Below are 72,089 nucleotides of genomic sequence, written 5' to 3'. Positions count from 1 at the left end.
GATATGCAACTGTACCCTAGAGAAACCTGTCAACAACTGCCTCCCATAACTGATAGAGCCTAACATCACAAAGGAATTATGCTGGGGCTGGAGAGATGGCTCAGAGGTTAAGAGCACTGTCTGCTTTCACAGAGGTCCTGAGTTCAGTTTCCAGCAGCCACATGGTAGCTCATAACCGTCTGTAATGAGATCTGGTGCCCTCTTCTGGCCTGCAGGCAGACCACTGTATATGTAATAAATAAACAAAGGAGTTATATTGGCAGAATGTGTCCTTGAAATATTGCAAGGGGATGACTTCTGCCCTGACCTTCTCTAGAAAGTTCACAGCCCCAAGGAAACTGACAAAGATTGGCGAACCTCAGCTCTCAAAGGTGTAAATCCTGAAAATTAAAGCTTCAGGAAATCTCCACAGTCCAGAGAAGACCCAGGAGAGCTATGACAGAACTCAGTATAGCTGGCAACATGAAATTCTGGGACCAGGACAACAGGGAAATATTAGTGAATCCCAAGAAAGGTGTTTAATTAATTCTAATTACAAGTCTTGGCCTCTTCATTGTGACAAATATGCCATGGTAATGCTACAGTCTAATAGAAAGAGAAGGTAAATAAAATATATTTCTGTATTATCTTTGCAGCAACAACAAAGCCAAAAATAAAACATTTGTTTATGGTTCTCCGAGACAGGTTTTTCTGTGTAGCCCTAACTGTTCTGGAACTTGCTCTGTAGGCCAAGCTAGCCTTGACCTCACAAAGATCCACATGCCTCTGCCTCCCAAGTGCTGGAATTGAAGGTGTGGCCTACCACCACCTGGTTAAAATGTTTATTTTAAAACCACAATGTTTGTGTCTCTGAAAGCATAGGTGATGAAATGGAAACAGGTTGGCAAAGGATGCAGCGTTTTATAAACATCCAACAATGTGAGCGGGATCTGTGCTGAGAAATTTGAGTCCTGGAGGTGTAGGAATTCAAAGAGAGTAGTGAGAGAGGAGCAAAGCAGGGCAGGGCAGAATGAGGTCTGGAAAGGCCGTAAGCACAACTTTACAAAACAGGCATAAAAGTTGTCTCGAGTGTCCAAAGAGGACCAGTGTCCCATTAACTAGAACACATATTGTTGTGTGGAGGTTTTAGTTTGCCAGCAAGACATGACACATGACATCGTCTGTAGAACTACATGTGTCAGCATGTGTGAAAAGTCCCACACTCTGCAAATTAGTCCTCCAGCTCCAATCTTTAGTTCAGCATGGCCTTTGTCCTACAGAGTTCTCTTTGCTGCCTCCTGCTTCACCGCCCATGTAAATATCTGATTTCCTAACACAGTCCCTGCTTCTGCTGTGACCCTGTGTCTCTGCTCAGTCTTTTGTTCCAATACACAAGGACTTGGAACCCCCTACAGAAGGGCCCTCAAAACTTACATCCATTGACAGAGGAGGGTCCTTACAATGACAAGTTCCCAGGTCTCTTTTCACTTGACACGTAATTCCATGTGATCTTAGTTGAGTCTCTCCTCTGATAATTCGGAAGGCAAGAGAAGCCAGTAGGATCCAGTTTCAGCTGTCTTCATAAATCCAAGTGGTATAATTGAGGAAGAGTGGTGTTACATAACTAAAGAAAGAGGGATATTTACAATGGGCAGCTTCTGGGCAGTTACCATGGGATGCACGGACCCATAGAAGATGGTAAAGGCCTGAATTCTAATCACAGCATTGACAGGCAATATCCCCGGGCTGCATATCTCTGTCATAAAATGAGGACTCTGGAATAGCTTTTTCCCTTCTATCCCTAATATTCTAAGATTCATTTTCTAAATAGATGACAACATATTCAGGGGCATGGCATCTCCTCACAAGACGGAGCCCTTGCAAAGCCAAGAGAAATTCCTAAACAGTGATGTAATGCAGTTGCATTTTGAAAAGCAATTTACTTTTCAAACTAATGAGTTTGGACGGATAGGCCAGCAAGAGTCCAACTTAGTCACAACATTGCTCTACTCATCTCTTCTGGTTTTTCTTATCTCAATGAGGTAATTAGTTCTAAGGAGAACATGTTTCTTTCTCTCTGGAACACTCTGCCCAAGATGTGGAACACTTCTTGGTCTTCCTAAAGCTGAACACCATGCACAGCCAGCCAGGAGCCCCTGATCTTCTTCTCCAACAAAAGGGGACTCCAGCAGTTTCCCTCACATACTCATTGCAACATCTGCATCCTTAACAATTTCTTTTTCTCCACACACTCAACTGTATAGAGGACTAAATTAGTTATTCGCTAGAAGTTTACAATTAAGTAGAAAAAATCAGAAAGCATATAATGCAACTTATAGCAAGTATACAGGGGATGCTAAGGAACCTGTGGGAGAAATAATCAATCCAACCTAGGGATGCCAAACCTAGTCCTGCCTCAGTAACAGGGTACCTATAGTTCCACTAATCTCACACTTTCCAAATATAGTTACTGTCTGATGTGCAGCAGAGTTCAGTTTCCTGCTCAAAAATCTGTCTGGAGTGAGATATATATATATATATATATATATATATATATATATATATATGTGTGTGTGTGTGTGTGTGTGTGTGTGTGTGTGTGTGTGCGTGTGTGTGTGTGTATGTGTGTGTGTGTGTGTGTGTGTGTGTGTGTGTGTGTGTGTATCTCACTAACCAGCCCATTTTTTGTTACTGACTTTAGTTTTCTTTAGTGGCATTATCACATATACTTCAATTGTTTTTATTCTGCCCAGTGGATGTTCAACTTCAGGGAGGCAGACTCTTCATTGTTGGCCTAGGTCTGTGTTTTCTGAGTTTTTGTTATATGATGAAGGAGGGGAGTGAAAGGCGGGAGGGATGGGAGGAGGAAGGGAGGAAAGGGAGAAGGAAGGGTAGCACATGTGACTAGTAAGCACTTCCTGGAAGCCACAGTAGAATGATGGAGAAGAGAACCAGAGAGTGGTTCTGGCAATGCCTCAATAAGAGCTGGAATTCTGGGGAGAGGAAAAGCAGGAGTAGAAGCTGAGGGCGTGACTAAGCTTTCCTATTACTCAGACAGGAAGTAGTTGGGCATTGCTGAGGCCTGGGGGTGTGGCAGTGATGGGAATAGGCAACTATGAACCTGGCTCACTCAGCAGGGACAGCCACACAGAGCTCTGTGCGAAGAACCAAGAAAAGGCTGCTGGAGGCAAGGTAGAGGTGAAATAATACAGTCTATGGATAAAGAATCCACTTATCTTCTCAAAACTCATTCTCTATTTTGCTTCAAATTTGTAGCACGGTAAGCCTCTTTCTGCTGTCTATTCTTTAGATGGAATCCATTCAAACTATTTTTTTTACTATGACTCTACAGTGAAAAATACATTAAAGCTGCTGCAAAGTTCATACACTTACAGATGAGACCTAAGTAGATATTAATAGATAATCATAATGCGTGCAGTGCATTCCCCCTTTCATTCCATTTCATTTTATTCTATTCTGTGCCATCTCAACCCATGCCATACATACCATCCCATCCCATACCATACTATACCATACCATACCATGCCATGCCATCCCAACCCATCCCCTCCTCTTCCCTCCCCTCCCCCTCCCATCCCACTCCATGTCACACTATTCCACTCCGTTTTGATCTACTTTTAAGAGTCTGACTGTTTTCACTAAACTGATTTTCCTACCCACTGTTTTCAAACACAACTGTAACTATCTCAGCTGCATCATGGTGTGATTTTTTTTTTTCTTTTTACTCAGGTTTATATTTTCAAAAGTCTGTGTAATACTTAAGTACGGTCTGTGGCCCAGGCCCAGACATTTTAACCACAAAGAACACACTCCAGGCAATTGGCCCTTGACCCCAAGATCACTCAGCTCTGTCACAGGGAAAATTCTGTTGTGGAGAATGGGGAGGTCAGTTAATGGCTCTTGTTGTCAACATCCAGTGCTTAAGGAGTGGGCTGCTTTCTGACAGTGTGCCTCTGAGCATGCTAAAAGCAGATGCCTTTCAAAGCGTAGTTATATTAAATGAGTTCTTTAAATGACCTGGATTCCGGGCAGGGAGCCCCAGGGAACGTGCATGAGTTCCTTCCGAAGAGCATTGCTGACATCAGTCATACTGGAAAGGGAGTTCAGCAAACTTTCGTTTGTCTGGCATGGGTTATGGGCTGTTGATATCAATTTGCAGGAAGAAAATTAGGTTTTGAAGTAAGTCTTTCTTCAAAACAACAATATGTCCTCTGCCTCTCCTGTGGGAGAAAGCAGTGATCTACTGAGAAAAAACACAGAACTATGGGTTAGACTCATGGGATTCAGCCTACAGCTCTCTCCATCTGTGACCACTGTTAAGTTGTTTACCTGTTTCTTACAAATGAAGCATCTGGACCAACCCCTCCCTGAATGTTATAGAGACATATTAGGGCCATTAAAAACTAAAGTAGTCAGAATTAATGTCATGGTTCTTCGTAGCATCTAGAAATCTGACATAAATGATCCAAGTTTGTATTTATCACAGTTTGTCTTTAGCATAAATAATGATAGTCTTCCAGGTAAGAAGAAAGTCAACATTTTCCAACAGGAAAGCAAACTCTAGACAAAACTTTAAAGCATTAGAAAAAGAGCCACTGTATTAAGTCACGTGGTCAGAATTCAAACTGAGACAGTTCTGGTTTTAAATCTTGCGGTGGTCACTGTGCTAAAAGCCAGACACTCTAGTTCCAATGTGGCATGCACCCAATGGAGCAACTTTGATACCTGTCTCTTCATAGTCAAATAACTGGAATAGAAATACACCAATGCCCTCTGCAAAGAAAAACATATGTATACACACACACACACACACACACACACACACACGTGTGCTCTTTCTCATCCTTATTCTTTGAGGGAATTTTGGTAAAAATATTATTGAAGCAGAAATAAGTAAACAAAGTTTACAGTGAATTCAGGAATATAAATTATAATTATTTTGTTATAACAGTTATTTTAATATTATTATAATACTCATCATCTTTGTTCTTGCATTTACATATTTCATATTTTTATATTTTATTATACTATTTACTATAATAAATATAAACAATTGATGTGATAATAAAATGTTAGTTTCATTATTACAAAATTATTTAGTCTGAATAAATATAACTAAATACATTCTATTCTTTACCCATTGTCAGCTATGGGCTCCCTCCAGGCATGCATGCCACCAAGAAGTCACACAGTCAGGTTCCTAATTACAAATGTACCTGCTGGGGTGTACCTGAAAAATGAGATCAGTGCCCTGCTTGGAAAAGTCACACCTGGATCAATGTGAAACAAAAACATCTGGAATTTGTCCTACCTGAGGGTATCTTGAAGACCTGACCTCAGCAAGACAGAGCTCATACATTCCCAATCCAGGGTGTTAAGAGTTCTTGATGGACACACACCAGGAAAAGTCCCTGCAAGCTTAAGCCGAAGTTGGCATGATGAAGTATCCCAGCCTTAATGATTTTGATAGCAGCCTTTTATTTCCTCATAGCTGCAGACCCGACGGCATCTGCAGGGCTGCTGTTTCTGAGGCTTCTCTTCTTGGCTTGCAGAAGGTCATTTTCTGTCTTTCTTTGCGTTGCTTTTCCCTGTGTGTATATCTTTGTCTTCATCTTCTCTTTTGAGAAGGACCCTAGCCATGTTTTAGGGTGTGCATTGGAGGCCCTGCTTCCCTTTAATTACCCTCTAATTACCTCAAGTCCTTCTTTCCAAACAGAGTTACAGTCTGAGGTACTGTACCTCAGAAATGCAAGTCTGGACAGGGATATGTTCCGGTCCACAGCAGTCATTAAGTAGTGTGGGATTAAAACGGCAATGGAACCCGCCCCTGGCTCTCCGGCTTTCAGAAAGTCTTGAGAAACAGGAGTAAAAGGGGAAGAAGACACAACACACTGTAGGTGTGTATAGTTTAATATCCAGAAAATAAACTTATTTGTATTTGTACTCTTTTCTTCTATTGTGACAACATAAGGGAAATGCATCCTTATATTTGAGAATAGCATGCTAGTTCCAAGGGAAGGACGGTGACATCAGGGCTCTCTATATGTTTCTCCAGAACAACTCAATTTGCACACGTCTGTATTTCATAGTTCCCTCGGAGGAGGATGAAGGCCACTGCCCTCTATCAGGGAAGTGACCAGAGGCCAGACTTACTTTGTGTTCTCTCAAAGCCAGACGTGGTGGAACCAAACACAAGTGCTTGTGTCTTTCCATGGGCTCAGTCTTTAGGCACACCTGCATCCACACCGCCATGTACATCACCCTCTCAGTTCTCCTTGTAGGCTGCTACCCTCTAGTCTTCTGATCAGACTCGTGTCCACACTGGTTTTTGCCATTTCGCATGTAGACAGTTGGAGCTTTAGCTACATGGAGACTCCCTTTCCTGCTCCTGACTTTTTAGAAGCTTTGATTTAGTGAAGTATACCTTTATGGGGAAATGTCCTCCTTGTTTTAGGTACAGAGGTTAAAGATTTTTGAGTAACGTATATCACCATAATCAAGATACTCATTGTGAGCATTCGGGCATCTGTACTGTCCTGTCCTTGGGGTTCTGACAGGATATGCCCTCAGCTGCAGCCACTAAGAGCACCACCTGTGCACATTCACTATGTTCCCTTTTAAAGGGCCCTGCCCACCTCCCGTCTTCCTCTCTTTCTTTCTGTCTCTCTGTCTGTTCCCCCTCTCTCTTTCTCTCCCTCTCTCTGTCTGTCCCCCTCTCTCTTCCTCTTTCTCCCCATCTTTCTTCTCTTTTCCCCCCTGCTGCTCCGGTCTCCAGAGGCTCATCTCTCCCTGCCTTCCCTTTTCATGATCCCTTTCCCTAATAAAAAACCCTTCTGCTCGAACCTGTCCCATGGCACCTTTATCACGAATGCCGCTTTTCTTAAATTACAACACTCAACACAGTTTGGTGCAGTAACTCAGTGGTTAAAGGGGTTGTCTTGCTGCAGAAGCATGGACGCTTGCGTTTGGTCCCAGAATCAGGTAGACATAGAGAGACAGAACGTCCGTCACAAAGCTGTCCTCTGACCCCCACATACACACTGCAGCCGTGCACATATGCACACACACCACATACACACTGCAGCCGTGCACACATGCACACACACCATGCCCCCCTCTGTGAGTAAGACATGGGCCTTTGTAAAGCTTCAAGAGGAAATTCTTTGCATCTGCATTCACCCATCTCTCTGAACCAGAGTGACCGCAAGTTACCTTTTCTCTATGCTTGTGTCTTTTCCTGACATTTCTAGAAATAGAAGCAAATAACGTTCGTTAATACTTTATTTCTCTGTGCGGCTAGACACACTTCACTCGATGCTATTTACTGATATTTGATGGTATGAATGTTTGACACACTTCATTCATCTATATCTTTGTCCACTAGCCAGTCAGGGAACTTTTGCAATTTTTTTCTCTCCCTTGGCATTTCTGTATAATCCTATTAGAAATAATAGCAGGCAATTTTCTTTTCTTTTTGTTTTTTTGAGACATGGTTTCTCTGTTTTGGAGGCTGTCCTGGAACTATCTCTGTAGACCAGGGTGGCCTTGAATTCACAGAGATCCACCTGCCTCTCCCTCCCGAGTGATGGGATTACAGGCATGCGCCACCAACACCCAGCTTGGCAGGCAAGTTTCTACAGACATGTTTTGGGTACATACCTAAGGAGACTTGCTGGAGTGCATGGTAACTCTACATTTAATTGCATGAGAAATTTCCAAACTGTGTAGCAAAGTATGCAGCTTTGTATCTCTATCTCTCGTAGGTGCTGCGGCTCATATTGGTCAATACTTGCTCATAATACTTGCTGTTACTTGACTTTGGGGTGGGGGACGGAATGGAGCTATCTTATACTTGAAGTGCTATCTCATTATGGTTTTGATTTACATTTCCATGAAGACTTCTGATGTTGGGCATCTTTCAATAGATTAACTGGCCATTTGTGTATCTTCATTAAAGATCATTTGCCTGTCTTTAAGTGGGGCTCTCTTTTTATTATTGGGTTATTAAGAGTTATTTTAGAGTATATTTTGGATTCCAGTCCATTACCAGATGCAGTATGCAAAGTATGCTCCCTTGTTCCGTGTGTTTTCATATGTTTTGAAACTTTTTTATGATGTTGTCCTTTGGAGCATGAGGGGGTTTAGCTTTTGTGAAGTCTATTGTCTTTACTTTTGTTGCGTTTCGTGCTGTCTTAGCTTCATGTCTAAGAATCCCCTGCCAGGTCTGACGTGGTGCTGATTTACCCCTGGGTTTCCTTCTAACAACTCTGTAGTTTTAGGTTTTACATTTACGCCTTTGATCCATTCTGAGTTAATTTGGGGAGGGGGGAATCCAACCTCACTCTTTTTGTGTAGCTATTTGATGCCCCAGCACTCTTTGTTGAGATTAGTTTCCCACTAAGTGGTCTTGACACTTTTGCCAAAAACCATTATCTATACACTTTGTTTTATCTATGGTTTCTTAATTGTAGTCATCGTGGCTATACTTAAACATTGCTTTATTCTTCTCATGGCTAGCACTTTGTTGTAAATTTTGAAAATAAGAAGTGTGAGTTTTCCTACTTTGTTCTTTTTCAGAATTGTTTTGGGACTCATTCTAGTTGATTTACCAATCTTTTGAACTTCAGAATGAGAACATTAATTTCTATTATTCTCTTCCTTTCCTTTTTTCTCTTTATATCTTTTCTATTTTCTTTACTCTTTCCTTCTCTCTCTCTCTCTCTCTCTCTCTCTCTCTCTCTCTCTCTCTCTCTCTCTCTCTCTCTCTCCTTTTTCTGAGGCAGGGTTTCTCTGTATAACAGTCCTGGCTATCCTAGAACTCATTTTGTAGACCGGACTGGCCTTAAACTCACAGAGATCCACCTGCCTCTGCCTCCCAAGTGTTAGGATTAGAGGTGTGAGCCACCACTGCCAAGCTTCTTCTTCTTCTTCTTCTTCTTCTTCTTCTTCTTCTTCTTCTTCTTCTTCTTCTTCTTCTTCTTCTTCTTCTTCTTCTTCTTCTCTCCTCTCCTCCTCCTCCTCCTCCTCCTCCTTTTTCTTCTTCGAGACAGTATCACTATGTAGCCCTGACTAATTTGTAACTCACTATATATACCAGGTTGGAGGTGAACTCACAGATATCCTCCTGCCTCTGCCTCTTCATATCTGGGATTAAAGGCATACACTGCCAACACCCAGCAAGAGCATTACTTTCTGCAAACAAGTCAGCTGGGGAGACGTGAGAGGAATCAGGGGGTAAAGCGCATGCTTCATAAGCATTAAGGCTTGAGTTAGAATCCCTGTAAGTTCTGTAACGTTAGATATAGCAGGGAATAAAACAAACAAACAAACAAACAAACAAAAAACCCAACAACTGAATCCCAGTGACCCTTCTGTAAGATTGGAGAACACTCAGAGTTCATAGACCAGATACATGGGTTGCACAGTATAGAACATCAAGAGTTTCATTTCCAAACAAGGTGGAAATGAGGTTGCAGCACAAATAATAAAAGTCTCAGAGACAGACATTGGGGTTCAAGCTTCAAGCTGAAGATCAGAGAAGCAAAGCAGCCACACCAGTAGATCTTTCCTCTACCCAGCTGAAATGGCAATCCTATCTCCACAAATCCTCAGGGGCAAAAGGCTCTTAATTCCTGTCTCCTCCTCCTTATATTCCTTTCTCTTCCCAGCCATATCCTCCTGTCTCCACCTACCTAGTGCTGGGATTAAAGGCGTGTGATCCCAGGTGCTGAGATCACCTTTGTGTGAGCTGTTATTTTAGGACGGGATCAATTTCATGTAGTCAGTGTGATCTTGAACAAAGAGATCCATCTATCTCTTAATCCTGAGTCCTGGGATTAAAGATGTGTACCTGGCTTCTTTGACTAACTAGTATAGCTGCTTTGCTATTTTGATCTCCAGCGGCGTTTAGAAATCATAAAAAATATTCAAGGGCAACAAGACCAGCATGCATGTGTACACATGAATACATGAAGAGCCACCCCTCAACCCCACCCAACTACAAAGTCAGCTAAGATTCTGAAGGAGGGCTGCACTGAACAGCAGGCCACTGTGGACAGCATTGGCATCTTAAATCAACTCTCTCTCTCTCTCTCTCTCTCTCTCTCTCTCTCTCTCTCTCTCTCTGTGTCTCTGTCTCTCTGTCTCTCTGTCTGTCTGTCTGTCTCCCTCTCCCTCCTCTCTCTCTCTCTCTCTCTCTCTCTCTCTCTCTCTCTCTGTGTGTTTGCACCTGTGTGTGTCTGGTTTTTCAAGACAGGGTTTCTCTGTGTAGCTTTGGGACCTTTCCTGGAACTCACTCTGTAGACCAGGCTGGCCTGGAACTCACAGAGATCCACCTGCCTCTGACTTCCGAGTGCTGGGATTAAAGGGGTACAAAGATGGTAGCTCTTCCCATTGGTTTAGACCTTTCTTTGTTGTTGCTTTCCTTTAGATGATTCAGATGATGTGTTTTGCAGCATTATCTGTCACCGAATATGTTATATTTGTTCTGTGTACAGCAGTCCATCTTTTCACGAGGTCTCTTGTGGCCAGCTGTTCCTCCAGGGTGGAACAGACTGCTGTTGCGTTAGCTGAGCACCAGATGAAGTAACTGGCTCACATTTAGGAGCTCATGTTGAATGAAAATTATGCCTCTCTCTCTCTCTCTCTCTCTCTCTCTCTCTCTCTCTCTCTCTCTCTCTCTCTCTTTCTCTCACCCAGCTTGTACAACTAAATGTGGGCAGATTAAATCAATGTACATTGGATATCACTCACCATAGAATACTTGCTCAAACACTTTTGCATGAGCCAACAGGAATAGACAGGAATAAAAATAAACACCACTGCCAAATTGCAGACTTCCTGATCGGTGCACATTTATATGAAATTAATGTGCAAGTGTTGAAATAGCAGAAGACGATGTGTTCTGAGGTCTCTGTGAAAACAAGTTAACGTGGTAAAGCAAGTTAATGAATCAGTGGTATTCAACATGCTAACTCTCTCAAGTGTGTGTGTGTGTGTTGACGCTTTTACAAAATGATTGTGTTTAAAGGTAATTTGAGGCAAACCCTAAGTCTCAATGTGTCTAATCGTCTCCAAAGCTTTCCCCAGCAGTAGACAACAACACAGCAACAATAACAAAAACACCCATTCCCTGTTACTAATGTTTCTCTAGGGCTTGCCATTCATCAAGAGTTGTTCTGTATGTTGCAGACATGCTAATTAATTTGACATTGCTATCTCCATTCAGCAAATGCTTACTGATCATTTGTTCTGTGTCAGATATTATTTTTAGATCATTCCTATTGGAGAAGGAGAGATTCTGTATGCTGGAAAACACTTGGCATAATTTGGAAATAAATACTTAGCATGTTACAACTGGAAAGTTGCTATTGGCATCCAGTGGGGAGTGGTCAGAGTGTCCTACAGTGCACAGAGCACCATCCTGTGACAAGGGACTTTTCTGCTCCCAATATCCATGTCAAGACTGAGAAACGCCATCTGGGCTGTCGATGGACAACAGCAGACAAAGCAAGCAAAAGGTATGCTCTCTTGAAACTTATATTTTAGTGGAGTAAAACAACATACCTAAACAATAAGTATCATTTATAGTAGAAGGTGGTATACGTTTTAAACTGCTTACTTTTAGACTTTTATTAAACTGAAGGAGATAAGAGGGAATTGAAGGCAAGGGTGTAAAGATTTCACTAGACCCAAGACAAATGATAAATGGGTGTTTATTGGGGAACAGTTACACAGATAATAATAAAGAAGCATGGGAGCCCTTCTCTGTCCTTTCTATCGAATTGGCTGACCCAAGAGAAAGAGCCAGAGCAAGTGAGACCACACCTCATGCTTCCCTCTTTCTGCTTCTGTCTGCCCGAAGCCATGCCCAAAAGGGTGTGGCCACCGTTACACGTTCACCCGCAAGATGCCAATGCAGGGGTGTCTGGGGGTGGGGTGGGGTGGGGTGGGGGTGGAAATACTGTTCTGTTTAACTTGGACATGCTTCACTTCAAGAGTTTGTTTGAACCATGTGGAAACGTCACCTGACGCGTCACTCCCTTATGCAAGATGTGCCAATGCTGCCCCATTTTGCAGGTGAGCAGTTGGGGATTAGTAGGCTAAGCAGCAGCTCCAGGGTCACCCACCTATTAAGCTGTATAGTTTAGAATTGGATGGCCCAAGAACATGTGTTCCTAAAATAAAAAAGCAAAACCAAAAACAGTCTCATCAGGCTGTCTCCTCCAGGGATGGCATCTTTTGGTTTTCATTAACATAGAGAGAGGCATTTTCTGCAGCTAGTGAAGTCTTGAGATAAATATTTGCATGCATTTAGTCCCTGGCAGTTAATGTTATGTCTGTCACCTTTTGCCTGGATGGATTCTTAAAGCCAGCTACACTGTTGATTAGAGAAAAGAAAAGGTCTTCATTAAAAACACAGCCTATTACGAGACCGTGGTGGTGCATGCCTTTAATCCCAGCACTCCAGAGGCAGAGGCAGGCAGATCGCAAGGCCACGCCTGTCTATAAAGTGAGTTCCAGGACAGCCAGAGCTGTTATACAGAGAAACCCTGTTTTGAAAACAAACAAACAAACAAACCAGATTCTTTCACCCACTAGATGCACAGTGGCACCAATATTTAATTTTTGTAAGTATGTACTGAACAAGTGTGATGTCATACAGAAACGCATCATACACATGCAGACATACATATACATATACATATATATACATGTATATATATCATATATACATTTATATAGGACATGATATGACTGTTTCCCATTAAGGGTGAACTCCATTTGTGGGAATCACTAGTTTGAGCTTGTGATGAAGCAAAGTCCTGGAAATAGGTGTTGATAATGACATGAGATTGTGTTCCTTCTCATACCTTCCCTGCTCACTCCTCTAACAAGTGGACAGGGCTCCTGCTTAATATCATGCTCTCAGGGTACCTTCCTCCTGCCTCTGCCTTCCTTTTTCATGATCCATCTGATTGTTGAGGGGAGGCATTACCCAGATAGTAGGACAATCTCTTCAGGGTCAACTAATAAACAACCTATGGTGTCACAGTAATACCTTGGTAGTGTTTGGTCGGCCAACCAGGGGAGGGAAGCATGGGAAGACATTCCGAATTTCAGTGACACCACAGCCCAGTGTCTCTTCCTCTTCCACGTTTCTTATTTCCAGTGGTTGCTGTACGCTCCAGTATACAACCCTAAATTTGTTATGACTTTATTTTCTGTCCCCACACCAGCACATATGATTCCTGAAGCAAGGAGTTATGTCTGCTTTCTGCCTGCTGTCAGGGGCAACGTCTGACAAAGAGGGGGGGATGCTTTGTCAATTTCAAGCAGGGTGCTGACCCCAGATAACCTGCCCCAAGTGTCCATGCAGTGAGCTCCCATATTCTTCCATAGCTACCACAGTGGGTTTTCAAGACTCTGTGACTTTCATCACCGCCAAGGATTTGCCTCCTGCTACGGGCAGCAGCATCAGGTACCTTGGTCCATTTCTGCCAGGCCTGTGTTGCCACAGTCACAGGATGGAGACCAGAAATAGAGCTCAGGTCTGAGAATCTGTGAAGATTATTTCTTCCCTCAAAAGCTACACATGGAGCACTTACTGGTGCCCATAGCAGAAGTCAGACCCCAGACGGGGTCTCCGGAGGCAGTTTTCCCGGGATTAGCACCACACTGCTGTTTGACTGTGGCAATACATTCTCCCTCTACAATCTATCTCCATTTCCCTGTGTCAGTGGGACATGACAGCAGCCCACTTCTCCCTGAGCTAGATAAAATGGGTAAAGAAAGGATAGTGCGTCCAGTTGTATGTATAATGCATGCTGCATATGACTACATTCCTTTCTTTAATGGTATGAACATGTGCTTTGCTCCAGGGATCAAACTCCACTGCAGTCCAGGAGCTTTGCATTTTCTAAATGCCTTCACATTCAATAGTGTACTTAATGTGTATGTGAGAGAGAGACTGTGATCGTGCATGCATGCATGAAATTGCCCATTATATAATTGGCTTTGGTTTATCAAGCAGACCATGGCAAACAATGGTTCCTGGAAAATCCTTTTGTGCAACTTGCAAAACAGAAGAGCCACGAAAGAACATTCTGGAGACCATGTGAGGAACACGTAAGTAATAAAAATTGCAGGTTCTGCTTTTAAACAACACCCAGCCAGCAGTGGCCAGAAGAGCACCAATTTATCCACAGCAAGGTGGACTGTGCTTCTGTTTCACTACTGGCTGCTGTCACTGATGTCACACTTGTCATTGATGTTACACTGCTCGGCGTCAATCCAGTCTCTGTGGCTCCGGCTTTCCAGTGGGAGCCATGGAGGCAGTGTGGAGGATTTGTCACGATTATGGATGACTGTGTGAGGCAAGATGTGTAGTGCTTTGCCTCGTCAGAACCATTTAGGTTTTGCTGAGGTTAGATCAAGTCTGCCGTGCAAGAGGCACTGTGCAGTCAGATTCCTCGGCAGGAGGATGAGGCACATATGTTCTTTTTGGAAAAGACCCTCCTCGTCTTTGACTCTTCTCTGGCGCCCACTGATGCCTCCGGTGGAACTCCCATTGACCTTTGCAAATCGCTCTTCAGTCGGAAAGCTTTGGCCACTTTCCACTGAGTAACGACAGTTTTATTCAGTGCGAGTAAATCCCCAAGGAAACACGCATACGCATGTACGCACGTACACGAGCACAGGCACACACACACACACACACACACACACACACACAGACACATACACACACACGCACAGAGAATTAGAAACAAAACATGTTGAGACAACCACGTAATTTCTTATAATTTATAATAAAATTACTTCCCTGTATCTGTAGCCTCGTTTACAAAGTGCTTTTTATATCACCTTTTTCAGCTTGTGAAAACATTTAGTTTCCAATTCTAATTTATGAGTTTTTGATTATCATCCTGATACATGCTCAGGATAGGATTTGAAATCAAGCCAGAACAGGCTCACCTCACTTAGACATAGGTACCATAAAATGCGAAGGCTGTTCTATGCAGTTATTTTTCAAATCATGTTTCCTCTTCATTGCTCTAAGTGTGGTAACTGTTGTTGTCGCTGTGGACAGTCTATCCCATTTCCTGGCTTATCACACCCTCACGGATTCCAGAAGACTGTCTGAAAACAATTGTAATCTTTACAAAGTCAAAGCAGGTATTGAGCACATTATGTGTCGTGGCATTTGTGACCCAGCAGGTCAAACAAAATGGTAAGTGGCCTCTTGGTCAGGTACCACAGAGAATGTGGACTATGTGCAAAATAGAAGCAGGCTGCCTTTTTTGTAGCTCATTCACCAACTGAGGTGTTCACAATCCTGTCCTCCTTTCGAAAAGTTAATTAATTAATTATAAAGTTTCATTTTTTCCCGTGGAAAGAAAAAGTTGTTTGAAGGAATTATCCATTCAGCCTATCCTAGGAAAAACAGCTATGACAATAATAATATTTCAGGCATGGAATATTATACCTGCTTATTTGTTTTTTGGTTTTGTTTTTTCAAGACACAGTTTCTCTATGTAGCCTTGGATGTCCTGGAACTTACAATGTAGACCAGGCTGGCCTTGAACTCAGAGACTCCCTCACCTCTGCCTCTGAAGTGTTGGGACTAAAGGTGTGCTCCATCACCACCCAGCCTTTTGTTTGTTTTTTAAATTTCATTTTTTTAAGCTTGTGGAGTTATATTGTAATTACATCATTTCCTCCCTTTCATTCTTCCCTCTAAATAACACCCATTGCTCTTTTTCAAATTCATGGTCTCTTTTTCTTTAATTGTTGTCACACACACACAAACACAAAATAACATACCCATATACATCTATATGTATAGATATATTCCTAAATACATATGTATAGCCTATTCAGTCTGTATAACATTACTTGTGTGTGTATATTTCTAGGGCTATTTTGAGCTTTCTGGAACCATGCAAATTTCCAAAGGAGGGAAGCAACCAGCAGTCCTTCCCGGCTATGATGCTGTGCATGCAACAATGACCAGCAGGGCATGATAACTGTAAGGGTGTAGTAGTAACAGACTTACGTTGGTGGCAGCCAACAGCTCTCTGATTAGATGTAAAATATGCTCAACAAGAGGGAAATTATGCGTGGTACTGGAAACCAAGCCAAGGACCCAAGACTAGTGAAGTCATGGATCTTGGAGGAGAATATATAACCACCACTTTAAGAAACCAGCAGGATACCCAATTACATTCTAAATATTTGTCCTTAAACCCCCAGATAAGTATAGCCCTCTTCCCATGAACGAGTCTCATTTTTTGCAACAGACAGAGACCATTACAGGAAACTACAACTGATCAAAATGAAGCTCTGTAGAGCCCAGTCCCAACTGACCCACCTACAACACATCCTTGCACCTGAAGCTCAGGGAGAGTGTGGAAGAGGGAGCAGGAACAGGACTGCAAGGGAAAGAGGATTGGGGATTCTTGCTGTGAGACTGTGCCTTCTAGAAATGTCAGACACTACATCCATGAAGTCTCGCCAACACGAACCGAACAAGGATGACACCGGTAGACATCCTAACACGGACAGGGAAATGCACACTAGTTTCTAAAGCCAGAAAAGCCCCTTCAACCTCCTCCCACTGCAACAAACCTTTCAGAGTGGCAGGGCCTGGATTCGGCATTGAGAAAGGGAAAGAAAGTTTCTCTCCTTCCTTCTGAAGTCTTCCTTTCCCCGAGGGATCACATCAAGTGTCTGAGGACCCTCTCTGGCTGCACTTAAGGGCCAGGCGATTCTAAGTCACGTTACTTCAATGGCCTTTCCCTTCTGTCCTTCCCTTTATTTTTCTAGTGACAAAGGAAAATCAAGAGCTGGTATGAATTCAATTTGAAAACTGTTTTTGGAGCAAGTGCCCAGTCACACCTATTACCACCCAACAAAGCATCATGGGGTTATCATGGCAGGGGTCTGAACCCACAGCTCACAGTGTAGGGTAGGGTCTGGCAGATAACAGCAACCATTGTGGAAACAGAAGCATGCGGGCGTGGACATCTTCCCCAAGAACATCCAGAATTTCTTTGAACTCTTTAAAGATGTGATTATTTTATCTGCAGTTAAGGGAGAGCTTTGAAGGGATATTTTGTGATCAGCTTAGAAGGGTTTGCAGGCTGTGATGGGTTGGGGTATGTCAGACCACACCCCGCCTTTTCCACTTAGCTTATCGCTCTGCATAGATGGCTGAGGGAGAACTGGCCTTCCTCTTCCAGCGACAGCTTTGTGCAGGTACCATTACTGGACTCACTACGGCATTGCCTGCAGGCTGGGGACACTCACAGCATTGCAGCATCTGCTGCTGCTGTCTTTTAGCCAGATGGGAGGTCAACAGGACCAATAAATTTAGTTTTATTTGGTCAGTGAGAAAAGTGAGTTCTATGAACTTCTAGTGACGGAGAAACCAGGACAGATGAAGGAGCGAGAAGAAAGTGGGTTTTGTGTTGGGTGTGTGTGCTGTGTGGGGAAGAGCCCACTTTCAAAGCAGAAAAGTAGATGCGTTGTGTCTAGTTGCCCTTTACCAAGAACACATTTCAAACCCTCAGCGTTCCATCTGTTAGGTGTCAACATTGTGCACCGTACGTTGTGTTTTATCAAAGGCGGCGCTGCCATGGTGTGGGCAGAGTTATATTTTTGGAATGTATTTGAAACCCAGAGCAGCAGGAGCCGAGCTCAGCCCTCTAGGCCCAATCCCGCCACCTGTGTTTGTGTTCCTCCAGCAACTGATGTTTCTAATTGATTTGTTTGACCAGAGGATGTCATCGGGGGTTGACAGGTAAGACCAGCTGCTCCAGGCTCCAGAATCAACATAGGAAAGGACCCACGGCCTTTGGCCCATCGGATCAATTCTCTGGAATCAATTAAAGTCTGTGATGAGCTCACCGCAGCAGCTGTACTAACCCGGCCATCTCCAGAGTGTCCTTTGAGGACTGCTGGCTAAGTATCTTTATGGGTTGTGTTGGGGCGGGAGCCCAGGCTTGGAGCCTCCCTTTCCTTCCTACTAATCTGCTCCCAGAGTCGCCCTCTGCTGGCCAGTGGGCAAGCTCAGGCAGGCTCGTTCCTAATTGCTGGGCTTCCAGATCCAGCTAGAAAACAGAGAGACAAAAATCACCTCTTGTTAGTTTCTCACCCTGAACTATGTGTCCAGGATCAGTGCCCCGGGGCTGTAGTTAATCTGAGGGTCCAACATGTCTCCACGGAATGACACAAAGGAAAGGATTCACATCCTATCCCCGCTTTCCCACGGTTGTTTTCTGGGTTCTCCTGAGATGGCTGCTTCCAGCCTTTCTGTAAACTAGAGATGGCGACCAATGTCTTGAAAGAGCTCCCTGTCCTGGGGTGCCGAGGGTGGGGGGCTGTGGGGATCACCCCCAGACGAACAGGTGTAATACAAAAAGGGATCTATTAAGAGTAGCTGTGAGAGTCTCCATCGCAGCCATTTGGGGCGCCAAGCTGATGTCTATGGGGAGAGGAGTTCCAGATCAAAAGGAGCGCTGATTGACAGGAAGCCAGCCCGGAAGACGGATCGCTATGGATGCGGACAGTGCAACTGAAGCCTGGTCTGAGATGATCAAAACGACTCTCCAAGAAGGAGCTTACTTAGATAAGCGGACCAGGCCCAGGGAACCAGCTCACTTAGAGAGGGACAGGGAGGGGAGCCGGCTGTGGCTAAACTGTGGCCGAAGCTAGGCCTGGGCACTTTGGTGTGGAGCCAATTTGGCTAAGCTCCTTCAGCTGATTTGTGCTCTTATCAGCGAACTGTAGTAACCAGCCTGCGGTGGATGCGCACTAATTGCCGAGTCATGCAGGACCAGTGACATAATGTGTGGGCAGGAGATAATACAGGGCAGGCAGGGCAGGCAGGGCAGGCAGGGCAGGCCTTTCGCCTCTTCCTCTTGGTCTTTGAAAACCCATCAGCGTCCTTTAGAGGGGCTAGATCTGATGGCAGGCTTCCACCACAGCTGCTGGGAGAGGCCTAGGGTGTTTCTCTCTTTCTGCGTAGAGATGAGGGCGCTATTTTTTGTGATTATTCACAGAAATGCAAGCCAGCTATAACCATATTTGGAAGTCACACTGAAGCAGGCCTATTTTGTAGTTTCACCTCATGTACCCTGAGCTTGACAGAGAAATTTAGAGCTGAATTTTAAAAGTTATTTTAGGAGTGAAAATTTCCAGCTTCTGTCTTTTCTGGTTGCAATCTCATCTGCCTCAGTCCCTCAATATTTGTATTGGAGAAAGTACAGTCTGAGAAATCCATGACCCCAAAGAGAATAGATACGTTAATATGGTAAGGAACCATGTTTTTGTTGTTGATGCTTTGTTTGGGTTTTTTCTTTCTTCTCTCTTTTTTTTTTTTAACAGTTCTATGGAGATTAGTGCAAAGCCTCTAGCTGTTGACTGTAGAGTCCTTGCAGCATTGAATGCTACATTCCTGAAATTCTCCAGGAATCCTGACCTTCAAGATCCCCCACCAGCAAGCACAGTGCTCCCATCAGAGCTAACTCTAGGCTCCAAGGAGAAAAATCATTTCTAGGGATTAAAAGAACCCCAATTAAGTTTGCATTAGTGAAAGCAATTTAATTTGAGGTCATGTGAAATGTGTGATGGAATTTGCCTTGGTGGCTCTTCAGGGCAGTGCTGGGGTGGGAATGGAGGGAGTGGGGGTGGGTGGGGGTAGGACATAGGAAGCTAAGGGAGTGGGGGGATGGAGAGCTGAAAAGTCTTCACCATGGTTCAGAACGTTGAAGTTTCCATGTGTTCTAGTTGGCACGGAGGCTGCAGCTGGTTTGCTGTGGTTGAGAAATGGGTTTCTTTGTGTTATAAAGACTGGATCTTCATAAAAAGAACCATACCTTAGACTGAGATCACTTCCAAGCCGTGGTACTCACTGTTGAGTGGAGAAGAGACTGAAGCCTGGCTCATGCAGATGAGAGGCCTGGGCTTCAACCCAACCTCCACAACATTGAACAAAGGAGGCCTGCTTTAATAAGGAATATACATTACACATACATACACACATACACATACACACACACACACACACACACGCACATTCATAAACACCACACACAAACACATGCATAAACACCACATACAAACATACACACAAACACATGCAGAAACACCACACACAAACACATGCATAAGCACCACACACAAACACACACACATACATAAATACACACACATAAACACACACATAAACATAAATACACACACATAAACACACATACATAAACACACAGACACATAAGCACACACACATCCACATAAGCACACACACACACCACACACACACACACACACACACACACACACACACACACACACACACACACCACCCTTTGTAGTTTACGCCAAAACTGTTGTTGAGGGACTCACAGTATGTCTATGCCTTGCCTACATTACTGTCACAAGTTGCAGAATCCAGGAAATGCTTATGGAAACAGTCATTTTCCTGGAAAGTGAATATTTCTTCTGCATCCCTGTCCCTGTAAGGTAGCTACCTTCACTCCTGGCATGGAGTTTCCCTGGAAGAATCCTAATTTCTAGACCACTCCCACTGCAAGCTGCCATTTCTCTCAAACATATCTTGTATTTTGTTATTGCTTGGCACTGTGATGACCTAATGCCCATATAACTGGCCCGTGGGGCCCTTAGGAGAAGGCTTATGAGAGTGCCTTACTTAGCTCCAGAGTGTGTTCAACAATGAACTCTACTTGTTGTTACTTACTGTTTACTGGGAGGAAGATAAGTCCTGGAAAAGACTATCTGGAATCATGCCTTCATTGTTCTCATTCCGAACTGTGTGGTCTCAATTCCTGAATTTCTGTTTCAGGGTAAGACTAGCTACTGTTATCACCAACCTCATAGAGCTAGGAGAAAATTAAATAACGAACAACTGTGAAATACTTGGAACACCCCATGCAGCTCAGCAAATACCAACAATGTCAATAGAAAAACACAAGTCTTACCTCAAAGAGGGGTAAGGGGATGGTTTATTCAGTTGCTAAATATGAGTGACTATTGTCCAGGGACACAGATTTAGGTCACTTCAAATTCCATGTTCCAGTGTGGAAGCAGTTGCATGAAGCATTTATAGTAATGAAATAAAAAGTGCCATCTATCAATACATTGGTGGCTGTATAGGGTTGATGGGTTATACTAAAGTGGGATGGATATGGGAAACTTGCTATTGGCCATAGATGGTCTCTACCAATATTCTTACCTCTTTTGTAGGAACTATAATACTGTTCATATACTCCAAAGAACTTTCATCTGCTAATCACAGGGTGTCTGGTCTGACATGGAAGTCAGCCAGAAATAGCAAAAGATACCAAAAGATAAACAGTAATTAGGCTTTGATCCTGCAATATCCCAAACAGTTCCACAACTGAAGCTTGAATCAGTCAATCAGCCTCAGCTGACACAGCTTATTTCCAGAAACTCTTGTTCACAAAACCCACTATGTTTCTCTCTGTTTCTTTTACAGGGTCTCATGTATTCTAGACTGGCTCTGAAATTTCTTTGTGACTTGGTTAATTTTGAACTCCTGAATCTCTCATCTTTACTTCCCAAGTGCTATGATTCTAGGCACATGCGCCCACACTGCTATGTTCAACTCTTATTTTTTTATTGGATTGTTGATGATACGCATGTCAGTAAGAACATCAACACTATCAGTACTGTTTTTCTTATCCATGATGTAGAGATTTTATACAATAACAATGATGACAATGATAATAATATCTTACAGTGCTTTTGCATCAAACTTGATAATGTCAAATAAAAAAAAATTCTGAAGCCCTGGAAGCATTTCATACCTCATCTCTCATATGCACTGCAGCCCAGGAAGAAGGAATTGGCCACAATGCCACATGATGAAGAGGGAAGGGTTCTCAAAGCTCCCTTGAGTGTTCAAAGTTCCATTGCGCTATGACAGAAGTACCAGAGCCTCTGGGAGCTCCGGGCCTTTTCTAGAATTTACCATTAGATATAGCTACTTGTCTTGGTTAAAGACTGAATTTGAAACATGACTGCCTGTCTTTATTGCTCTTTCCCCATTGGCCAGTGTCACCCCCCAAAAAAGCCTGAGGATGTTCTCACTTGTGCTTGACCTCTGAGATGCTGGGTACCAATAGCTTTTAGGTGCCATCATTGAGAACCCAGATTAAACAAACAGTGACAGTGTTGGAATGTGTAGGTGAAGGGCCTCATTGTTACTCTCCCCAGCCTGAATGCCTTCTATCAGTCCATGGATTACTTGGGGTTCAGTTTCCACATCTTTATAATAACAGCACGCCCAAATTCTGCTGGACCCTTGGCCATTCTCTTCCATTGTCACTCGACCCCAACTTCGGACTCTTCACCTGCACCAGATTGTTTCCCCAGCTCTGTTCATCACTCTAGCAGTGAATAGCAGTGACATAGATACATGCTAATGCACACACACACACACACACACACACACACAAACACATGCACACCATTGCTAATGCTCACCGTACGAAAAGATCTGTGGGTTAACTATGCATAGACTTCAATTTTTATGACAACTGTATGTTGAAGACATCTTCATATTTTCTAGCTAGGAGAACTGAAGTGAGGTTAGGCATGTAACAAATTACCCAGTGACACCGCTATTACATCCTGTAGCTAGGAATGCATAAGTCTACTTGGTTTGACTCTATGTAATCATTACGCAGTATTAACAACAAAAAGAGCCGAAGAAAGCTTTCTGGTTTGAATATGAACTATCCCCACAAACCCATGTGTTTAAATACTTGGTTTCTAGCTGGTGGTACTGTACTGATGAGTAACAGAGACTTTAGGATGTACAACTGAGTTGAAGCTGAAGGTTGGTTCTTTGTTTTGTTTGTTTGTTTGTTTCTTTTTTACAAGACAGGGTTTCTCTGTATTGTTTTGGAGGCTGTCGGTCCAGCCCGGCCTCGAACTCACAGAGATCCACCTGCCTCTGCCTCCCGAGTGCTGGGATTAAAGGCATGTACCACCAATGCCCGGCTTGAAGGTTGGTTCTTACAGCCTGGCTTCACGCCCTGTCTAGTTTTTGCTTCCTGGTCTTCCCAGACATGAGGAAGCAGCTTACACTCTTGCTGTCATAGCTAAGGACCTCTCTTGACATCAGGCCCTCCTGCCATGATGGGCTGTTCCCTGAGCCAGGAGTTGAAAACCATTCTTTCCTCCCTCAAGTTGTTTTTTTTTTTTATTAAATATTTGACCACAACAATTAATGTTAACCCTACAGACACAAGGAGAAAGACCGCCAATCCAAATAATGCCCAGAATAAAGCAAGCTTTATTCATGTACATGAGCTGTCTCCCCCTAAGGCGGGGTCCAGGAGATCAGCCCCAAGCCTTTTTACGGGAAGAAATCATAGTATGGGGGATTTTGCACACAGTATGCTTACAAAAGTGAGACCAAACAGTTAAGGAAACTGGGTCTTGGAACAATGTGTACAGAACTTTTATGAGAACAGGTGGCTCTGGAGGTTGGTTTATGGTATATTCTATGGTTATTGGGGTCAGGCAAAGCCCCGTGCTGACAAACAGAAATTTAAGTTTTATAAAAACAGAGACTCAACTTGGCTACAGACTCAAAACGACTCTTCAGAACCAAATGGACACTCCTAGGAATGAAATGGGAATGGGCTGGTTTCTCATCAGACAGATAACTAATGCCCTAGACTGAACACACTTTTAAGCAAAATCTCCAAACATGCTGGTCTTGTGACCACTGATTCATAGGTTGCCTAGCTTTTTTAGTTGAGATGTTCCATGTAAGGTAGCTGGACCAGTAAATAGCTGGAGCATGATCCTTCTTCAGTGGAAAAGTTTCAACTGAATCCAGCTGCTCCAGTAGCCATTCAAGGCTGTCTGCCCCTGCCTTGTTAACATTTTAAGCAATGACATGGATAGGGTCATAGACTAGAAAAGTGGCCTATGACATAAGTTTGGGAGAGCTGACATATAGTGTAGTAAAAAGGGGAAATGCTGTGCCCTCTGAGTGTTTAGTGTACATCATTAAATTTTAAATGCCATGACACTATGTAGGACTGTTGCCTCTATTTTAATATTGAGGAGAACCAAGTGAAGCGAAGGGACGCCTCATCATCAGCGAGGACACTGTCACTGAATTGACTTTTATTTTCCAAGAGGAGTTTGCTTTTAATTTGAACATGTCATGTTTCTAAAATACTAGCAAAGATAAGACTCAATATTGCAGTATACCTCTCATTCAGTCCTCCTTACTGTTAACATCTTACAGTGTGGTGGTAGAGGATTTTCACATTGACCTTCCAAATGTGAGCACACCGCTATTGCTAAACTCTGGCCTTTATTTGGATTTTTTTCCCATTTCTTTCTGTGAATGTCCCTAATTAATTTTCTAAGACTTGCATAGAATATCACAGCATTTATGGATTTAATCAAGTTATAGAGGCTAGGAGTCTAAAATCAAGTATGTCAGGGGGTTGGACTCTCTTGGAAAGGGTTGCATTTCTTCTCTCCGTTGGATGCCAGAACCTCTTAGGTTTCTTTGGTGCTCTTCTCTGGTATCTCTGTCTGTGTACACATTTCCTTCTCCTTAAAGACTTATGAATCATATTTATTGTATGGCACACTTTAAACCAGTGTGACTTCATCTTGTTTACATCCAAAGAAACCCTGCTGCCCACTAAGGTCTCTCTCTGTGTCTCTCTGTCTCTCTCTCTCACACACACCTATGTGCACACACAGGCATACACACACACACACACACACACACTCCAACCCAAGGCAGTCTTTTTTTCTACTTAAACATCAAAACTGCAATACTGCATTATGTTTTATTATCACATCTGTGCTGGTCTGTGCAGCTTGTTATTTCTGCCTTGATCTTCATGAGTTTGCAATATTGAGTACTGGGAGCACACTACCATCCTGAGCTGTAGGTATAGGCTAACTGGTATACCACTCTCACTAGTGACTTGCATAGCACTGGGGCTCAATTAATATTTGATTATGTAACCGTGTAGGACCTGCTGCCTTCCTGTTCTTATCCCAGACTCATTTCCTCAAGCATGGTGTTATAACCTTTTCTTTGTGTTAAGTATGGCAAACCTTTTCACATGGCTAATGCTAAATTACATTTTTTATCATCTAGCATTATGTCAAGTGCTATTACAAGCATGGACATGACCCCTGCCAGGTGGGCTTGGCAATCCAAATGGCAGGAAAGTGCGGGTCACTTGCAAGAGATGAGCCAGGCATAAAGATTCCTCAGCTTCTCAGTGTCCAGATCAACAGACAGATTGCTCTTCTTGTGTAAAATATGGGCTATAAGAATTCAATTCTTTCAATGAATATTAATGACAGACAAACAGACAACCTTCCTTCATTTCATCCTTCAGTTCAATTTAGGACTAAAGGGAGAGCATATATAAATAAGTGCATTGAAAATTTGGAATTCTACACCAGTTAGATATATGCATGCTTGTTTGTTTGTATGTTTGCTCACACATTAATATATTCATCCTAGGAACAATGAGCAGCCATCATAGAATAGAGAAATGAGTATATCACTTAGCACAAGCAATTTTCTTCTAAGTTCAGGTTCCCTCCCTCCCTCCCTCCCTCCCTCCCTCATTTGTTCATTCCTTCCTCCCTTCTTCCCCTCTCTTTCTTTGCTCTTTTCTTTCTTTCTTCCCTTCCTTCCTTCCTCCCTCCCCTTCCTTCCTTCCTTTTTTCCCTTTCTGGGTTTCATAATGTATACAATCATATCCACTCTTTATTTCCCCTCCAACTCTCCCTTGATCCCTCCTAACATATCACCTCCTACCTTCATATCTTCTTCTCTTTTCTTTTTAAAAACAATTCACTAATTCCAATTGGCGCTTGTGTGAATGGGGCCATCCACTGGATCTTGGTAACCTACCTAGTGTCCATGCCATTAAAGAAGAATGATTACCCCCTGTAGTTATCAATTGCAACAGCTCCTCTGTAAAGGGTGGGGCCTTGAGAACTCTTCTATACCTATGCTGGAATTTTGGTTGGCTTACTCTAATTGGGACATATTTATCACCTCCCTAATACACACACACACACACACACACACACACACACACTCTTCAGGAAAGAGAGTGGAAGAAGATAGAGCTGGAGGATGGGAGCAGTGCTGTGAAATGCTGTTCTGGACATGACATGGCTACTACGTTCATAAACTCACAACATCTACATCTATGATTATCTGAACAGCATAAAACTCAGATTTCTTAAGTCATGACAGCTCCAATAAGGAAACAAAATATCTACTTATAGTGCTACTTTTTCCCTGATTAATGTTTGCATCCCCTTCCTTGGAAACAGATTCTTGAGTTTTCAAATTCAACCACCAGTGCAACAATGGTGAGAGATGAGTAACCTTGAAAGTATACTTAGGTTACAGGTATTATGCTCAGACGAATGTGTTGATTTTGCTGTGGCAAGTGGATTCATTATCACAAGAGTGTATTTATTGTAAACGTACTTTGGGCCCTTCATTTCTCTCTTTTTCCCGTAAGATGTCCTCCCCAGTGTTTGAATGCTGAAAAAAGCCCTCTACTAGATGAGATGCCTTGATCATGAACTTCCTATTTTCTGGAACAGTGGTAGAATTCTATTGTTTATAAATTAACACGTCTATGCTATTCTATTGTGACCTCACAATTGGACTAATTCACAGCCCTCTAAGATACCATTTTTAAAGGCTAATTAAGGTTCAACAAATTTATTTGCCTAAAATCTAATCCAATGTTTGATTTTTTGATGTTCTTATAAAAAGCAGACTAGATATATTCTCCAATTTCTTCCTTCAAAGACTTATAGTTCTTGTCATACAAATCATTCACTTGTTTGTTTATTCTATGTTGTTTGTGGCTATTGTAAAGGATATTATTTCTCTGATTTCCTTTCTCAGCTGATTTATCATTTGTGTATAAGAGGACCACATTTTTTTAAGTTAATTTATCTAGTCACATCTCTAAGGTGTTTATCAACAGTAGATCTTCCCTTAGAATTTCTGGGGTCACTTGTGTATGCTATCACATCATCTGCGAAGAGTGAAAGTTTGACTTCTTCCTTTCTAATTTGTATCCCCTTGATCTCCTTTTGTTGTCTTATTGCTCTAGCTAGAACTTCAAGTACTATGTTGAATAGATATGTAGAGAGTGGACAGCTTTGTATTGTTCCTGCTTTTAGTGGAAATGCTTTGAGTTTCTCTCCATTTAATTTGATGGTGGCTGTCAGCTTGCTGTATATTGCTTTTATTATGTTTAGGTGTGTTTCTTGTTTCCCTGATCTCTCAAAGACCTTTATCATGAAGGGGTATTGGATTTTGTCAAAGGCTTTTTCAGCATCTAATGAGATGATCATATGTTGTTTTTTTTTTCAGTTTGTTTACATAGTGGATTATATTGACAGATTTTCCAATGATAAACCATTTCTGCATCTCTGGGATGAAGCTTCTTGATCATGGTAGATTATTTTTATGTGTTCTTGGATTCAGTTTGTTAGTATGATAAAATATACTAAATATAAAATAATAAAGTTTTTGTGTCAATGTTCATGAGGGCGATTGGTCTGTAATTCTCTTTCTTTCTTGCATTTCTGTGTGGTTTGAGCAGCTGGGTAACTGTAGCTTCATAAAAAGAATTTGGCAATGTGCCTTCTGTTTCTATTGTGTGGGACATTTTGAGTATTAGTATCAGTTCTTCTTTGAATCTGGTAGAATTCTGGACTGAATCCATCGCCGTGGGATATTTTTTGTGGGGGGAGACTTTTAAAGACTGCTTCTATTTTCTAAGGCATTATAGGCCTATTTAAATTCTTTATCTGGTCTTAAAAGTAAAAGTGACAATCTTACTAAAAGCAATCTACAGATTCAATATAATCCCCATCAAAAATTCCAGGACAGTTCTTCACAGACCTTTAAAGAACAATACTCAACTTTATATGGAAAAACAAAAAACCTAGGACAGCCAAAACAATCATGTACAATAAAGGAACTTCTAGAGGCATCATCATCCCTGATTTCAAGCTCTACTATAGAGCTATAGTAATAAGAACAGTATGGAATTAGCATTAAAAGAGACTGGTCAACCAATGGAATAGAATAAAAGCCCCTAATGTAAATATTCACGCCTATGAACACCTGATTTTTGACAAAGAAGCCAAAATTATACAAGGGAATAAAGAAAGCATCTTCAACAAATGGTGCTGGCATAATTGGATGTCGGCATGTAGAAAAATGCAAATAGATCCATATGTATTGCCCTGAACAAAACTCAAGTCCAAATGGATCAATGACCTCAACATAAATTCAGTTACACTGAATCTGATAGAAGAGAAAGTGGGAAATATCCTTCAACTCACTGTCATAGGAGACAACTTCCTGAATATAATACCAGTAGCACAGACACTGAGATTGACAGTTCATAAATGGGATCATCCAAACCTGAAAACCTTCTGTAAGTTAAAGGACACTGTCAGTAAGACAAACCAGCAGCCTACAGAATGGGAAAAGAGCTTCACCAACGCCACATCTGACAGAGGGCTGATCTCCAAAATCAAAGAACTCAAGAAACTAGATATCAAAGTATCAAATAATCCAATTTAAACACAGGGCACAGATTTAAACAGAGAATTCTCAACAGAAGAATCTCAAATGGCAGAGATACATTTAAAGAAATATTAAGTAACCTTAGCCATCAGGGAATGCAAGTCAAAATGATGCTGAGATACCATCTTATACCTGTCAGAATGACTAAGATAAGAAACTAATGAAAGTTTTTGTTGGAGAAGATGTTGAGTAAGAGGAAAAGTCCTCCACTGCTGTTGGGAGTGCAAACTTGTACAGTCACTCTGAAAATTGGTATAGTGGTTTCTCAGAAAATTGAGAATCAATATACCTCAAGACCTAGCTACACCAGTCTTTGGCATATACCCCAAGGATGTTCAATCATACCACAAGGACACTTGCTCAGTTATGTTCATAGCAGCTGTATTTGTAATAGTCAGAACCTGAAAATAGTCCAGATGTCCCTCAACCAAAGAATGGCTAAAGAAAATGTGATATATTTATACAATGGACTATTATTCGGCTGTAAAATACAATGACATCACAGGATTTGAAAGCAAATGGATGGAACTAGAAAAAAATCATCCTGAGTGAGGTAACCCAGATCCATAAAGACAAACATGTTATGTACTTACTCATAAGTAAATATTAGGTATAACATAAAGAATAACCAGGCTTCAATCCACAGCTCCAGATAGGCAAGGTAACTGGGAGGGCCCAAATAGGGATGAATGAATTTCCCTGAAAAAAGGAAATAGAAGAGATCTCCTGGGTAACCTTGGGTCATGGTGCAGAGGATGGGGGGATGGGAACATGAGAGACTGCATTGGGTAGGTTGGGTGTGGGATAGGAGAGAATATTGAAAGAGATGTCTTGATGAAGGGACATGTCTGGGTTAGCGAGAAAACTGGTACCAGGGAAACTCCCAGGAATCCACAAGGATGACCCCAGCTAAGACTCCTGACAATAATGGAGAGGGTGCTTGAATTGGCCTTCTCCTGTAATCAGATTGGTAACTACACTAATTGTCATCAGGAGGCTTCATCTAGTAACTGATAGAAGCAGATGCAGAGATCCACAGACAAGCACTGGGCCAAGCTCCCAGAGTCCAGAGTCTTGTTGAAGAGAGGGAGGAGGAATTTTATGAGACAGGAAGGTCAAGGTCATGATGGGGGAACCCACAGTGCAGCTGATGTGGGCTCATGGAAGCTCACAGACTCTGGACCGACAGCTAGGGAGCCTGCATGGGAGTGACCTAGGCCTTTTGCGTGTGTGTGTGACAGTTGTGTAGTTTGGTCTGTTTGTGGAGCTCCTAGCAGTGGGACCAGGACCTGTCCCTGGCGCTTGAGCTGGCTTTTGGGAACCCATTTTCCATGCTAGGTTGCCTCACCCAGCCTTCATGCAGCAGGAAGAGCATGTTCCTACCTCAACCTGATGTGCCATTTTATGCTGAGGCTCCACGGGAGGCCTGCCCCTTTCTGAATGGAGCTGGAAGAGGAGTGGATGGCGAATGGGGGTAGAGAGGAGGAGGTGATGCAGGGGAGAGATTGGGAGGTGAGGAGGGTGGAGAAGCTGTGATCAGGTTATAATATAAATGAAAAGTTTTAATTAATAAAAACTAGACTAGAACTCACATATACAGACATGAGTCACGCGAAGTTATGGGAAGATGGTTTGTTAATAAGTCAAGGAGAGAGAATTTAGTTGATAGGAGCCCCGCTAACCCCCTGATGTCAGTCTCATGTCCTCTAGAAATGTGAGAAAATAAATTTGTGTCCTTGTCATTCCCTGCCATGAAAGCTGAAATAGACTAAGATAGTGGCCAAGGACGTAGACTGTGGGGTGAGATACCCTGCTTCAAATGCCCATGCAACCACAAACAAGTTGACTGGCCACTCAGGGCTAACGGTTTGTGGATGATGAGTGGACACAGAGGAAGGCAGCAGGAGGTTTGCTTTGAGAATCAGTCAAGTTCCCAAGAAAAGAGAGAGTATGTAGGCAAGGTTGACAAATTCTCTCCTGAATTGCCATCATCCCAAGGCCCTCCTCTGCAGCTGGAAAAAGCTAATGGGGACATTTGGGTTTTGTGACTTGAATAGAATTTCCTTGCAGTAGAATGACACATCAATAGCAGAAAAGAAGACCCTGTCTTCCCAAGGCAACAGTTAAAAAGAAAAGGGAAAATGACTGACAGGAAGGAATTTCCAGGGCTGGGCTGTAGCTCAGTAGCAGAGCACTTCACTAGCATGCATGAGGTGCTGGACTGGGAACACAGTGTTGCAAAGCCACAAATGAAAAGAAATTCTATTAGTGTGCTTTGGATGACTCCCCTCCCCTCCCCTCATCTCCAAGATGCTAACAAACCTGCCTCACGGAGCATTGTTAGGAGTAGTCCACTGGAAAAAATAAATGCATCGCCCTTGTAAGCATTCCCTAACAATCTGCCACTGTCCTGAAAGCAGGCCTGGTGGTTTCATTGTTCACCTTTTCATTCAAGGCTCCCTAAGTGGCAGGCAGTCTTTGAGCACTTGTTGAATGACTAAGTGGTGGCCGTTGTTCCCAGTAGAAAGGGTAAACAGATGGTCAATCCGTCAGAGCGGGGGCTGCTGCGTGTCAGTTTTATGTGGTAGCCTCAGGCTAGTGTGCAGGATGGCAGAACATTATTTAAAGTTCAGATGGCATGTACTGAAGTCGCAAATGATAAAGGAAGATGGACAAGTCCCTCAATGGAAGGGTTTTTCTTCCGAAATTCACCATAAAGAAATAATTTCAAATGGTACTATGTTCTATGGTGTTCGAGACTCCATACCTTCCCTCAAAACACAGGTACAGACAGACAGATGTAGACGCACACACATGGACACACACACACACACACACACACACACACACACGGACACACGGACACACACACACATGCTCATATACATACCTTAAGACACAACTGAATATCCTACGGGAACTTTTCTTCTTGTTTCTCTGAGGCAAATTTGAACGTCCTTAGACACACCTACAAAGCTTCTCCTTGAGGATCCTTGCTCTGAGAGAACCCAGTATCACAATACAGCTCGAGGGGGACCTTGGGGGGAGGGGCGAGGGACGAACTCGCCAGGCAGAACTTACCAGGGAAGGAAGTTTTATTAGGAAGGGAAGGGAATAGGGGGAGAGAGAGGAGGAAGAGGAGGATAGGGAAAGTCCTGTCCGCTCCTCCAGAGGAACAGCAGGAAAGAGAGAGAGGAAGTTGATGGAGTTTTTCTCTTTAAAGATCCTTTACATCTGGTACAGACTGCACAGCCATGTAGCAGCCATAGGACACGGGGCTGACCAGCGTACTGCGCGGGTGCGTGCTGCCAGGTGACAGGGGGCAGGCCAGCATGATGCTTGGATCCTCGCACCCAGAGTTTTGCACACTTTAAAGCTGAGGTCCAATACGGAACGACGTCTCCAGGGTTTACATTGTTTTATCTCACGTTCTCGCACAGCCCCGCTACTCCTCCAATCAGACATGTGCGCTTGCCTTTAGCCCTAACTGCGCCCACGTTGCCATCTGCCGGGGTTTCCCTTTCCCACACAGGTGCCTGGCAGCTGTCGGCTTCTCTTGCCAGACTCAGCCCTGGCATGGCTTCCTTGGGTACAGAGGGGGAGTTTTCCCAGGCAATGTTGATCTCATCGAAGCCCCTTGCCACTATGTGTTTGTATGCAAGTCTCCCTCATTGAATCGGGAGCTTCCCAGAGCAATCGCTCTGCCTCATTTTCTGCACCTGTACTTAAATCTCAGCTGATCTGATGAAACGCGAAAGACTGCCTCACAGCTTTCGTTAACTGAAGATTTAATTTTGGGTCAGATACTTAAGGTAAAAGGAATTCACACGCACACCTCATTTAGCCCACTGAGACGAGGAAATGGAGCTAAGGGGAGCGAAACTGCTTATTCAAATGCTTCTAATGATTAAATGTGACGATGGGAACTTGAACTCAGGACCGGGCGCTAGCCAGGTCTCAAACTTGAACTCAGGACCGGGCGCTAGCCAGGTCTCAAACTTGAACTCAGGACTGGGCACTAGCCAGGTCTCAAGCATTTAACAGACATACACTGTGTTCTGGATGAAATCACTGTCATGTCTGCTGGCTCTCTCTCACAGGGTCGAACAATACCTTCTTCAAAAGGTATTGAACTGCAGCCATTTCCATTCAAAAGGTTCATAGCCCATCAAAAGCAATGGGGCAGAGATGGGGTGGGGTGGGGTGGAGTGGGGGTGGGGTAGGTAGAAGCAGGGTGGGGGTAATGATAAGGAGGTTCTCAAGAGCACTCCACATTCCTTCCCATAAGATGGATAGGGTGGGAGTGGGCTTCGCTCTCCCAGAAGAAGAGCCTGCCTAATCAGAGAGGAAACACTCTGATCCTGGGGGGTTGGAGTGTGGGAATGCAGTGGGCTGTCTGTTTCTTTTCCATGCTCTAGGGTTTGCATTTTGTTAGCCTGTGGGAAATTGTTCTTTAAATACCTTTCCCACTCACAAACATGTTCTATCCTAGCAACCAACGGGATCACTACTACCCCAAACCCACCCCCAACCTCTCACTACACAGACTGCTGTGCTTGACTCGAAGTCCCTTTCCCTCCCATCCCCTAATTTAAGGGGACACAATGACTAATGACCAGTGGATCTCCATATATGAGAATAAAGAAATAAACCTCCCATATCCGAGCCCATGAGACCACCTGCCCGCTAACCAGGTACAATGCTTTTACAGAAAAGACGGGATTCTTTTTTTTTTTTTTTTGGTTTTTACGAGACAGGGTTTCTCTGTATTGTTTCGGAGGCTATTGGTCCAGCCCGGCCTCGAACTCACAGAGATCCGCCTGCCTCTGCCTCCCGAGTGCCGGGATTAAAGGCGTGCGCCACCACCGCCCGGCCAAGACGGGATTCTTTTGTAGAATTCTCGAGCGGTGGTTCTCAACCTTCCTAATGCTGCCTGCCACACTTTAATGCAGTTCCTCATGGTGTGGTGACCCCAACCATAAAATAATTTCATTGCTGCTTCATAACTGTCATTCGCTTCTGTTATGGATCATAACGTAAATGCAGAATATCTGATGTTGGGGTCGAAACTTAGAGGTTGAGAACCACTGGTCTAGAGTGCAGCTCTGTGTGGGTGTAAGAAGGTGGCTCCCAGGGTGGCAGAAATGTTATAGCCATTTCCATCCCTTGCAGTTGTTAAGCCTGTCTGACATTCCTGCTTTCCTGTGTTACTCTCTGGTAGCCAAGTGGGCTTTGCACCTGACAGACTGACAAGACTGTGATCACCTGGAGAGGGACAGCTGTTTGTCCCCTGGTTTGGTCAGATGAAGCACTACACAGCTATGAAACCATTTGGACATGTGTTCACCCATGGCCCCCTCTGCCCCCTAGTACTGAATGTGAGTCTGTATGAGCTTCTGAAAACTCGGGGTTTGAATCTTTGTATTCATTCAGGCCTTCCTATGAAGGTGATCAGGACATACATCCCTAACTATGCTTTTGTAGTCTACTGATAACTTAAGGACTGCACACACACACACACACACACACACACACACACACACACACACCTAATTCAAAGGCAGATCATGCCTTGGTTTGCTCTATCTTCCGGGTGCCCAATCTTTGAGGACCCCAACCTTCTTCAATCCGGTCCTGGAAATGTCACTATCTGGGAGAGCTCATCTTATCACTGGAAGCAGGTTGGTCACCAACACCACATCTAGACAAACATGTTTTCCAAGCTGTTACCTGTGCTTCTATGGCCCCAGATCACCTACTCTGCCTAAATTGCTCCCATGCTCCTCCCATGCTGTCTTATCAACAGTGTGGTGTGAGCCACTAAATCTCGTTACTTCGCTTTTCTGTGACTCCCTGTGCACATGAGAAATTAAATGTCTTTCTCTTGTTGGTGTTCCTATTGCCAGTTTATTTCATAGACTTGGTTACCAAACTCTCAAAGGTAGATGTCAAATGCCTTTTCTATGGTTTATTATTAATAAAGTGTTTTTAAAAAACGACTGTGGATTGCTGGCTGTAAGCCAGGAATTATGATAACGTGCTTTGAACCCAAGGTGCCATTTGTGTCATTTAATGGCATTGTGCAATTATCCTATTCCTTACAAGACCGAAATACTTTTCTAAGTCAACATAGGCAACATAGGAGGAGAGAGCAAAAGTCTAGCATTCTCGGTAATATAAGACCTTATAAAAATATATATTAATAATTATGGGCCAATAATTAAGTCAGAGCTAGCCATTGAGAAACCATAACAAACAGCCAACAGTTTCATAATTAATATAGTGTCTCATGTGTCATTTGGGGGCAGAGTTAGCAGCAGGACCCAGGAAGCTGGCATCTTACACCTTTGATGCCTCCATGATGCTGCAGGAAAGCCTTCGCCAGATGCTTCACCTTGATACTGGGCTTGCCAGCCTCTAAAACTGCAAACGTCAGTCTCCTCTCCATGCTAGTCATACGGTTGTAGATGTTATGTTAGAGCAACACTAAGCAGTCAAGCATGGGTCCCCTCTCAAACTATGTGTGTTTGACAGCAGTGCAGGCTTGGCCCACGTGCACTTCGTATCTAATTTCTGTGAAAGATAACTTCTTATCTGTATGTTTTTGGGGTGGTGGTGGTCAGGGGAAGTGCAATCGCTCACAGGCTTGCTGCTATAAAAGTTTTGGCTAGATAAGGACAGTGAAGTGCAGAATGGGGTTCATGGAATGCCCTCAATAACTGTTAGCTGGCAGTTTGTTAATGTCAACACTTTCTAAAAAGTTTACGATTCCTTTCAAGTTTGCACACACACTACTGTGATGCATCTGTGAGAAGTAGCCTTAACAAAATTTTGTCTCGTGGTGGTGGCAGATGCCTTTAATCCCAGCACTCAGAAGGCAGAGGCAGGACGATCTCTGTGAGTTCAAGGCCAGCCTATTTACAGAGCGGGTTCCAGGAGAGACTCCAACGCTATACAGATAAACCCTGTCTCAATCAATAACAAAACAAAACAAATTTTCATGAATTTCTCAATTGGAGTCTTCTTTTTCTCCTCCCAGTGTTCCATGCTGTTTAATTGTCATCGTTGCTGTTAAGATTATTACCTTGGAAAAGTTAAATCACTACGTGGACTCCAGTTTTCCCATCTGTTACAGGCAGATCCTGGCTTACACTAAAGTTTTTAAGTTTTCTTAACTTATGGTATGATTTCTCCATTGTCTAAGAAAGAGAAACCCTTCTAGCAATACCACTTCAGATGACAAATTACTACATGTGTTGGAGAAGAGAAATGCAACGTGAGCAGTAGATCGAAGGCAACCACTGAAAAGCCATAATATGGTGAGCTCATGGGTGGGATTTCGATGTCTGGTTCCCAGTTGTCCTGGGATGAAGGCATCAACAGAGGACCAGCTGCAAATGTGACGTGTCTCGGTGAGGTGCTACCCTCAGTTTCCAATCACTGAGGATCTTACACATTGGATTGAGGACAGAAGGACTCAGTGCAGATCTAAGTCTGAGAACCAGATTCTTAAGGAGGCATTATGTTCCTGAGCAGAAGTATGTGTGGTGTGTGTGTGTGTGTGTGTGTGTGTGTGTGTGTGTGTGTGTGTGTGTGTGTGTGTGGGGGTGAGCATACATTCAAAGGCTCTCACCCAGTCAGAAGTGGGGGTGGGTGAGCATGCCCTCAAAACTCTCACCCAGCCAATCCTCACTCCTGAATGGCTCTGCAACTTTCAGAACTAATACAACCGGCTGAAGATCAAGGACAAAATAGGAACCTTAGGGGGACATTTTAGAGGCATCTATAACACAAGTGATTCTTCCAGTAACAATGTCAAAATTATCCCTCAGTCCCTAGCCTTCAGACAAAATCCTGCAATGTAACTCTGACTTGAATCTCCATCTTGCTGGCCTTCCCCATAGACCAGACATCAGTAATCTTTCTCCTACTGGTTTGTTTTTCTGGAGTTACCCAACATGGTAACTAGATACTTCAAGAGTAGATGTTATTGCCACCTAGATTGTACTAGTGACAACAGAAAACCCAGGAGTATTAGTCAGGCAGGTCAGCTATGCTGTGGTAGCAAATAAGTCTCAAGATCTCAGTGGTTAATATTATGTAGACTTAGTTCTCCCTAGTGTCACATTCTGTCACAGGGCACACAAACGCATTGGACTGCAAGATCCGATAGATGCAGTAAGTGATCAACCAAGTGCGTGATTGCAGCAAGTTGGAGAGCAAACGCTTTATTCTGAATTAGGGAGCTGCTGCTCCTAATGTTATATCATTATGTGATGCTATGTGTTACATTATACCATAGGCAGGCAGTGTCTCTGAACATTTCCCAGCCTTTCAGTAGACAGCAGAAGTTGGGAGTTTTTGATTCTAAAATTTCTAACTTTGATATTTTGGTAAAAACATTCTAATTTAAAAAACAAAAGCATATGGAGGCCAAACAAAGTCTTTCTGCTTATTGAAATAGACCCAAGGGCCTCCAGCTGGCAACTTCTGCTTGAAAAGGCCTACCCAATAATATTCATTCTGTTTTATCCTGAGCTCAGGGCCAGTATGATCAAAACCACAGTTCCAAGAAGAGGCAGTAACGACCTGCTTATGAGCCACAAAGTCCTTCATCTGTTACTGCCATGTGGAAAACCAAAAAACCTCTGACGATGAGAACACAAAGTCAGCTTGTCCACATGCTCCAAATGAGGTTACAAACCAAGAGTGAGCAGGCCAGCAAACAGTGTGGCCTTCAGAGTAACACATCATGGCGTGTATAGGTTGACATTCACCTTGGCTTAAAAGTCCTTGCCAGAGACATTAGGACTGGCGTCAGTTACCAGTACAGTATCTTCCATTTGCTTTAGTGGCAGCATCTAAGTTATATGTGGAGGAAGGTTATGAAGGTTCGGAGCAAACAAGATGTACGACAGAAGAACAGGAGGGGTTGTGGCTGTACACGTTAAGGTAGCAAGAATGAACTGAGCCCCATTCGTGTTTTTACCTGGTGACCAGAATTACTTTGTGATCCTCAGAAATCACATTGCAACATGGGCTTCGTTACCTAGGCCTAGCTGAGCAACAGAAAGTATCCAAAGTGTTCTCAATCGAGGAAGTTAGCTGCGTAGGATGGATGGTGCATGGAACGAAGAGTCTACTAGACCAAGTAAGAGTGAAGATCCCAGGAATTAGCCCCCCAGAAAAGCCAAGAAGTCCTTTGGTGGAAGGAACAGGGGCATAGGTCTGTTTATTCCCCCAGTATGCTTGAGCATTTAATCTGTGTGAGGAGACTACATTAGCTTGATTTTTGTCCTCTTATTCATACTCAGGAGAGTGTGTATTTGTCTACTTTATTGTATTATGTATTTATAACACTTTAGTATATTAGTTTGTTTGGGCTTCTGCTAAAAATAGCAACAACTGAAACAAATTGAAATCCATCAGCACTTGAGAGGTGGAAGCAGGTGCATCAAATGTCCAAGCTCATTTTCAGCTACAGAGTGAGTTTAAAGCCAAAGCTGTGAGATGGGCTGGGGCTATAGTTCAATGGTGGGGTTATTGTCCAGCATGTGTGAGGCCTTGGGTTCAAATGCCAATACTGCACACTAAAAGAGTGATTAGTTTCACACAGTTCTAGAGGTCAGAAGTCCAAGATCAAGGTGCCTCAAGGGTGGTTTCTAGTGAGACATCTCTTCTTACCTTTCCAGATCAGACTGGTTTTTCTCATTCAGCAAATGAAAAGAGGGAGAAATGCCTGGAGTTCGCTTCTCTTTTTACAATCTTTCTGACCTCCATGAGACTCTCTCCATATAAAAACCCTGTTTCCAAATGCACTGGGGAGTTAGACCTTTACCATGGAATGTTGAACAGTACGCAGTCAAGCCCACAATACTGGTACATAACACATCCTCAATACTTGGAGTACTGGATTGCATTGTCTGCATCCTGTACCCGTGACACCTTCAGCACTGGCATGCAATACTTTCTATCATGAAGAAAACTGTCATAAAGGATATTCAACTGTACACCGAGTGGATTATTAAAGACCCCAGAGGACTTTATTCTTTTCATTCTAGGTGTCTTTTAATTAACCTCTCTAAGCTTCAGGGGCCTTGGAGGAAAAACACGCATTTTTCTAAAGTACAAGGTGAGACAAGCTGTTGTCTAGCTTGTCGGAAAAGTGACATCTAGCAGAAATGCTGAGTGCACATTTACCAAGGAGTATTTGGGCCTTTATGCTGAGCAATAGAGAATATTTGGAAATGAGTATGTATTTATGGGCAGAAGTAGGGAAAACACATGCCTGGAAATGTAATATAAAATTGCTGTTCTGTAGGCTAGAGAAGTTAATCTATGTATAATGGAGCTTATGCATAAATTGTGTGAGTGTATGAGTTTTTGTATGTGTGTGTTGTATATGTTTGGTGGGTATGTCTCTCTCTCTCTCTCTCTGTGTGTGTGTGTGTGTGTGTGTGTGTGTGTGTGTGTGTAGGGAAGAGTGTGTGCCTGTACTCTGCAGGATGCAAATACAGATACGTAGTAGAATAAAGAAATGCATTCCAGGGAGAGCTTAATATTGAAACTCAGGGGGACCCTGTAGAGCTGTTCATACCTAGCTCCTGGCCTGAAATGCTGTACATTCCCCCAGGAATCCTGCAGGGTTTATTCTCATGGCTCTGCCTCCCATCAGCAAACTATCTCACAGGCAGGCAGAATGGGATGAGAACTCCCTTCTCCATTGTCATCAACACTCATTTGTTCCTTGTTAGCAGCAGAGCAGTCATCTCGATGGAAATTCCAGACACTTGAGCATGCTTATGATGATTAAGAGGCAAAAGGAGACAAGGGAAGGTAGAGGAAGGTGGACAGGAGTAGCTGAGAAGAAGAGAGGGAAAGAGAGGAGAGGCGAGGAGAAGAGAAGAGAAGAAGAGAAGAGGAGAAGAGAGGAGAGAACAGAAGAGGAAAGGACAGGAGAGGACAGGACAGGAGAGGAGGAGAGCAGGGAAGGAGAGGGGAGAGGAGAGAAGGGAAGGGAAGAGAAGAGCAGAGAAGAGAAGAGAAGACAAGAGAAGGACAAAGGAAGGTAAGGAGAAAAGAAGGTAGGCAGGCGAGCAGGGGCTAAGCCTTCATGCTCAGGTCTCACTGTGTAGCCCTTATTGGACTGAAACTCACGATGTAGACCAGGATGGCTTCAAAACCTTGGCCCCATCTTGTCCTCCTGAATACTGGCATTGAAGGCACATGTCAGCACGGTTCAGTTAAGGTTTTATGACACAAAGTAAATGTTTACCATATACTTATGGGAATTTTGAGACCTAGGAGGAAGACAAGAGGGAGAATATATTGATGGGAAATAGCTTGGGTATGTTTGCAAAGGTTCGTTAGGCTATTTGTTGAGAAATGGGGGAGCAAGCAACAGTGGGAAAAAGACTGAACGTCCCTCATTACCTTGCCAATGCGCCACCTTGCATTTACCATACCTTCCATTTTCTCCTGAGTTAGAGCCCGAAGGTTCCATCCCATCCTCATTTGAAAGCAGCCGGATTTCACAGCCCCTGGGCCTAAGATGTAGCTTCTATGGCTTTTTCCCCCCCACGGCTTTTCCATCTGCTCCAGCCATTGCAAATCCAATTTTGTATTTGGCATAGAGTAAATCAGTTTCAAGAAATATCTTGTCATCATCCAAATCAGACCGCCACGTTCCAAACGCTCAGTGCCAGCTACAAATTGTCAGAGGGGCTGAAGGAAGGAGCGCAGAGACCCTTCTCCAGACAGGAGGGTGAAAAACACATATTGGAATGCAGCGAAGTCACTCTTTTGTCGTGTCTAAATCACTCGGATGAAGCTCAGAAAGATTTTAAAAGCCTGGCCAATCTGTTCCGCTGTTAAACCCCTCTCCATCTAGCCTACCCTCTCTTCTTCTGTTCGGGAAACTTCTAACAGCAAGAGACACTTCTGACTGTGAGCAAATTTGTTTCTTCCAAGACTCTGAGAAAGTGAACCACATTTATGTCTAAGGAACCGAGCGGTTCCACAGCTCCGCTAATGTCACGGAGACCAGATGGGCCCCTCAAAGTCTAGACCTCAACTGTCCACTATTGCATCTGTAGTCACCTGTGTGTAAATGAAAGAATCTCACAATTAATCTTTTTCTTTCAATGCACTGCGTAATTTCTAAATGTTGGCAGCGTTTTTTTTTCTTGTCCCGTGAGCACATATTACAGTGCAACTATCTGTTTCTTCAATATATGTTGAAGAAGCAAACAAATAATGAATGAACAACACTGGTTTTAGCAAACCAGAGGTAGGGTGGTGGGAGTGGACTGGGTGATAAGGGCTTACTGGAAGATCTCTACAATTAATTTAAAGGACAAAAGTCCTAAAACTAGCTTCAGAGGAGCAGTCAAGGTTTGGTTCAGATATAGAAAATGTTCATCTCAGCACAGGCAAAGGGATGAACACCTGGTTCAGAGCGGGCGAGCAAGCTTTGGCAGTGCCAGTGAATGCCAAGCTTTGGCAGTGCCAGTCAATGTCAAGCTTTGGCAGTGCCAGTGAATGCCAAGCTTTGGCAGTGCCAGTGAATGCCATGTGGGGGCCTTGGTGCCTTCGGGGTACTTCTAGGTTCTAATCATGGACAGCTGAAGGTGTGGCAGTAAACACCGAATTATGTCAATTTCTCAGGTGACCTGACAAGGGCACCATGCCTGTTCAGAAAGCCTTCCTGACCTGGGACTTCCGGCTAAAACTATCTTTAGAATTCCACGTGACCCCTCCATAATTCAGTAGCTACCATCACGATTATTGGCTTTCCTGATCAAATTCCAGCAGCCAGCAGGGTTCTGAGAGGATGGGTGACCATTTCCAACGAGGAACAGGAATATAATGATGGACTCAGGGTTCAGTTTACTAAACGATTCTGTGAAGAAGTGCACCAGATGTCCTTTGAGTGCTAGACTCTACTGTGTTCTTATAGTATAAAAGCAATAAAAATAAATTGATCCTACCCTCTCAGAGTGTAGTCAAGGACCCTAGCATGGAACTTTGCACAACCGAGTAGCCACCAACAACCTGGAGAGTCTGCCCAAACAAGGATATCACTGCTTAGGAAAAAAATTAAACAAAATTATTCTGAGTAGCCACCAACAACCTGGAGAGTCTGCCCAAACAAGGATATCACTGCTTAGGAAAAAAATTAAACAAAATTATTCTGATCAAGCAAGTAGTCTTGGCCCAGGCACCTGTATTTCTAATGGTTCTGGTTGGGTAATTCAAGGCTATCTACTAAAAAACACCAAGGAAGAGAGGCATCCATTACATAACAGAGGTGGGAGAAAGGAAGGCCAAAGAACGCTTAAACCAAAGACAAAGAAACAAAGTGGGCACTGAATATTTTTTCAGTGACTTACTCTAACCTCCCATTGTATGGATGTGAAATCTCAAGGTGTGGTGTTATTTATTCAGACCCATAAAACTGATGAAATGTGGATGAGATACCTACTTTTCAAGCCCTTCACATCAAGTGTTTCCATCTCCTCTGCATATTCTCAAGTCTGCAAAGACTAACAGAATCTAATGGGGGAAGAGAGCATGATGTGCAGATTAGTCACACATTTCTATGAATGTGAACAATTTTACTACAGGGGACTGGAAGAGGAATTGAAAACAGTCAAGAAAGCAGCCTGTAAGCATCTGTCCTCACTGGGCGCTTGCATCTCCCGTCCATGAAGCATCACTTTGAAGATGGGAACCATTACAGGTCCCATGATGGGGGACACGCTATGGGTCTTGACACACATTTTTCTTGCTCCCAAAATATGCAAGTTATCTAAAGAGTCAGAAGATGACAGGCCAGGACTTCTGACAGGCACCACCATGCCAGCACACTGACAAGTCCTTACCAAGAAACCCCGTGGCAAACACGTATCTGTGGCACAAACCGATTGTGTTGCTGCTCCTAGCATGCCAACAGAGTAGGAACCTGGTTTAAAGGGTGGAAGCTGGTCAGAGTGGACCACAGAGTTTTCTGGAGGACTGTAAGGAAGCTAGGCAGACATACAGGAGGAAGAAAGAGGGGCCTAAGGACATGTGTGGATTTTTTTTTGATCAGGGAAAGGTGGAGAAGAGAGCTATTGATCATTTTCTCCAACGCTCCATGGATCTCTCAGGTTTATTTCCATAATAGTTACCTCCTGAGATTCATTTTTTAAATGAAGCAATAAAAGAAGTTGAAAAACTTATGGGTGGGGCATAAAAAGGCCTCCGAATGGTCTTGACGGGGTATAACTCTTCCAGATCAGACCCTCCATTGGACTTGTACATTGGACAGTGGAAGATCAGGACCTGGAAATGCTGCTCACATCCTCTCAGCTAGTTCTTAGCAATAGCTACAAAGCCTAGAGTGTTGTAAGCAAAGCAGGCAAGCAACAAACAACAAAAAAGTATTTACCTTTGTAGCCAGTAAAGTCACCTGTGTGTCCCACATGGATTTTCTCCTTGTTTCCCCTCCCCCCTTCTGTCTTCCCGGCAATTCTCCCTCCCCCCTTTTATCCCCAACTTCCTCTCCTGTTTCTCAGAGGATAAAACTTTATAGAGAGTAATCAGAAAAACTGCTCTCCCCATTCCTACACAAAATAACACAGGCATTTTCATCAACTCTGTATCCCCTCATCCCCTGCATCTAAATAATATCAAGAGAGCTCCTGGTTCCATCTTCACAAACCCTGTCTTAATTTACTGGTGGTGCTTTCCTGAACTATTACCTAGCAAAATCAATAAAGAAAATGAGCTGATGCGGCTTTACACTCTGGTTTCTACTTGGAACTAATTTTTCCTTGGACACAGAATCATACCACTTAATCATTACTATATGGATTTCCATCCAGACCATCATTAGGTCTCCTCACATATTAGTTATAAGAGACAGATATATCATTTATAACATACACACATTACTTTTTTAAAAAATCAAAATAAAATCACTCATCTCAGAGCTAGCCAGTCTCCTTGAGCTTGTTCCTCAAAGACTAACAACCGTGTTTTGTTATTTTCCTAAGTCTTAGGCATTTTGCATTATAACAAAACACTCAGGGCTTTCTACTGTATAACAAGAAGATGTTTATTTATCATATAGTTTTCAAGGCTGAGAATCCAAGATTAGGCAGTTCTATAATGTTTAGCCCCTAACTCAGACTTTCTTGCCATGTGACCACATAGTGGATGGTGTCACATAGCAGTGATGAGTGTAAGGAAGACAAGACAGAAAGGGAGGTGGGGAGGGGAGGTCCCACTCACTCTTTTATGATAGCCTCTCCCTTCAGAAGTACATCAGTCCTGTGAAACCTACATTAATTTCTTCCAAGTCAAATCTTCAATACTCAAATCTTTTAGTGGTATCACCACCTCACTGACACCCAGACTTTCAGCACAAAACCTTTGGAGTCACTCTCAAACCGTACTGAAGCCATGAGACTCTACATTGTAAATGGAGGTTTCTTTCCTGCCTGCCAGTTCCCAAATAAACACTCAGGATTAATATTAATTACAACTGTTTGGCCAATGACTCAGGCTTATTACTGACCACCTCTTACAAGTAAATTAATCCATTATTTACTAATTTATGTATTACCACGTGGCTGTGGCTGACCAGTAATGTTCTGGCATCTTACACCTTTGGTGGCTACATGACGCCTCCCTGACTCTGTCTTCTTTCTTTCCATATTTCTGTTTGGACACTCCACCTAGCTATATCCTGCCTGACCTTTGGTCATTGGTCAAATCAGTTTCTTTATTAACCAATGGTAATAAGACATCTTCACAACATACAGAAGGGCATTGCACATCACCACATCAAGGCTGTGATCAATGGGCTTAACTCAGTTAATCAGAAATGACTCATTTTGCACACCCTTTTCTGTCAATAGATTTCAATTCCCAATTACGTTTTCTCTTCAAGTTATATGCATTGCAATAAAAACTTCTTGAATCAAACACACAAAAGTGACCTAATATTGCTCTCCATCTCAGAGAGATATAACGGCAGCTGTGGATAACAAATTACCTAGGTCCTCTCTTCTTCACTTCTCTAGTTAGGGTTTTCCTTTACAAATGGTGTTGTTCCTGGTCCCAAAGGACTCTCCAGACATCCTTCCTCTCCTCAATCTACTCTGTGTCTCTCCTTTTTAAAAATGGGGTGTCCTTTTAATGCTGGTCTTGCTTAAAATTGTGACTTCCTAGTGATTACACAGATCCCTATGCTCCAATTCAGCAATAAACAAATACAGCAGGGAACAACCTTGAGACCACCTGGTTTTGTGGGGTTGGGAACTACGGTTGTTGGTTTTTTGTTTAGTTTTGTTTTTCTTTCAATTTTCACATGTGTACACAAATTAGAAATAACAGTTTTTGAAAGCTGAACTTAATGAGAAATTTAAATTTCCAGATCCACAAATTAAGGTTTATTAAAATATATTTATCCTCACTTGTTTAAATATCGTCAGTGTCTGCTTTCATACAATAAGCCCAAAATTGAGCTGCCAGGACAAACAGTAATTGCATTCAATGACCTAAGCATTTGTTCTAAAAGGAAGTTAGTCAACCCCGGTTTAAGAGAATTTTAGACAATATATTCTAATTTTACTTAATGTTTGGCTGCACACAGTGTCTCTGGTGTTCATATCTCTCTTAGCATTGCTCAACAAATGTGCTTTTAAAGAAGAATTCGGCAAGAAGGAGTGGGATATATTTCTCAAGCCCCACAGTATGTTGGCACATTCCCAGGATTTACTGCAGCCACTCTCTTTTCAGGGCTGTGGGTTGGGGCTGGATTGTATGCCTTCTCTGAGGGCAGAGTTCTCCTGATCTCTTCCTGCCATTTGTTGCTCTTTCATCCCAGGCACTCCTCAAAGCACCACCTTAGTGCGAACCATCATCATCTCTCTCTTGGACCATGTGGTTGCTTCCCAGTTAGTTTCCCTCATTAACTTTGGTGTTTCCATTTCACTTCTGTATGAACGCCAGAGCCGTCTAAACCATAGATTTTTGACCATAGCCCCATCTTTTATTTGAAAACATCCAGTGCTTGATAACTGGTGTGAGAATATGGCCCCAGTTTTCAGGGGGACACAAAGGTTTTCCATGGCCCCTGGGATCTCTTTCCTCCTCCCTTCTTTATAGACTCGATATTGGATGGATGGTTCACAGTCTTTTTACTATTAGTTACAGAAAGGAAGAGTTTTTCCTTCCCTCACCAGACACAATGAACTGTGAGTGTTCATGTTATGTGTCAAACTCACAATAAGCTTAATATTATAATAGTAAAAATTGTATGGTTAGCATTTATTAAAACCTTTCTGACATGACAGAGCTCTTGGAAGACTACTTGGCTTGTATTTTATTGTCAGTGTCCTAATGAAACAGAATAATCTCAAGAGACAAATACTCTTTCCATTTTGTGAACGAGAAAGTTGAAGAGCAGGAAACAAATCACTTGCTGAGAGCTATAGGCTTGGTAAATGACACAGTCAGGAATGAATACAAGCTTCTGTGATGCCAAAATTCATGCCCCACATCAACAATAAATACAACTGCTTATGCTGTTGTATGCTGGAACTGTGTTTAACTGGTTTTCCCTTTTTGTTGGGCATTGGGCAAGGAGCCCTAATTTGTAGCGTCTACCTGCTCAGCAGAGTAAATATTCCAGCTACTACCAGTTTCAACCTGTAAGTCTCTTTATATATAACTGAAAAACATATGTTCCATGGTGTATAATCACATAGAATCTCTCCCTCCCAATAATCATACATGTGAACACAGATGCCAAGGAAACACAATAAACCAGAAAGTGAAAAGTTGGGAGTATGTACGACCTTTGCAATTAAAGTTAATGTATTTAATCTGATATCATTTAAAATGAACTTTACCATGAACATCCAACAATTGATTTTCCCAGGGTCTTAGATGAGCTACCTCAGGCATACCATTGTGCTGGTGGGTGGGAAACATAAAGACATAAAGTGATTTCTACTATTAACAATTACAAAATAAAGTGACAGCCTCTCATGTTGAACATTTAGGAGATAAAGATCAAAAGACTAAGAGTGACTTAAATTTTCAGACTATGCTTCGAGGATAAATAAGAATCAGTTGAACAATGGATTTCTCTCATTTTCAAAAGGCATAAAATCAAAATCTCTAATGCAAAGCAACTTTTAAGAAGCCATTAGACATCTCCCTTGTTTATATATAGAGAGAGTGTCAGTGAGTCCGGAATGTGTTCTGAGTTATCCCTTGGAGGGAACGACAGTCCAACCGGATAGGGGTGGGCCAGACACTTAGGAATGTAAGTTACAGTGTGGCAACACCTCTGCATTTCTGGACATCTTCAAAGCTGAGACAGAACCTGATCTTTGCAGGTTAGAGCCTCTTTTATCACTAGAATTCTACTGCATTCTCTAAGAAATGCAGTTTCTATCTTTTAAGCCACAGGCTATTAAAGTTTTTTTTCCTGTCAAATCCAAGTCTACTGTGTTCTAACAGTGCCTAATTGAAAGCAGATATGATCAGCCACTGGGCATTATGAAAGACATTCTAATTATTTTCCTCTCCAGTTGCAATCATCATTCATATGTTATTCAACACCCCCTCCATTTAGCACTGCTCAAGTTTAGCTGACTTTGAAGGACTTGGACAAACTCTAAGATATTAACACTCCATGCATGGTACTCACATTTGCCTTATGTTGCGGAGTGGGATTTAATTTGAAATTCTATGTCCCTGGCTAGCTGAAGACATGACTCCATTGTAGAAATCCACAAGTGACCACCATCCAGCAAAAGAAAACACAGTGCTCATTTTATTTCCTGCTTCAAATCTAATCACAGGTGAAAAATACAACTCTACCAGTCTCCGTAAACACACACAGGAGCTTCTAGTTTTTCAGGGTTGAATCTGTCAACATTGAAATAACAATGACAGCAATGCAAGAAAAAAAGGGGACCTCCTTGTCAATAAGGGAAGCACAAAGCAAATAAAAAGGGCATTTGTGAAATCAAACTTGTCAGTTTGTATTAGGAATCTAAAACACACACAGATTTTTCACCCCTGAGCTGGTTATATTACCAAACAGTGAAAACCACATGTAAAATCTAAGTAGTACTCTTAACTGTTTTATTTGTTCATATATTTTTACAAATATGATTATTTTGTATCATATAGACATTAAGAATGTGGTTTAAAAGAGCCTTTAAAATTCAATGAGATGATTTTTATTTAATGAAAATGAATGTTTATAGTCACCTATGGTGAATTCTAACTAGAGTGTTCACACTCAGAAAGAAAAGGAGCCCAAAAGACTAATACGGCACTTGAGCTGTTTCGGGTGGCTTAACCCTCTCTTCTGTCTTCCCAGTTGTGCTATGAACATTTATTACCTATAAAATAAAAATGTAAAAGTAAAGCCTCTATGCATGGTTCCCAGAGTCCACAAGGCAAACATTATACCAAAACTAACAACAATCCCATCAGTTGACTCAGTAACCTAAGAAACAGTAAAGTAAATCACACTATCATTCACAGTACCTGGGGTGTAGATATGGTTCAGAAGTTAAGAGGAATGGGGGGCTGGTTATATGAGGTCTTGGGGATAGAAGTCACTGGTGTGTTAATGCCCAATGTGACAAGCGTGTGACTTGAGGTTTAGTTCCATAGAGGTTCTTAGCTATTGGACCGGACCCAGTAATCAGAGATGTGTTAGATTTAGAGTCATAATAGCCACTTGAGTCAGAGTATACTAGAGCCAGTGTCCTGGAAGAGGATGAGGATTCTACAACAGGATCTAGACAAAGTGGAGAGAGGGAGGTCACACTAGCAGAGAAACAAGGAGCAGGTTCAAGGAATGAAAACTTACCCAGCTAATTTAAATAGCAGAGGAAGAGTGGATTCTCCCAGGGATGCCAGGCTACTGCGGAAAGTGTGGAGGCAGGAAGGGTGCTTTGATGAAACAACTCTATGCTGCTTTTGATTCCCACTCCTCTTTTCTTTGTATACCTGCTCCGGAATTTACTTTGCAAACAACTTGGCTTTGCACATTCTTTTAAACTCTTTCAAGACCTCAGCTTACTTCTGACTGTGTGTATGTATGTATTCTGGTCCAACATGTATTTTAAACAAAACCCCCTTTCCAGGTTGAACTCATTTCTTTCAACCTTGTATATTTCTGAGAAAACATTCCTGTCTAATTATGTGTGTGTGTGTGTGTGTGTGTGTGTGTGTGTGTGTGTGTGTATGTTTTCATGGGAGTGCTGTCATGCACGTGACATGAAACACATGTGAAGGTCCTAGGACAATCTTGGATGCCAGTCTTAGCTTTCGACTTTGTTTGAGACACAGCTTTTTTTTTTCTTTTCATAGCTGTAAATGCCAGGCAAACCAATCCACAAGATTCTGGGACTATTCCTGTCTCCATCTCCCATCCTTCTGAGGGAGTGCTAGCATCCCGGACACACACTACCATGCTTGAATTTGTTAAATGTGTTCTAGGGGATCTGAATCAAGGTCTTCATGCTTGTGTGGCAAATGGTTTATCCAGTGACATATCTCTCTCCAGCCGCTTCATGTGCCAAATCTCCTACTAATCACTTATGGCTAAATGTGAGGATGAAGAGGGTTTAGAATGGCTAAGACCAATTATTCAACAAAAGAGTTAGTGGGAAGGTGCTGAGAACTCTCCCAAGACACTTGGGCAAAGGCAGGAGGCTGCTTGGGATAGGTGATTCAAAACAATGGGTGCCAAGGGTCCTGTGGCTCTAGGGTCAACTCCTTGCTGTTGCTAACAAAGCAGACCAGACACACCACACAGAAGTTAAAATTTACAATCTATAATCGCAATATCTTTTTCCCTTCCCCACTTTTAAATGCATGCAGGAGACACCAAGAAATACCTCTGCCTCATGGAGGTGGTTGGCAATCCTTTGTCTTCCAAGGCTATGTTGCTTTTATCCTCTCATGCCTGTCTTCTCCCCAACTCATACTACCCTCTGCCTTTTCTGGAAAAAAAGGGCTATGTATTGAAATAACACTGAATCAATACAACTGATTTCTCCTCAGTCATTGATTTGAAGTTTCAAACTTAAAGAAAATTGGGAAAAAAAAGGCATAACAGGTTTATTTGATCTGGATTCGTAAGTTAGCCTTGAGCCTCATCCAATTCATTTTCTCTCTGCTCTTTCTTCTCCCACTTTTTAAAGGAGGAGATATGTGTATGAATGATGTGTGAACCTCAAAATCTTTTTAGCATGCATCTCATAAGAATAAAGGATTTCTCTGGTAAAACTCACATAAGATGGTCACCCCAGTTAGCTTGGTGACCTAACTGTAGCATATTTCTGTTACTTATTATCAGGCAGTCCACATACAGATATCCCCAATGGTTCCAGCAACCACTTTTACAGCCACTTCTATGCCCAGCAACACTATTCAGCATCCAATCTTGGATCATATGATACACTGTATTGGCGTGTCTACTTTGCTTCCTTTAATGTACATGACTCTCCCCACTTTATTTTTCCTCTCACGAAACTGGCAATTTTGAAGAGTACAGTCAAGTTGGACTCCCAATTTGTGTACGCTAGCTCTTTGATTTGATCCAAGTTGAACGTTTTTTCCCAGAGGGCAGAGACAGAAATATTTGAAATGTGATATTGTGTGTCTATGTACGTATATTAGGACAGGATGCAATTAACATCCCGTTGTAACATTATTATTGACACTGGTTAATTATTGGGCCCAATTTATTTGTTAGCTCATCCATAAATATGATGGATATTTAGTGATAAGTTGCCTTCTGTCAAGAAGAAATAGGGATGCAATCGTGCTCAGTGAGGCTGCTCACAGATTCCCCGGAGCACAAGGCTCTATAGAAATTTTTGAAATATTACTTTATTGGGATTAGAGAGGCAGTAAAATGTTCTGCTTAGGTTTGAACCCCAGACTCACAACTTCTCACCTGCGTGACTTTGAAGGCGTCATTGATCTCCACAGACCTCTCTTCTTCCTCTGTAAAATATGGTTAACCTTTAGCTTATTATAGGAGTTAAATAAACTGATGAATTTATTGCGCTTGATACAATGTCTGGGAGTCAATTTTCAACAAACACTGGCATTTTCCTAAATGCCATGTCCCTTTATAATCAAAGGAAATCACTGTGAGTCACAGCACACAGGTTGCCTAGGATTGTGGGTGTGCGTGACTGTTTCTGGTGCTGTTGTTTAACAGGTCCCCATACCTTAGCACCATTAATGCCATGTTAGAGGCGCCATTCTGACCTTAATACCCAGCATGTAGGTTCCGATGGCTGCCAAAATGGGAGCAAAACCTAGCCCATAGTTGCAGGAAAGTTCCTAAATATGTAACCTTGGATGTTGGCCTCTGCAGATGTGCTTCTTGTTAATTGAGGTGAGACAAGGATTTGTTTTCTTGTATAAAAAAGAAAAAGTGCTATAGGATGCAGGGATGCATGGTTTGGGCGAGTTCCATAAATACGGGCTTTTATTTGGCTTTAAGAATGCCCATGTGGTGGTCTCTGGTAGGTTTATCTCACAACATTCTGGAAGTGCAAGTAAGATCCCCAGAGACTGAGACTCCAGGACTCTGGGGGCCTTGGATCCCCTCTGGGGTAATAGTATGAAAAAGGAGAAGTTTCTAGGGGATGTGCCAACTGAGACATTCCAGGTCCCCAAGAGCTTCTCCTGCTTCTAGTCCTGCTTCCCCAGAGATGCCTGACACCTCCACACTGAAACAGGAAATTGCATAAAGTCACCAGAAATTACTACCACTTGTTCTTCAATCCTTACAGGCCCTGCAACAATCCCAGAGGATTATTCATCAGACAGTTCCAGAGGCCATGCTCTTGCCCACAAGTTACAGTTTGGCGACTTTATGTGGGTAAAGAGAATCCCAACCCAGAGCCTGGAACCAATGCATAAAGGCCCACATGATTTTATCCCCATCACCCTTACAACAATGAGGGCTGCCAGTATCACCCTGTGGACCTACCAAACAGAGCTGAAAGAGGCTACAAAGGACAACAATGGATAGGTTGTTAACTGGTCGTATGACCAGCTAAGGATAAGACTGACATGGCCCTAAGACCAGGATTGTCCTATTTTATCTTCCTTGTCACCCAAAGGGAAAGATCCATAACCCCCATATTATGCCTAGATTGGAATTAATCAAACAACATGCTCCACTTCCAATCCTGACAACTGTCAATGGGACCAGCTCACCCCGGGAGACCACCAAGGAAAGGTTAGCTTAGATAACGTCTATTGCTATTATTTGTGGATCTGTCGTTGTGTGTTTATATTTTCGTCAAGTAATTTTTTAAGGGTTACAGGGCTATAGACCCATAGTGTAACATCATTATAAAACTGGAGACAGCTGCTGGCATTTTTTGGAGACCAGTCCTGCCCTGAAGGTAAATCCATCATTCCTCTCCCTTGGGTTTTGGTAGCATGAAAACATGGTTTCGCAGAAGCTCACATGCCCTTATTAGCCTGCACAGTCTTGAAATTAGATCAGTCACCTTCATTGCTGGTGGTCAAGATTTCATTTGCTTCAAACTCAGTAAGCACAGATTTGAGTTTAAAATTCCTCCCCGCACCTTCTCCAAATGAGCAAAAGTCTCCAAAGTCTCTGAAAAGTGAAGTTATTGTTACTTTTAATTCCCCATGGGTGCCCAAGACCCTTCAATGAACATCTCAAGTGTGTACAACGGGACAGGCAGACCACCCTCTGTAGAGGCAGAATGGTATTCAGAGGCACACGTATCATTTCGGGGCTAGAATTGGATTTCCCTACAGTATGTTTTATTGTCCTCAGGGAAGATGGAGGCATTAGCTGTACTTGGTTGAGCTGACAAAAACTCCAAAATATAGCCGGGCGGTGGTGGCGCACGCCTTTAATCCCAGCACTCGGGAGGCAGAGGCAGGCGGATCTTTGTGCGTTCGAGGCCGGGCTGGACCGATAGCCTCCGAAACAATACAGAGAAACCCTGTCTCGTAAAAACCAAAAACAAAAAACAAAAAAACCCCTCCAAAATATAAGACAAAATAAAATGTATTCCTTGATTAGTTTGTGTTAATTGCTAGCATTGCTGTAAGAAGGCAACTCTCCATCATAGATGCGCGATGACTACCGGAAGGACTGAAGTTCCTCATCATATCACACGGACATTGCACAGACTTACCTTTCCCAAGACGCAGATGGAACAATCTCAGGTTTACTACCAGAATCAATAACTTGGCTCCAAAGAGGGGGCTAAATGCTTAGGCCCCTCAATAGCACAAAGCACATTTGAGGCAGGGCTAGATCTTTGAATGAAACCCTTCATTTCTGATTAAGTAGGGTTTTTTTTTCCCACAGTATTTCTGCCCTTCCAACAAAACCAGCATTACAGATTTTCTTTCTGAGCCAAAGATGAATAGCTTGCAATTCCATATGTAACCTTGACTCCCATTGACACATCAGCTTGGCCATCAGAGGATTGTTCTGACTCAATATTTACCCTCCAAGTTTTCTTCCTAATTTCTGGTCCAGAGATTTCCTGTATTGCATGTAATGAACTGACTCTCCTGATTACATTAGCCCTTCTGAATGTTCTTCCTCTCTACCCTGAGGGACCTTTATCTTTGTATCTAAAAGCAGCTCCATCTTCATACCCTTAGTGCGGTCATCTCTCTAGTGCACCCCTGCCCCCAAACTCACTTGAGATGAAAGAAAGAAAAGGTTCCTGCTCTCACAGGTGTCTCCTTCTTGCCTGAGGTTAGACAATTCTTTTGACCCACATAATTTTGGAGCTCTAGTTTGAAAAGCGTTTATAAATGATAGACTCCTCCCACAAGCACACCCTTCTGCTGGAGGACTGTGCCCACAAATTCTTCTGAAAACTAACCCAGAGTATAATCACCTCTGAAATTACAACAGACTATGAGGCTCAGAGATGATACACATCCTAGGGTTCTTATCAGACTGAGACAGAGCTGGATTCTATGTGTCCCTGCCTTCATTGGCTATGGCCTACTCAGGAGTCCACACTGCTTTTGAAATCACCCCAAGTCTTCAACTTCCATGAATTCAAATTTCAGACAATGTTACGGTGGAATGTCTACTGTGCTCCCACAATCCTTCAGGCTCTTTGGATTAGTCATGTGCATCTGCCATGGAAAGTCTGCAAGAAACAGGAGCACTAGGGAATTCCCCTCTGGTCTGTAGAATGGATAAACGTGGGGAAGAGTCTCTGCTTTTCAATGTCTGATGGCAAATATCCCCAAACCTTTGTTACCATGAATAAAGATAAGTACAGTCCACAGTCACTAACCTGCTTATCTTTCTGAGAAATGCTGATGCTACCATTGCCACTGCTGCTGGTGTTGCTGCAGAGGAGGAGGAGGAAGAGGAGGAGAAGGAGAATGAGGAGGACAAACATGATGGCAAATAAATTCAAGAATTTCAGAGGCTAAGGGTGGAAGATTATACGTATAAGGCCAGCCTATGCTACCCAACAAAACCTTGTATAAAAAAGAAACAGAACAGTGGGAGGGAAGATGAAGAGAGGAAAGGGAAGAGGAGGAAGAGGAGAGACAAGCATTTTGCATGGATCAGGCATTATGACAGAACCTCTTCACAGAAGATTTTTAAAGCTTCTGGTAATGTTGCAATAGATCATGATTCTCCTTGTATCTATGGGAAAACTGAGTCTTAGGCAGATGCATTCTCCGAAACAAGAAAGAGACAGGACTGTGATTATTTCTGGGGAAACTCATTCTCTTGCTGCCACCACCATGTGATGCACTCACACTCAATTACATTGGATTCATGACTGTCTGTGACAGTACAAGCTCATGCTATCTTTTGTGTATGGATTTTAACAACTGCAAAGATCGGGCTGCTGACATGAGGCTTCATTATTAATGACCAAACTAGAGGCAAGGATTCTGGATCTTGCCTCTTCCTGCAACAGGAGACATCTCTACTGTGCCACTTCATTGAGGGTACTGAAGAAATTGTGATCGCAGCCATTATATCACAATTATTCAATAACCTCAACACAGGAGGGAAATGCCAGTCAAACTTACTCTCCTTGAGTTACGTGTCTGTTCCAGTTACCTCAGCCTAGTCCATCCATCTTCTATTCTCCAGGGGCATTCATGGGACAGCCACTGAGAGAAGAGGATTGCTCAATTGACTGACAGGGGGCCGTGTGCAGAAAGTAGGGGAAACTTTTGAGTGGAATTTTTGGAGTCCGCCAGCTTTGCTGATGAAGGATGTGAATGAAGATTGCCTTTAAAGAATACTAAAAAGGGAGGATAACAATAGATCAAAGCCAGTCCCCCAAAGAGAGAACACTTTATTTATAGCATCCACATTAATTCAGAACAATCCAGTGAGCAGAGATTTGCCCATGGACACACATGCCACAAAACCCAGATGCCCCTCAGTTGCTATTATCCTAATACAATATCAGTGCCCAAGGCAGGCAGCATTCTGTACTCCACTAGGCAGAGCCTGTCCAAATTTACAATTAAATGGAACCGGCACAGCTGATCTTTCCAAAGCTTGCTTCCTTTCAGCTGGGGCTTCTCCTGTGGATGGATGCTGGCCTATAAGGCTGCTTAGGCCCCAAACTGATGGAGCTTACTCTACCATTTCCTGGTGGGCCCAGGGATATTGCATTCCATTAAAGCAATGGAACTTCACCCTGGGTGGTTTGCCTCTCAGAAGATCCATGGCAGTATTTGAAGACATTTTGATTGCCACATGTACGTGTTTGTGCGTGTACTGGGGGTGGTTGCTTACTGCCATCTAGAGAGCAGAGTTCAGAGCTTTTGTAAATACTTTTACAATGTGCGGGCCCAGTCCTGGCTTGCAGATAATTATCGATCTCAAAAGGTCAATAATGTGGGGCTCAGTGTGGTGCTGAGTTAGAGGCCAGCAGATTGAGAGTTTCTTCTAGTGCTGGGAGGATAAAGTCCCCTCCCAGAAGCTATAGGATGCATTGTCAACCGAAGGGCTCGCCTCTCAAAATTATGTGTGGGAGAGCAGTTCATTAAACCCAAGAGGAAATACAGAACCGTGCAAGGAGATTGAAGAACAGTTAGGCAGACGCAGGATGAACAGTGATGGACCCTAATATGTAGCATCATGGAGGTGTGTGAAAAGACATAGTTGAGTGGATTTGCAACAGGGTTTGCTCTTCTTCTAGTCTGCCTTCAGTACTATTGCTCACTGCGATGCAGAAGGTAGAGGAGATGGTGTCTTTCTGTTGTTTATGATCTTTATTATTTTTGAGAATTTCTTGTATGCATATTATATTTACGCCATGTGCCCTCCCCCCAACTCCTTCTGTGCCTTCTATTCCCTCCCAGATTCTTGGCCTCTTTTTCTTCCGTTATGAATGAAAAACATATCTGAACTTATAAATACAACGTAGTGAGTCCATTTATTGTTACTTGTATGTATATGTTTTAGGACTCACCACTGGGGACTGGGTGACCAATTAGGAGGCGTCATCCTTGGAGAGGATTGTTCTCCCTCTCTCTGAAGTCATCAGTTGCTTATTACTCTTCATCCAGGGGTGAGGCATTGTGAGATGTCTCCAATCCACATTGGCCTGCCAGCTGGTGGTGTCATTGTGTAGGTCTTCACTGGGTTGCCATAGCTTCCTTGCACTATTTAGAGGATTCAGTCTTGCAAGAGATGCCCTGGCCTTTTGACTCTTACCATCTTTATGTCCTTTTCTGTTATGTTCCTTGATCCTCGGATGTAGGGGTTGTGTTTTAGATGTATTTATTGTGACTGGACACCATATAGTCAAATGTTCTCTGCTTTTTAACCAGTTGTGTATTTCTGTAGTAATCTCTGCTGCGAAAAGATGCTTCTTTGATGAAGGGTAAGAACTATGCTTACCTGTGGGTATTAGGATGAGTAATTAGAATGAAGTTAGAATTATATTGGTTTAGGAAAGTGGTAGTAACAGGTTCTGTTCTAGGGTCAATGCCCTCACCAGCTAGTTTTACAGCACTAGTTGGATAGCTTTACAGCACTAGCTAGCTTCACTAGCATTCTCTTCTATACAGTGGACCTTAAGTACATTTAGAAAGCTGTTTGTTAACCTTAAGATACAAGGCCATTATTACATCTTTGGCAATATCTTGCCATTCTGGTCACTGTGGATATTCTTGGGTAACCCAACCAGGTAGAACTATTGATTATCTTTCTCTCTTGGCATCTTGCATAGCACCTTCCAAGATTGTGAGAGCTAATCCTCAGGGAGGAGGCTTCCAGGTCAGATCAAGCTTACTTCCTTCAAGTCCTTTGTGTGAAGTATGTGATCTTCATCCAAAGGGGCTTACATCCAGAGAGTCTGTCTTTTGAACATCTAGTGGAAAGAAAGGACATTTTAAATTTTATATTTTCATGGTGATTCAGAAAATCTTAGGTAGGAGTCTTGAGCCAGGGACTAGTGAGTGAATTAAGCAAGAGGTCAATCTTCCATTTGGCCAACCTAATGTTTACTAATGGAGGAACTCAGGAAGGAAGAAGAGAGGGAAGAAAGGAGAGAGGGTATCTGAATGATTATGAGTAGAGATCATATTTCTCACCCCCACATCCCCCTCCCCCAATTACACTAGATGTCTGCATTTAAAGTATTACTTCCTGGATTAGAATGGTACATTACATTCTAGAGGTTTTAGCATTAGAGAAGTTCCTAAAACTACACTCTGTCTGGTACGGTCCATGTTAGATACTACACACAGAGAAACACTAGTGGTTAACTGGCTTGTGATGGGAGATACGGGAAGCCAGCCTAACTGCTTTATGGCCACACTTTAAATAGAGGACCATTAGCTGAGTGCTGGAGGTAGAGGAAGGCATGAGCATCATCCAACTTGGTGGTAATTTCCTGTTAGAGCCATCCAGGGAACCTTGGAAATCTCCCCAGAGAATCTGAATTAATTGGGCATATGTGTTTTTAAACGCTCCCGGATGACTTTAGGTGCATCCAAGAATGGGGTCCTCTCATCGAGTCTGTCTTCCTCACTCTCGGTAGCGAAAAATGGATCTCTGAGAAAATTAAAGTTGACTCCAAGTGTATTTTCTAACTGTGTTTTTTCCCCCTTACTGGCTTTGAAGTCTCTCTAATTAAGACTCCATATGCAGTGGGAAATATAAGAGGGAAACCCAAGAGTTGTAGAGAAGGGTTGTTTCCAACTTTTGTTGGCAGGAAGACTGGCTGGCAGTTTCTGGAGGGAACCAGGCACTCTTGTGTCTTGCAGCCAAGTAGCTGCAGTGAGCTCTCCAATGCACACAAACCTCCTGGGCCCCGAGTAAGAGGCTTGGGATGCTGCCTTGACTTGAGAAAACACCTCCTCCTCCTTGCTTTGTTTGAATCCAGTATTTTGTACATCTGTGGCATGCAACACATGATAAAACTATACTTTAGAAGGCTGTGTAGATTTCTGCTCTTATTGAAAAAACTAAAATTTAATCTGTAATCGTAAGTTAATATTCAAACTGAGTTCTTTCTCTTTGAGAAAGATGATAGCAAGTGATGGGTGGTGGGAGATACCGTGGATGCCTTACTAGAGGAGAGGTCAGAGCTGAGCACAGCTGACTGCTGGTCTCACAACAAAGTTGCAGAAGATAACACAGAAGCCAGATCTCATGGATCTAAATCTCAGGTTCAAAGTCGGGCATAGGGGCTAATGCCTATATCTCGGCACTGAGGAGGCTAAGTCAAGAGAATTGCCATGAGTTCGAGGCCAGATTAAGATACATAATTGTAGATGGAAGCTTCTTTCCTGCCTGGTCCTGCAGGCATTCAGTTCCCAATAAACACACAGGCTTAAATTAATTAGAAACTGTTTGGCCTGTGGCTTAGGCTTCTTATTGGCTAGCTCTGTCCTAATTGTTAGCCCATTTCTACTAATCTGTGTATCTCCAGATGTTCTTGGCTTACTTGTGATGTCCAGACCTCTTGCTCCCTCAGCAGCTACCCTTGACCCCACCCTTTCTCTATCCCTGATTGGATTTCCTGCCTGGCTAAATCATGCCTGTCCATTGGATGAAACACCTTTATTCATCAATCAATAAGAGAAACGTATATTCACAGAATAAGAAGGACATCCCTCATCACATAGTGAATTATGTGCCAGCTGGGGTCATCAGAATGAGAAACTGAGATTCTGAGGCTGGGGAGCTTCCTTAAAATATCACATGACCAGGAAAAGTCTCAGGGGAAACTTCCAAGGCAGTGTTTTACTCCAGATGAACCTTCATAGCTCCGTGTTTCAGGCATCTGTTTGTGTCTAGAGCGTGAACATTGTCTCCCTGAATTGAATGTTCTTTGTGGCATTCGACTAAGAAATGGTGTGTTCTTCTCCAATTTTCCTTCAGACACACTCCCCTAACCTTAAGCGTGTGCCAGCCAGACCATGGGGCTTTTTGAGCCCATTTCTTGCCGCTTTCTGCTATGCTAGTCCCACTTCCAGATGTTAAAATGATCAAGATTGCGTTTCTCCCACCCAGTTCAGGCCGGACTCGTGCTTCCTTGATCTGCAGAGTAGTAGGAGTATTCATGCTTCATTTGACAACCTCACTTGTTTCTCCCGCTTTCCCCTTGCTCTTTCTTCCTGCCTCCCCCGCACTCCAGGCTGAGTCTACATTCTTCAGGATCAGCTCAAGGAGAAAACTGAGAATCGAAAGTCTAAAAATGGCTTTCCATGATGGATGGTGTCAGATACGGCATCTGCTCTCTCCGCGTGGCAGGCACCCAAATGCTGCATCGCTGCTCAACGGCAACGGCGGGTTCTTTGGAGGCAACCTTAGGTCTGATGCCCCGTTTGAGCATCGCAAGTTCCAGTGTAACGGATAGTACTCACAGCTATGACTTCTTACATTAAAAAGATAAGGAGGAAAAAAAAAACAGCGAAAGGGAGAGACACGTGAGACAAAATGCAGGAGAAGCAGTTCAAATGGCAAAGGATCGGCCCTCACATAGTCACACAAGACATGATAAGTTTCCAGCAACAAGCCACGGCAACATGTATGACACATGGCCAACTTGAGAGGCTCAGGAGAGATGAAGATTCAGGGTTTCTATTGGGGGCTGATATATAGGCAGCTGTACCCTCTCTTGTACCAAAATTCCAGATTCCCAAATCGAATGTGGATATCAAGCATCATGCATAGTGTTTATATAAATGGTTTTAAAAAGAGACCCGTTCTTACCAGTTCCATGGATGGTGGGAGCAGCTGGCATTCCAGGACAGTCACCGAGGGTAGTCAGCGGATAAGCATGTAAGGCGGTCCTTCAAAGCATAGCAGCCACTGCTGTGCCGCGGACTCTCTGCACATAGATAGCCTCACCTATTCAAAGCCTCTCTCATACTGCACTGTTGCCCAAGATGTGATTAAATAAACACACCAGGTCTAGCCCCCAGTGAATGCTACTGGAAATGCACCTATGGGAATCCTCAGCCCAGGAAGGCAGTCTGCGGTGTATACATTCCAGTACTCTCTCTGTGTTATATACACTAGCTCTGTGGGAAGTTCCACTAGCTTTCTGTTACCAGACATAAGACTCTGGTTCACTACATCCAGAAATATTCCATCAGATATCCTGAGGATATTCCTCCAAACTCTTGTTCCTTGATCAACTTGGGGGCCACTAAGTTCCTTTTGATGACTTGTAAAAGAAGAACAATGTTTTTCTATGTTCTCTAGGATAGCAACAATGCTCCAGAAGGAAACCCCAGACAAGTCCCCAGGCTGCTCTTAGAGATAGCCTGAGAGTAATGAATGTGATAATGTATTCTGGATGAGCTTTGTTGATATATCTGTTCACTTTTTCTAAATTTTTCAATACTTTTTTATTGTTCAGAATTCTGGGCTTCTACCAAAATTCTATTTAGCATCACGACATATAACTCTCAGTTCAGATATAGTTGCCTTGAAAGATTCATGTGATAGTATATATATATATATATATATATATATATATATATAGATATATATTTGATTTTTTTCAAGACAGGGTTTCTCGGTGGCTTTGGACTAGGCTGGTCTCGAACTCACAGAGATTCATCTGCTTCTGTCTCCTGACAGCTTAAAATTAAAATTACGTCACTTTCCTTTTTCCCATTTCTCTCTCAAATCTTTCTCATATACTATGTTTTCCCATGACACTCCCTCTCAAATTCATGGCTTCCTTTTCTTTTATTGTTATTGTTACACAGATACTTACATACCACACACACACACACACACACACACACACACACACACACACACACACCTTAGCATATAAATACAGCCTGATATCTGTTTAGTGTTACTTGTATGTGTACGACTTCAGGGTTGAGTACTTGGAATTGGAACAAACAACTACAGGCCTTTTCCCCACGGAAGACGCTTTCTCCTGCCCCGAGCATTCACTAGCCACCAGTAGTTCTTTGTCTATAGCCAGGGCCCCAGGAGTTTTGCCCTTTCCACATTAGCAATGCCTGTTGATGTTGTACTTCCTGTCACTTCTGGGAGACACAAACTCACAGCAGACTTCCTGGTCCTCTGGTTCTTAACATTTTTCCATCTCCTTTTCTGTGATGTTTCCTGAGGCCTAGGTGCAGGAGTTGTGCTGTAAATGGGCTAGACACATCCCAGGATCACGCATTCTCTGCTTTTGACTGGGTGTGGTCTTCTGCAATAGCCTCTGTCCATTGCTAACAGAAGTTTCTTTGATGAGTGATGAGAGCTCCACTTATCTGAGAATATAAGGGCAGATGTTTAGAATGTAAGGAGGGAGTATGCTGGTTTGGCAAAGTGGCAATAGTTGGTTCTTCTTTAAGATCTATGACCCCTTTAGCGCTGGGTAATTGTCTAGGTTTTTAGCACCAAGCATGACTTCTCTCCTATTGAGTGGGCGTTAACTACAATTAGATTGCTGCTGATTACTGACCACACATGTCATTATTGTTCTCATACGACTGTCACCATTGTGGCGCATGGCTATTATGCTTGGATAGGACTATTGGTTGCTTCCCTCCATCTATCAGCCTTCTTGTAATGTGAGACACAGTCCTCAGAGAGGAGGGTTTCAAGTCATAGCCAACTCCTTTCCTGTAGGTCTTGTGTCCAAAGTATCTTTGCAAAAGGGACTTGCCTTCAACCTTTGGGAGGTAACCAAGGGAAAAAACCCAATAGTATATATATTTTTTCAGTGGGGGGGTTTCTCTTGAACTTTCCTGACCAGCAACTGGAATAGGCTTTCTCATGTTTGGTATTTAGGGATTTTGTTAGATGTTTAAGACTCTTGGGAGGAACACTGTTAGCCCAATGGCATAACTTCATCTGAACAACATATAGAGAGACTTAGATGTATTATATGTAATTTTAGGCAAATAAATAATAATATATTTTCTTAACGGCTTTCCAGATATCTTGAATTTTATTTTAACACTGCATGTGTGTGTGTGTGTGTGTGTGTGTTGACCTTTCCTCTTCGTCTCCAATTAAATTGCTCCTTCACCCTTGACTCTACCCATTTTACCCTTCAAATCACTTGCATCCTGCTATTTCCCTCTCTAATGTTCCTCCCCTGAAGTCCCTTCTTACTTATCTGTGGTTAGTCCAAGTTATGCACACACATCTGAAGTTTTGGACTAGGAACCAGAGATGACAAAGAACATTCAGCATTTGTCTTTCTGCATCTGGCACACCCCACTCAACATAATATTGTGTATAGTTCCATCAACTCTCCTGCAAATTTCATTTTTCTTTACAGATGAGTGGTATTTCAGAGTGACGTAGGTGCTGGGAGCAGAACACTTGCCTGTTTTGATTGTGAGCCTTTAACAGCTGAGCTATCTCTCCAGCCCTCAAGTAATGAAATCTTGGTCAATAGAAAAGCAGTGAAATCTTTAACCTGTGGGGTCTAGCAGAAGACAATTCAGTCACAGAAGTGGGGGTCAATGTTTTCTCATGGGAATGGATCAGGTCTTGTGACTGTATTAATTGTTGCAAAAACAGCCCTCTCTTTTTCTTGGCTTCTTCTATGACTGGCATGCATCTTTTCTGTTTCTCATTCATGTTGTCAGAGACCTTACCCAAGGCACTGGCACCAAGCTGTTTGGGCAATCCAACAGCTGGAATTAAGAGTAAAGAACTCTCTTCATTTCATAAAGTACTCAGTGTAACAAGCACTCTTCCCACCAGCCTGGTCCCAGGGCTTCATCAGTCCCAAATGAACATGCAGGATGCTATATTAATTATGAAGCTGTTGGCCATTTGTTATGATTTCTTATTGGCTAGCTCTGACTTAACCCACAATTTCTAATCTGGGTATTTCCACATGGTCTTCTCTTACCGGACCTCTTTCTCCTCTTGCGACCTACATGGTAACTTACTGTGCCTCTGTTTCCCAGAACCCTCCACCTCTCCTAGTCCCACCTATCTTGCTTCCCTATTGGCCAACAGTACTTTATTTATCAATCAATAAGACAAACATATACACGGAAGGACTTTGTTAAAGTTAAAACCTTTCTTTTTATTTAGACAGAAAAGAGAAGATGTTTGGTAAGTTTGGACAAAGGTTTGTCTATCTTGTTGATTTTCTCAAAGAACCAACTCTTCGTTGCGTTGATTCTTTGTATTGTTTTCCTGGTTTCTACTTTATTGATTTCAGCCCTCAATTTGATTATTTCCTGGCGTCTACTCCTCCTGGGGGAGTGTGCTTCTTTATGTTCTAGAGCTTTCAGCTGTGATGTTAATTCTCTGGTATAACTGTTCTCCTGTTTCTTCATGTGAGCATTTAGCGGTATGAACTTCCCCCGTAGCACTGCTTTCAAAGTGTCCCATAGGTTTGGGTATGTTGTGTCTTCATTCTCATTGAATTCGAGGAAGTCTTTAATTTCTTTTGTCGAGTCTGCTGCTCGGCCTGTGTCTGAGAACGTGCGGAGGGTGTCGGGGATTGACAACACAGAGACTCGTTCAATGATATAAAGAAAACTTTAAACAGGCTCCAAAAAGGTTCAAGAAAACTTCCTAAGAAAGGCTCCCACCAGAGAAGCTTCTGCTCTCTCCTCTACCCTGGCTGGTTCTGCTCTGACCCCAGAAACTGATCTGGGCGTGGCAGAAGAGGTGGTTAGTCTTTGGACAAGGTCGAGGTCAGGGTGGTTTCTGTGGGCAGGCCTTTTCCAGGAACTTAATGCCCCCAGGCATTGTATTGTTTTTAGTAAACATGTTTTAGTAAACATTGTCTTACAGCTGCCTACTCCCAGGCAGAAGGGGAAGTGGGTCTCTGCTCAAGGTCTGGTGTTCCCACAACTCACCCCTTTTTATTTTTAAATGAGGCACTCCTGGCTTAGGTCAAGTAGGGTCACCCTCCCTTTCCCGTCCTTGGGGGACCTTGAACCCCTGTCTTAGGCGGGAGGGGTCTTCCCCACAGGTTGCCCGTCGTCGGAGACACCCCAACCTTAAATCATCTGTAACCAACCTTCATGGCTATCGGGATTGCCATGGGCTAAGCTAAGCAATACTTGGTTACAGATCTCTTGCCTCTGGAACAAGGCACGTTTGAGCTCGGCATAAAGCCAGAATGCCTACCGCCACTGCCACCATTTCCAGGACCCCCATTGACATAGCGCCTCTCCATCACCGTACCCATCACCAGATCTGGGCCATAACATTCTAACAGCCTTCATCTGTTACAAGGGTAACATGCACGTGATTTACATTCTGTTACAAGGGTAACCCGCATGTGATTTACATTTACAATTTGATAAAGTTTACAATTGTTCCAAGATCTGCTCAGGAAAGCATTTAGAAAGTGCACTTGCACAGATACATTAGGTACAATCATTGATGTTACACATGTAGCATTATGAAAAATATGAACAATAGGCTTGTTGCACTATCCACAGAGCACCAATTTGTTCCTGTGGTGATGCAATTTGTTGATTTAACGTCAGCTGATTATGCGACTTGAGTCAAAGTCTCCTTTTTGTCACATTAGGACAAGTTGCATTTCTCCAGAAAAATACACTGGCCTAGGCATGATTCCAGAAACAGGAACCACCAAGTCTGATATTTCAAGTGACCATGTCCTGTTCAATTACTGAAAAGAGGCTTTTGCCCCTCTTCACAGTCCATACGAATGTCCAAATGTTTTAAATGGGTCCTTTTTTCTCTATTGGCTTCACGATGAAAACTCATGGGTCCGGAAGGTTGATGCAGCAGGTCTGTTGAGAAACTGGAAATCTCGAACCAACTGTTTTCTTTCTTTCTTGGGCTCTAGATTCGATGACAGCAAGGGTCAGGAACACTGATTTAGGAGATCTCACTCAAACTGGCTTAGGTAGATTCCCATGGTCTCAGGTCCAGTTTTTCTCTGCTCCATGCCGAAGCTTTTATTCTTTTCCTACAAGAAAACACAAACATGCCCTCGACCCCAAATTAGGGTCTTCTCCACTGTTTAGTGCATGGATGTCTCCATTTGACCTGAGCAATGGTTGCTCAAGTTCCATCATGCCAGAATCTGTCTGAAGCTCACTGGCATTCACATTATAAAATTTTTAAATGAGGAGTGTATTATTTGATGAGTCATATGGGGACTGGGGACATTATTCCCCCTTTTTTATTTTCTAAAAAATTTTTTTGAACTGTTGAAGCTGGACCATAATAGTAGAAGGATTTGTCTACCCTCCTTGGTTAACTATCTAGATAAATTTAGATTATTTGTAGATGACCATTAAAAAGGACATATCCATTAAATATTTCCCAAAAACTTCTGAAAATCACTCAAAGTTTGTAAACTATAATGTGCCCAAATAACTTGTGAAAATTATTTGAAGTCTGTGAGCAGTCTTTCCCAATCAAACCTGTAGAGCTCTCACTAGCTGACAAGGCCTCATGTGCATCTTAAATTTTTCTGTAAAAACATTAACAGACTGGCTGGATGTTCCTTTTGTCTATATTTAAAGCAATCTAGGTAGCTTCTTAACTATTTTTGAAGGGATTTAAGTATCCTTTTAATCATATAAGCAGTTCACACTCATGCATTCACAATCACATTTCATACATACCGGTGTGGCCACACCATACATTCAGAACATACATGCATCTTTCAGTCATCCTTTTCTCCTAGGTCATGATTAGTCTGTTGCAATGAAGCTTGATCAAGACCCCCCTGAATCTGGGTGTCAGTGAAGAGGCCTAGGGAATCTATTGAGCCTTGGGCAGCAGATCAGTACCCATCCCAAGTATACACACGGACTTTGGGCTCCCATAGAACAATGTGAGGTGCACTCTCACCCTGAACTCTTGGGGAAGGGTCTAGGCCCTGCCCTATATGAAATGACACACTATGCACACCCCCATGGAGGGCCTCACCCTCCCTGGAGAAAGGAGGGGCTAACGGGGGGGGAGGGCACGGGAGGAAGGGAGGAAATGGGAGAGGGACCTGGAACTGACTTGTGAAGCAACCTTGTTTCTTATCTAAATTTAAACTGGAAAATAAAATTAAAAAAAAAAGAAAAGAGAAGATGATGGGATAAAGTCAAATGATATATAACAGAACAGTTATCAAGTAAGAATATAGTGACAAAATTTTAGTCCATTAACATTTAGTAAGATTTAAAGAAAAAATTTTATCATCTATCCTATCTGTGTGAGTCTAAAATCTTATATGTAGCTTATTTTTATCATAACTAAGGAAAACTATAATTATAATTATCTGTCTTCAACTCCATCAAAGACCACAGAAGGATAATATATAAACACAAGAATTGAGAGACTCATCTCGCTACCTGAATAGTCACCTGAAGTTCCTCTGTAATTTTGGGGCATCCATCTTCAGCCCATAGGTCACAGTGTGTCTGGCCGACTTCTCAGAAAAGCAGGAAATTTTAAATTGTCTGTCTGCATTGGCAGTTTGTCAGTCGTGTGTGTGTGTGTGTGTGTGTGTGTGTGTGTGTGTGTGTGTGTGTGTTTGTGTCCTGTAGAATGTCTGGCAGACTCTTCCATGAAGCAGGGACCCTTTAAGACTGTCCCATCAAGTTCAGCAGTCACTGTCCTGTGGTTCCTGCAAATCCAGTCTATCAAACAGTAAAGGCAAGTGCAGTTTCTTGCCTAAATGGCTACTCTTGCCATATTGAAAGCAAACTCCATAATGAGTTTCTTTGATGCCCATCTTCCTCTCAGATGTAATTGGTGTGCCAGGAGTAGTTGTGTCTCACTATCATGAAAAACTCTAAACCATTTAAATAACATATATTCTGTAGGTCTTTGAAAGGTTTGAAGAATATCTATCTCAAATATATCTCTGTATATCTAGAAAATCTAGCTAACCTAACTATAAGTTCTGACTATTATAGGTGATTATATACAATCTGTATTTAATTATGCATTACATTTTAAAATGTCAGTATAAGCACAATATTTAAACAAGATATGAGAAATATACATATGACAAAATTGACCTTAAGTTTGTATAAATAAATGAAACTCCATACCAAAGTATTAATTTCTGTATCAACTTAGACTCATGTACACCAAGTGAACTCAATACTAATTTCCATGTTTGTAAGAACGGACTCCTTTCTGTTTGCTCAGCCATCCATAGACCTTCTGTAGCTTCTGTTTCTATTCTATTCTTTGCAATCTCCAGAGATTTGTTTCTACACGTACCGGGTCTTGTTACTTACCTGATTAACAGCTGCAGACAGCTCATGTCCATGTTCTCCAGGCTAGCTCACGGAAGTCCTCAGAGCCTTCTTTCGCCTGTTTTCTCAGTTCCATTTCTGGCTGTTCCTGGCATGTCTCTAAAACTCTTGCTTCTTCTTGCTGTGCCTTTTTGCTTTCAGTATGATGACTACTTGAATTTATGTTTTTCATCAAAAATTTTTTGGCTCATATATTAAAATTCTTATAACTCCATCTAATTGGACTCAAACCTGTATTATTGGGTATCTACTATGTTCCCAGTGCTGGGATAACTTTTTTTTTCTGTTTTTCAATGTCTGCTGTCTTCTTTTTTTATCATTTTCTTTGTTTCACAGTTCCCCCTCCCTCCCCTTCTCCTGCCCCCCACATCCCTCCAATTCCACCTACCCATCCACTCCTCAAGGGGGTATGGCCTCCCTTGGGGAGTCATCAAAGTCTGGCAAACCAAGTTGCGGCAGGACCAAGCCCCTCCCCTCTGTTTTGTCAACATAGAACCAACATCCAGCAACGGATGGAAGCAGATGCAGTGACCCACAGCCAAGCACTGGGCTGAGCTCCTGGACTTCAGTTGAAGAGAGTGGAGGGGGATCATGTGAACAAGGGGAGGGGTCAAGAGCATGATGGGGAAAACCATGGAGACATCTGACCTGAGCTAGTGGGATCTCACGGACTCTGGACTGACAGCTGGGGATCCTGCATGGGAGGGAACTAGGTCCTTTGAATGTGGGTGACAGTTATGTGGCTTGATGTTTTGGAGAGCACGGGTGGCAGAGGGACCAGGACTTATCCCATTGCATGAACTGGCTTTTTGGAGCCCATTACCTATGGTGGAATACCATGCTCTGCCTTTCTAATGCAATGCACATCCCAGTGACTTCAGCTACTAGCTCTGTGGTCTTGGTTAGAAAAAAAATAAGCTCTTGTTATTTCTGTTTTCTCACTAGTAAAATTGAAACTGTATTACCCACTTCTTCACTGTATGGTTAGAAGGACAACACCATATGGAATACTACTACAAAACATGGCGAACATATCTAGTAGAGCTCACACTCTATTCTCTCCACATTTGTTGAAATGAATGCCAGCTTTTAATTTTTCATATCCGTTCCCACTTTTGAGACAATGAGCCTCTGAGGATAGGGAACTTTCCTTAGCTCTTTGTGTCTGCTGAGTGTCAATTGAATATAGAAGGTGCTTACTAACTGGCTGCTGATAGAATATTATGGGTGGAATGACATGAGGTCTGAAGTTTTCCTTAGGATAGAAGGGAGCTAAATGAACCAGACACGGAACAAGACAAGACGATTACTGAGAGTGGTACTGGTATTTGATAGAGGAATGTGACTTCATTGGATTATTCTGTTTTAAACACTCTCTAATTGAAATGAGTTAACTAGCAAAAAGGAGAATCAACTATTCTCCATTTTCTCAATTCATTTTTTCCTGTACTTCCTTTCTAAGAATTCATCTTCATTCTAATTATTTAGAGAAGGGAATAAAACAGGAACAGGAAATCTGAACTGTGCTTTCCTGCCTCTGGAACCCACATTTCCCTCTTTCTGGATCCTAATGTCATCACCCTGCAAGATGTGTGCAGAAATTTTCTTTCTTTAAACAGCCAGTTCCTACCTTATTTGAAATGAGATGGCTGTCATTTGTGACTCACATAAATTCTGGTAGGGATTTATGGGTTTTTCATTTCCCCTTCTCTTTTCTTTCCCTTTTCATTTGCTTAAGTCTCCTAGACAGCTTGGAGCATGATTGTCTGAGAACTTGTAAGATCATTTCAAAAGCCACGTATTTCCTGATCTGCATTTTTTTTTTTTTGCTGACTGCTAAAGATTTTGGCCTCTGGAAGGGGCAATGCCACAAGAGTGCTGGCAGCAAGTTGATGTGCCTGGCTGCAGGAGATGCCAGGTACTTAATGCTGTCAATCACTCATGGCAAAGGACCACCCCACGTGTCCAAATGAGGCTCCATGCTGTCAAATTCCTCTGCCACTGTGTAAGTCAGGCCACTCCCACTCCACCAGGAAGCAGCAAGTAGTTGCTGTACTTAGTAAGTGGAGGTGTTAAACAGGGATGGGGGCTTGTGCTAATGACCCAGGTTCATGCTTCCTCTTCCCATCAGCCATCTGATGAGCATATTTTATCCCTAACTTGTAGATGAAGACTGAAACTCAGCTACTATAGGATTTTTTTCCTTTCTTTTTAAGCAGATGTTGTATGATAACAAACTCATTTTGATTCCAGGATTTGAGTGTTTTTCTCTAGATCCTGCTGGTTTGCACAGATTTCTAGTCACTGAGGGAAACGAGGACTCTATCCAGTACAGCAAAAGGGAAGCAGAAGTTCTGGCCTTTGCAGGAGCTCCATGTACCCCATCTGAAACCAAACATCATGGTTGCATTGCTGTTTTAATATTTATTTTGCTTCCACAAGTTCTAGGCACTGTTTAGAAAGTCATACACGCTAACATTTGCTGCTTACAAACCCTGAGAAATGGATAGCATCACAAACCCGTGATTAGCCACATGAAAACAGACACAGAGAGATTAAGAGACTTGGAAAAGGTGACATGGTGTCTGGCCAAGAAGCCACACAGTGCAGTGTGCTTGGCCCAGGATATACCTCCAATCCTTGGATGTCATTGGAAAAGATCTCATTCATGCACTGAGCCTCACTCAGCAACACCTTCGCCTTCCTTCCTTCTCTCCCTCCCTTTCCTTCCTTCCCTCCCTGTGGAGAGGAGGATCTGAGTGGGTGTTAAAGAATAGCTGAAGTCCAGAGAAGACATAGGTCGTTGACATGAGCACATATGCTAAAGACCCCAATGCCTCAGACCCATGGACATGGTAATGCCTTCCCGAGGTGAGATTCTGGAATGACAAACCATTCCCTGCTGGTCCTTGTAGTTGGGAGTGTACAGAAAGTGTCACCCTCTACCTCTTCCTCTAAGAGGATAGCTCCCCTACAGAGAGCCCCTACTGAGATCAGCCAACCCATCTGTCTCCTTGTTCATCCTATACAATAAACTTATACAATAGGCCCACATCTTCAATTTAGATGTATAAAATACATTCTCTGAGTTTCATGGTTCCTTCTACATTTGGTGGCCCTGTCTCCATCAGAGCACAGGCTCCACTCCATAGTAACTTTTCTGCCTGTGTGCCTATCTTTCCTATCTCCCGTCTCCCCAGTTGGGGCTATCTATGCCATGCAGATCAGGGCACCTCCCCCTTCCTCTTCTTTCTTTCCCCCCTTCTCTCCATTCACTTTGTACTAGGCAAGCACTGGGAATATGAACTTTAAAAATAATGCGTCTGAGTTCTTACCTACTGGATATTCTGCCTGGGGAAGAAAGCAGTTTTAGGGGAAACCATTGTAAAACAAGGACCTGTGTGACCCAGGAACAGAGAGAGGTGGGCATACCACGGCCTTCAGAATGCAGAGGTGTGATCACACACCCATCCTGAGGCTGGGGAAATGACTCAGTGGATAAAGTGCCTGCTCTGCAAGCATGAGGACCCAAATTCTGACCCCAGAGCTCACTGACAAACTGGGTGTGGCATCATGCCTTTGTAACCCAGTGGTAGGAGGGTAGGGTGGTGGAGACATAAAGATTCTGGGGACTTGTAATGAGCATTCTTTCAGCCAACCTGATCCCAAATGAACATGTAGGACACTATATTAATTATGAAACTGTTGACCAATTGGCTTGGGCTTCTTATTGGTCAGCTCAGTTTTAATTATTCACCCATTTTCTAATAATCCATGTATTTCCATGTGACCCAGAGATAAGATCTGGGCCTCTTACTCCATTGGGGTCTACATAACATCTCTCAGCATCTCTGTAGAAAAGAGAGAATGATTTCCTGCGTGTTCCTGCTTATATACTGATTCTACCCAGCCAAGTCACTTCCTGCCTGTCTGTACAGACCTCCAGACCTCAAACGTTAGCTAGTGGCAAGCTCCATACTCTGACCCCCAGACAGGCTTTATTTGTGCAAGATATCACCATAGGGATTTACTGGCCACCCAGCCTAGTCAAGTCAGTAACCACAAAGTCCATTGAAAAACCCAGCCTCAAAAGGTGGAGAGCAACAAAGAACACTAAACATTAACCAATGGTCTCCACATGTACATGCACAAATAGAGATATAGAGATAGATAAATAGATAGATAGATAGATGATAGGTAGATAGATAAATAGATGATACAAATACATACACTCATATATACATACATAGATGACAGATAATAGAAAGGTGATAGGTAGATAGATAAATAGAGGATGCATATATACATACAAACATAGATGCAATATAATATAATAGATAGATAGTTGGTAAGCAGATTGGTAGATAGATGATAGATGACAGATAATAGAATAGATAGGTGATAATAGATTGGTGATAGGTAGATGGATAGATAATAGAATAGATAGATGATAGATAGGTAGATAGATAGATCAATCAATAGATACATAAATTATAGGTAGGTTGTTAGGTAGACTAGATAACTAGATGATAGATAATAGAATATATAGGTGATATATGACAGATAATAAAATAAATAGGGGATAAATAGATGATAGATACATAGATAGATAGATAGATAGATAGACAGACAGACAGACAGATAGATAGAT

This window comes from Mesocricetus auratus, unplaced genomic scaffold (genome assembly GCF_017639785.1).
Source record: "Mesocricetus auratus isolate SY011 unplaced genomic scaffold, BCM_Maur_2.0 Super-Scaffold_100023, whole genome shotgun sequence".
Taxonomy (NCBI): Eukaryota; Metazoa; Chordata; class Mammalia; order Rodentia; family Cricetidae; genus Mesocricetus; species Mesocricetus auratus.
Note: the sequence above shows the minus strand (reverse complement) of the source record.